This window comes from Neltuma alba, unplaced genomic scaffold, assembly GCF_004799145.2.
Source record: "Neltuma alba isolate B1F8T4 unplaced genomic scaffold, ASM479914v2 tig00011608_pilon, whole genome shotgun sequence".
In the NCBI taxonomy this organism is placed as follows: domain Eukaryota; kingdom Viridiplantae; phylum Streptophyta; class Magnoliopsida; order Fabales; family Fabaceae; genus Neltuma; species Neltuma alba.
Genome location: NW_021636259.1, coordinates 1 through 68,090, shown reverse-complemented (window position 1 = coordinate 68,090; position 68,090 = coordinate 1). Strand labels below are relative to the sequence as shown.

Sequence of the window (68,090 nt, the reverse complement as noted above, 5' to 3'; positions counted from 1 at the left end):
TCAGAATGTGTGCTAGATTTAGAAAAATGATTAACACATGAGGATTCCAATTCCATTGACAGCCTTTTCTCTGCCTCAACTCTGGCCTTTTCCCACTGGATTACATGACGTACAGAAGAAGATTCAGACTTCATATCACTCCGATGATGAGGACCTTTAAAAGAGGGCTCTTGTGCCTCCAGAGAATGACCTGATGAGTGAAGGAAGCGCTTCTTCAGATGTGTGTTCCAGTAGTTCTTAATTTCATTGTCTGTTCTCCCAGGTAAATGAGATGCTATAGCAGCCCACCTAATGCGACCACATGGAAAAGATTAATGATAGAGCAATAAAATGAGAAGATTTCATATCATAAATATTGTCACTGAAACGTTATATAAAAGATCTTTTTTCCTTCTGGATAATGAGGGGTGCAATATTCTTCAGAAATCCATGGCAGCTACAACTAAAATGCTTCAATTCCATCAATTTAATTCAAAGCAATAGAATGAGTAGTGTGTGTGTGTTCAAGAAAATTAACCAGGGGATCAATGCACTACCTGTTGCCGAGCATGCCATGCAGCTGAATGATTTTACCTTCTTCTTCACTTGTAAAAGGGCCACGCTTGATGTCTGGGCGAAGATAGTTTATCCACCGAAGCCGACAACTTTTTCCACATCGAAGGAGACCTAGCGGCAGTCATGTTATAAATATTAACAAGTACTAACAGATGTACAAGTTTCTGATAAAATAGCGTACTTGGATTTAGGAGAGAACTCAGAAATGCAAAATATCATTAAATAGAATAGGATGAAATGAACTTAATTTTCATCTTTCTTCTTCACAACACCGTCTTCATATTTTTCTTCTTTGGAGTATGTCAACCTGTTGACTGCGTTATTTCCACTTACTTTTTGGCGAAGAAATATATTGTACAAAACCAGAAACAGTATGAGAGCAGCAACATGCAGAGGCTGCTCACAGAATTACAGCGAACGGCTATAATCAGTAATTTATTCACTTTTATTTTGAAATTCCCGTGGGAGTAACATCATATAAAAGAACTCTACAATGGGATTTCTCTGAGAATCAAACTGGTAACTAAAATCTAAAACCTGAAACGGAAAGAAGTTACAAAAGAACTTGGCGATTGCATTTGCTCTCAGCATGAGATAGTTACTTAAACCTTAGAGAAAAAGAAGTTACAGAAGATGTGGTCTTCAAAGATTCAGTGGTACAATTACCATAGAGTGAAACAGGCACATCCCCTTTGCAAGGATCATATGGTGACTATATCAGTCTTCATTAACAATATTTTAACCCTAGCTTCAAACATTCCAGAAGCTCCGGCTGCATCCTCCTTTTACCTTCCCACCCATGATCCCACCTAGAAAAAGAATTGACCTTTTGTACCCGAGGTTGACCAACCCGAACTAGCATTGTATTATACTTTCTCTTGTTCTAGATATTTAAGTTAGATGTCTAATTTACAGAGATTAAGAAATTTTTTTAAGTTAACTATGTGTAAAAACTATATGTTAGTTTTTCCAAAATAATCTTTTAATCATTTGCACTTGAAATTCACCTCTTTGATAGAAATCTTACTTTAAGATGCCAAAATGATTAGGGGGAAAATGTAAATATAGGAGACAAAGTGACTGAGGTGTTACATTAGGATCCAAACAAATTCTTTAACTACCTTCCACGTTTCAAACACAAGGAGGTGCATATATTAACAAGAACATATGATATATCAGCTTTATTTTTCCCCTGGTGAACAGGCATACTGTGCCATGTAATTGCTGAATACAAGATTCCATACTTCTCCACTTTTGACCCATAGGTAAAAAAAAGTGAGTGCAGAAAAAACAACAAAAAGAAAAAAGTGATGTAGGAAGTCGCACCTGCATTCTTGGGTAGTGTCCGCCAACTACCACAGCCATGCTTCTTGATGTACTGAACTAAGAGTTCATCTTCTTCAGGAGTCCAAGCTCCCTTTTTCACTCCATCTTTATCACAACATGGTGACCTCCCCATCTTCACCCCCTCATTACCAGCTTGATTTAGTCCTATATATAATCTGTTCTTTTTCTCTATTTTTAATAACCTAGAGGAAGAAGAAGAGAGGAGGAGGAGGAGAAGAAGAGGAGGAAACAGGAAAAGGAAGAAGAGTGTTGCAGTTGAAAACCCACTGAAGAGGAAGCAATGAAAACCATCAGATAGCTATAAATGCACAAGTATAGTACAATTGGGCGGCGTAAAGAACCAGGACCGTATTTAATGCATGCATGCCATGTAAGGCAATGACCGGGGTTCTTTCTTCCTAGTAACGCAAAATGAAAAAGAGAAAACAAACCTAAATATAAATCATTAAAACCCATGAAAAAGAAAGGGATTAACTAGACGGATATAATTTCAACAGAAGAAAACGACAGAACTTTCAATGAAGCAATTAGTCAAACATTTGACAGGTAGAAGACTCACGAAACCCCTCTAAAATATCATGACTCATAACTCGGTGACTTTGATGGAAAGTTTTCTTTTTCTCCTGAAAATTCCACAAAGCTTAACGCTTTAAGCGAATTCACCATATATTGGTGCAGAGGAAGTGAGGAAGATTCAACTTTCGAAGTGGCGTCACATTTTGAATAAACAAGGAACAAAGAGCAGGGGTCCGAGTGAATAAATGTCAAAACTTTGTTACCACCGAATGGGCACAACGCATTCGGTTTAACGAGGCTCGATCGGTTCAATAAAATCCTTCAGTATGAACAATTATTGAACAACAAAACGTACGTACGGACGTATGTGTTTCCTCTTGTATGAATCCGTACGTACAGGAATTTAAATATCACCTCTACGGAGAAAACACGATAATGGAAAACAAGTTAATGAGTTCATAGCCATCATAAAATCCTGCAAGCCAAGAAGCTAACAAAAGTAGGTCTTTGCCTGCTGTTCACCTTTTAATGATGACACGTTTTCAATCAAGGCTATTCAGAACAATGATGATATAGGACTGGCCTGCCTACCAGTGTGGAAAGCGGCTTTGGATGACGTTGATGACAACGTTGTTAGGATTAAAGGTAATGCTGCAGGTCAAAGGATGGCTGTAACTATGTTAATTCTGCTCTTTGTTGTTTGAGATTCTACAGAAGTTAGATGAGTTTAACTAAGATTAATTATATGGAATGTGAGAATCGAAAGCTAGGAGCACCCAAGATTAGGAGACTCAATGGAAATATGGACGCAGAAAATGTACTGGGATTAGAATAACTTAGCCGAGTTGATTAGAATCACTTCTTCAGATTGTTTCCTTTTGCTTCTTCTGCACATCCTCAGATGACTTGTTCTTAAAGTTGTCTAATACTTACTCACATGGCCCATAAAAAGCCCTTATTTCTCCTTCATCCACCATATACCCTGTTGAGGTAACGTTCAGGAGATGGTGAAGCTGACCATAGTAGGAAGGGTGAGTGATGGATTGCCTCTAGCTCAAGGTCTGAGATATGTGAATCAAGAAAATGGGTATCTTTCTTTTTACCAGAAACAAGCACAAATCATCCTACAAGAAATTTCAAGAGGAGCTTTGACGGCCTCCAAGATGACTATTCGTATTGATCATCACTGCTTCAAGTATCCTTTCTTCTCTATTTTGGGAATAAAGTTCTTCTTGAATGGTCTCTAGACTTTCATAATTTCAATGCATGTAACACAATTTTTCACCCTTTTTAAAAATCCTTTAGTACTCTGTTGTGCTGGCCGACAATCGCCAACACAGCCCATATCAGTCATGAAGAAGGATAATTAGCTGAAAAGATCGCAACAGGGATGAAGATGATTGTTTTTCACTAGTGACTGGGCTTAGTTGGCGTAATTCCTGCTAGTTTAGAGCTTATGATGTCCCATCATTTTCTAGGTTAACAAATTTTGAAATCTCTCAAATTTAAGCCTGGGACTCAAAGCTAAGATTAATTAAATTATTTCTTTGACATGAACTCTTGATTCTTTTATTGCTTCTCTGTTCTGCTTCATATTCTTCACGTTCTTATCTTTTAACTTCAGATTTCTTTAATGGGTCATCTTCATGATCCTTTAACGAGAAGCTGAGTTTGTAGAACCATTTTGCTTAAGGCTTAAGCTATAGATTTGCTTTTCTGAAAAGTTTTTTTAACTGATTTTTTTTCTTCCCGAGAAAGTTTGAATGCAAGAAATTTAACTACAATTGATGATATGTTGGTATTGATTAAGCTACTTGATCGAGAACGGAGTTGTTTTCATTGTGTTATGTGATTCCTCGTACCCAAGAAAACTGGCTTTCCATTATCTTCAAGATTTACAGAAGGAGTTTGAGAAGTTTGATAAAACCCTCACAGACAAAATCACAAGGCCATACAGTTTTGTCAAATTTGGTAATCTTCATTTACAGCTGTAATGTTATTAGCATCTAGCATTTAGCGTTAATGTTTGGCTGCAGAGAAACTGAAATATAACAGGAAAATTTTTTCCAGATCTCTCTCTCTATTTTTTTTTTAATCGTTTACTCCTTTGGTTTTATTTATAGAACAGAAAGAAAAGACATTTTTTGGTCTTATAGGGTACCGAGAGAAATTTTTTATATAGATGCATAATTTTACCCTTCATTTATTATTGTGTTAACTTTGTTTACATGATGTATAATATATATGACCTTTGGTTTTTAATATAAAAGCTAGTTAACTAATTTGAGTAGATTAAAGAAATTAGTTAAGTTAGTTATTTGTAATAAATAGGTACTGTCTCTCCTAAAATATCTTAACTAGTTTAGTCTTTTGACTGGAATTATCATTATTATAAAAACTACCTTAAAAAATAGATAAATATGAAAAATAAAGTAGATTGGAATTTTATATTTAGGACCAAAATAAAAGTCAAACGAGCTCTTATATGAAGAACTGGAGATAGTATTAAATAAAAATAAAATTGCAAAGTTGTTGAATTTTAAATGAAAGTTAACGAAATTTAAAGTTTTTCTTGATCTATGTGAAATATGTTAAAAGTGATTTATAAATAGGACTAAAGGAGTACACCTTTATTAGCAGCTGCAACCTTCACATATTTTCCTGGCAAAAATATTAAAATTGCAAATAACGTTTCAATTGCAGATGGTATAATTGCAAATATTAGAAGACAATATATCGATACAAGGACACAGGCCAACCTTTCAAAGCTTAATGCGAATCGGAGACAAGACATAGATGTTGTTACTAAAGACATGTCCAACATTTTAGGAAGAAGTCCAGGTAAGATTTTTTTCTGAACCATTTACCCCTTGCTTCTCATTAGTTTCACTGGTAAAAATCATGAACAAAGTTAAAAGCAACTTATATTTTATATGACTAGGCTCAGCTGGACCAATTTAAAAAATGTCAAACTATAAGAACCATAGTGAGGATTGAGTAAAACTCTCAAGTACACTGGCATTGCTCTTCAATCTATTGTTTCATATAGTAATAAATACCTTGTAATGACAGAAACGGTGGAAAGATTGCCTGCTACTCCTCCGTCAGCATCCTCTATATGGGGTTCTCCTCGCCTTGAGGTATCATATAAACTGCTTCTAATGCCTATGAAGTAGGCTAACTCGATCATTTTTCTTCTTTCCTTTCAATTTCTTGACAAAAAAGCAGAACAAATATGTTACTATACAGTTTTGTTCCTTTGGTGCACAGGTGATCGCACTGAAATGGACTCCTATTATGATCATCGTTGTTGCTTCCATGGTTCTATTATGGGGTAGCTTAGTCCTCACAGACTACTTTATAATTTCAAGCTGGTGATACACTGAGATCAAGATTAATGAGAAGGATCTAATATGATTCAACTTTAGTTGTTGAAGCACTCATGGAAAGGGATAGATTCCTCCTCGTGTGGGAAAACGAGAGGGTTGAAAGAGAGAGAAAATTTAAACGACTCTGATATGTCATAAGAGTTTGTACTGTAGTTTCCCTGGAAAGTGATATCTTCTATTTTATATCATATGAATTATTTGGAGCATATATGCTGGTGCATAATATATTAATATGTACTTGGTTTACTATTCATGGTTTGATGTTGTGAGCCATAGAAAAAGAAATCAGTAAATCTGCTCCAATCGGAATATAGGTATGTGCTTGGTTCTTTTCTTGATAGCACTTAGCTGGCCAACCTTGCTTTTTTGAGAATCTCAAGTGCCTAAAATCTTTTCTGCATTCTGTGGAGAAAATATCTTTTCTGGGGAAAACTTTCAATCAACCATAATTTATTTTCTTGATCATATTTTTTAGTCACAAACTTTGCTCCCAAAGGTTGACAAGATGACCTGCTTTCAAGAAAAAACCAAAAGAATTAGAGCAAATCCCTAACTTGTTCTTCTAAAGAAAACATTTGTTCACTGTTCTCAAAAGTTTGATTTTGTTCTTATTTCATCCTTCCCTTCCCAAGATAGTTAAACCAAACAGCAAATATTCTATGGGCTTGAAAAAGCAATAAAATTTTCCGACCTGTAAAGTGATACTAACAATTTCTAGGGAGCTAGCTGATGGATTTAAGTGGGTTTTTACTGAAAAGCAAATTATCATGACCCTGGGCTCTCATGTTATTTGCTGTGTTATCTGGAACATAAAAGTTGTCTCTTGTCCCCACGTCCTTCCATAATATAATGGACAACATATAAATCAACTCCGAAATGTACAAGATTTGCAGCAAACGTTATTGAAATAAAACCATAAAGTTTCGACTCTGTAATCTGAAACAAGATTCCATAGGTAAGCAACTCCGAATGAGTAACAGTTAAATTACACTTTTCTGGCATCCTATTGAAGTCATTTGAAATGGCCAACTCAAACTCTTCGTAATGAATGTGTGCGTGCGTGCGTGTGTGTGTGTTGATATAGGTTGATTTTTTTTTTTTCCTGTGAAGTATAATTATAGACTATTCTTCCTCTTTTGCGTCGCTTTGGAAACTCTGCTTCTACATGTACATTTCATCATTGTTCATGCTGAAACTTGGAAAATGGATGACCCCATTTCCTGCCATTTGATTTGCCATCTTGAACTGTGCATTGAAGACTTCAGAAGCTGCTGCAGCATTTGGGGTTGTTAGACCATTATCAAACTGTCCACCATAGCTTCCTCCTTCTGATACACCATGCATTGCAGCTTCGTGGAAATCTGAGTACTGATCAAAACTTCCAATTCCAAACACAAAAGGGTCATCACCTGAATTTGCAGGGATCCCACTGTTGGCTTGATCTAGTGAAAGCCACTCAGCAAAAAGAAGCTTTGGCAAGGAGCTCTGATTAGCCTCTTTGATGAAGTTATAGTTTTGCAAAGAAGAGCAGTGATCAGAGATTGGCATCGCTGGTTTTTGACTTGATGATGAAGTAGAATCAAAGGTATCTGAGCTTGAGCTAGCATACTGCATTTGTTTATTATTTTGAGATTGTATTTCCTCTGCCTTGGCCACTTTCTTTTTCAAATATGAATGCCAGTGGTTCTTTATCTCATTATCTGTCCTTCCTGGTAAGTGTTGAGCTATCTGAGACCACCTGATCAATATGATTTGAGTTTTACTTAGCAATGTTCGTAAAAAATGGAAAAGAGTTTCTGAAAGGAATTTTTTTTTTTTGGGGGGGGGGGAGGGAACTGCGATATGGATTTCAATGGAATGCTGCCTTTTCTTGGAAAAAAAAAAAAGATTCAAGAAAGTAAAAGTGATACATAAATTCTTTGATGCTGTTAATTAAGGTATTTTATTTGGAAAGTAGGATTCAATTTAGGGTTTTGAGCAGTAGGCTAAAATTACCCCAATATTCAATTGTTCATTGACATCTGTCCCTACCGTTAATTAAAAAAAAAAAAAAACGCATGCCAATTCATGGTTTGACTAACCTATTGGTTTTTCCTCTTAGCTGTATCTTGAATTGGACCCACTTACTGCTAATTTATTGACAATTAACAACGACTTATTGACTTGGAACTCTAAACCAGTTATATTGACTTAAATTTAAAGGGCAGACCTTTCTTTTTCTTTCTTTTTTTGCTTCAAATTTCCACGACAGGAAAAAAAAATAAAATTGCTGTAAATTAATGAAAATTTGAAAATAGGCCAAGTGTTACTGCTTACTTGTTGCCTAGCATGTGGTGAAGGGTCAAGATTTTCTCCTCCTCTTGTTTGCTGAACATCCCTCTCTTCAACCCTGGCCTTAGATAGTTGATCCACCTCAATCTGCAACTCTTCCCATTCCTCTGCAACCCTGTTTACTCAACTCAACCCCATCAGCTAATAGCTTTTTCAATTTTCAATACTAAGAAAAATAATAAATAATAATTAATTTAATAGAACCAAAAGTCCCCTTCCCTCTTTTTCATTCTTACATCTTGATTATCATAAGCAGAATCTACTGTTCACTCAAAATGTCTATGTTTTCTTAAGCATCAAAATGCCGAAGTTGTCATTTTACAATGATGACTCTAATCATTTAACCTGGTATCTCTAATGAAACTTTTGATGCCTATCAGTCACCCATATCAGATAAAAGATTGTTCTTTAAATCACACATGAACTCTTCAAATTTTATGGCGATAAGGAATCAGGAAGAAGGAACAGACCTGCCTTGATGGGAACAGAGCTCCAGCAGCCATAGCCATGCTTGAGAATATAGTTTCTGAGCTTATTGTCTTCTTCGGGTGACCATAACCCTTTCCTGTGTTTTGGTTTTGCCTTATCAGCTGGCTGCCGCCCCATTTTGCCCTCTGTCTCAGAAACTGTGTTCAATGGATTCTACTGAACAGACACAAAACACAGAAACAGAGAGAAAGAGAAAGCAGAATGTTTTGACATGCAAATAGTGGACAGCCATATCCATATATATAAATCAGGAATTAGTTGTATTCTTGAATTTTTTAAGTCCTTACCAACTCACAAATTAGAAATAAAAATAAGTTGGGACGTGCAAAGGGGCCTCAATTATAATGTGTATATATACATGTATTTGTGTGTGTGTGTGTGTATGGAACTACCTTCCTGGAATGAGAAGAAAAAGAAAAACTTGAGGTGACCAATAGAGATTCAGAAAATTCCAAGTATTAAGTGTTGTATTGAATAAAAAGACTCCCATTATATTGGGTTTGGAGAGAAATAGATATATGCAAACTTACCCCCACAAGCAGATAGGCTGTTTTTAGAATTTGAACCCGTGACCTCTAGTATATGAAGGCAACCTAATCGGATATAAAGTAATGGTTAAGATTTTTAGATATTTATTTATTATTATTAAGAATATTTGGTTTTAATTTTAATTTGACTGTTATCCATTATCATTAATTGTTATTTGCATTTAACTCTGAAATTCTAGAAGTTTTTGTCATTTATTTTTAAGTTTCAACTCATTTACTTTGTACGCCTTATGAATTGAATAATATGGAGTACCAAGTATTTTCACCTTCTCCCTTATTCATCTAATTTTCCCCTCCACTTTTGCTTTCTCATTGTATTCAATATGAATGTGCTAGTACAGAGTAGGATGATCAATGGAATATAACGGACATCAATTTAATTATTAGCAGGGAAATCAGCAGAACCTAAACTCAAAAGCTACATCTCTCATATTTTTTCATACACTTGGTGGTTGGTATCTAGTTGGTAAATACTTCCAATAATATGTATAATGTGATAAATTAAAATATGACAAGAATGTTGAATCCTGACTTATGGCTTTTAATTTTTTTTTTTTTTCTGTGGAGGCTAATTGGAAAGTACTCGATCAACACAACAGGGCCTTGTGCTTGTTGCCGACACTTTTTTCCTTGCAAATATATGATGAGATATTCATTAATGTGATTTAAGCTATGAAGAAAATTCGTCCCTAGAAAACTAGCTTCATATATTATATGAGTTTGTTATTTAAACTTTGTCATTATAATTGTATCCATGTTCAATGAAATTTAAATATATCATGGGGTTGGTAGTATATATATGTGTGTGTGTATATATATATGTATCCTATTTTCACTACTTGTGACATGATTCATAGATTTTTTTTCTTGTACGAAATTTGAGAAAAATGAATCAGATTATTTATGACATACTACCTCCCGTCTTAATATAATAACTATATAAATAATTTATAAATATTTAAAAAAATTAGTTAAGTTAGTTATTTATAATAATTTATAATAAATGAGTAATGTCTTTCATAAAATATCATTTATTAATCATGTGTATTAGAATGAAAATCCTTCAACATGTGCGATCATCATCATAACTATTTTAGGAAAAGATGAATAAATATGGGAGACAAAATAAATTAGAGTTTTATATTTATCACCAAATTAAATTTTCAGTTAGCTCTTATATTTAGGACTGGGAGTAACATAAATAGTATGATTTGTTATTTTGTTTTAAATTGTATACTGATATGGATGATATAGAAAGGTAAAGATTGGTCAATTGCTATTCAAAAACTGTGAAGTGAAATAGAATGAGGGGTGAAAGAAAGAAATAGACAAATCGCTACTATTGAAGGCTCATCAAGAAGTGAGATAGAATGAAGGCCGAAAGAAATAGACAAATCGCTACTATTGAAGGCTCATCAATAATCTTGTTGTTTACGTAAACATCAAAATTTTAGTACTCCTTCTATTCTTAATATAAGATCTATTTAATTAATTTGATTAGATTAAAAAAGTTAGATAAGTTAGTTAATTATAAGAAATATGATATGTTTTTCCTAAAACACCATAATTATCTTTCTTAATATCCTTTCTCCCTCTTCTACTTGATTATGGTGGAAGGAGTATCTATAGAGATAATTTAGAAAAAATTGATAAATATAAGAAATAGGTCTTATATTTAAGACCAAAATCAACTCAACAATTAGATTATATATTAAGAACCGGAGGAGTATAATTTTTTTAAAAAAATAATTAAGAAAAATTAAGTAATTTGGATTATAAAATATTGATGAAAAACTAAATAAATCATTGATGTGTGTGCGTGTGTAAACATGGAACTCGTGTATTTTGGTGAGACTTCTTTATATATGTGTGTGTTTGTAATGTATTTGATTTATTTATTTATGTTTGATAAATTTATGTATTTAGAGATTACAAAAAAAAATTGTCCAAAATAATCTGTCCAGACTCCAGAGACTATACGCAGTTAAGAAACCACTGTGATTGGATGATGTCTTCAAAGTTCAAACGATGATTAAGTGACCGCCCCAAGGTTTAATTAAAGAGTGCCCTTTGATGTCAAAAAAAAAAAAAGAAGCCCTTTTTTCCTTTCTTTCTTTTTAATAAATTTTTTACATTAATAGGAAGATTTAAAATGTATATTTCTATGAGATATTAGCTACATTCTTCTTAATCAGAATTTTTTTTTGGAAAAATTCTCAAAAAATAATGATTGGATTTCAAAATTTTAAATTACGAATTATTATAAAAATAAGTTGTTATTTACTTTTTGAATGTAGTCAACGAGTGTAGCAACTGATGCTGATTTAAAATGTCAAAATTTAACAATCATTTTTTTGGATTTTTTTAAATTTTTTTTGTCGATATGATATTTCATACATTTTTTTGCAAAGTAATATAACTGTTGGCAAAAACATAATGTAATTATTGTTTCAAAAAAAATAATTATATACAAACACACATATATTAGATACGGTATCACTGTGGTCTATATTATAATTTACTTGTAACGGAATTTTTTTGATCTTAGGGTATTTAATTTACTAGATACAAATGCATTAGGTTATTTAATTCTCGTTAAAAATAAAAAAGAAGAGAGAGATGTGAAAATAATTTTTAAATATAAAATTTTTTTGATAAAAATAAATTTAAAAAAAGTTACCAATCTAATGCATTTGTAAGAATAATTTACAAGTTATAATAAGAATGGTACATATAAAAAAAAAAAAAACTATTGACTTGTTGACATTTTGGAGTGCGTACAAGTGAGTCATATGCATATATCTCAAGAATTATTAATTACATATTTGATTATGTAATAATTTAATAATTTAATAACTTAGTGACTTGCTGAAATCAACAAGGAATCACAATTATTGTTGAGAATTGGCCAGCGTGATGCTTCAATTCGCAAATTCAATGGTTTTTGCTTGCAATTTTAACTTAAAAAATACACCAAATCGTACTTAATTATAAAAAATTCTCGTTGAAAAATTGTTAAAAAATATTCATATTTGTCACGCATTCGTTTCTCCCTTCTAAAAGGGCAATGAGTTGTTCTTTGTTTTCCCCCCTTCATTGAATATTGTGTAGGATGCCAAAAACATTTTAAATATTATAATGTTTATTGTATTTGATTTTATTTTAGAAATTAAATAGAGGATTAAAGGACAAATTTGTCTTAAGCAATTAGTATTCTTTACTTATGCAATGTTCTCCTAAAAATTTAAGAAATAATACAATATTTTTTTGACTGTTAGTTAAACCATTTTAATAAGGAAAAAAACCACAATTTTCGTATAAAAATTATAAACAATTATGCATCTATGTCACCCACTGGTTTGGCCCTTTTAAAACAATTATGCATCTAAAACAATTATAAACAATTTTCCCCTCTTTTAAATAACTTGTGTTTGATGCCAACAGTATTTTAAATATTATACTCTTCGTTAATCTGATTTTGTTATAGTGAAGTAATTAATTTATTATATAGTAGTACATTTTTAAAAAATCGGGTTGAGCATTGTAATAATGTTTTAAATATATAATGCCTTAATCTCAATGTATGTTTATAAATAACAGAAGTCATAAGATGATCAGTTTATGTTCATTAAGATTTTGCTTTTAACAATGATATGTGTACATATAATATATGGCCAAAAAAAACAAAAAGATGTGTATATATCTATTTTTTAAAATATATATTATGAATTTATGATTCATGTATATAATTGACTTAAATTATTTAAATTTAATTTACATGATCCAATCAACGTAATTGAAACATAAGTAATTCCCTTATGAGAATATTGAAAAAATTATAATTTAATTCATTTGTGCCATGCTTGACGTGATTAGGATCAAATTATTATTTAATCACACCATTGGATTTCACTGGGTGATCCATTCAAATAATATTTAATATTCTGTATACACTGGTCATTAAATATATTTTCCCCTCATTTTTATACTACTGAGAAGCATTAAAAAAAATTATTTATATCACAAAAATCAACCCCTTCACTTTTGGAATATGCTTAAATCCGTAATTCCTTGATGCTTAAAATCTCTTCTTCTTCTTTTTTCTTTGCTCCAACGATGCTTGAAATCTTTATGCCCCCTTAACATAAAACATAATATAACATATATCTTATTGATCTATAATTAATTTAGATTTCTTTAAGTGTATAATAATAAATTCATTAGTGTGATAAACGACAGATTGATTGATTGATTAATTAAGTAATTAATTAATTAAGAGTGATGGTGACAACTTTCTAGGTGACACCGGCGACCCCATTGAACAGTGCTAGGTACTTCGAATCTAATTACTTGCTTGTTAAATAATACAAGAAATACTATTTTTAATTCAAGTAATAGGAAATTAATATCAAAAAATAATTTCGGTGCATTTGATTTATTTTTAAATACCAAATGACCCTCTCCTAATTCATCGAGTTTATATATTGCTTGGGATTAATGGACTTACGTTTAAATTAGGGCTAAGCGTGAAACTATTGATGATTTTCAATGTTATCATAAATCAAATGTTTTAAAATATTTAGATATAAAATTTGATAGATTCTAATGTTGGACAACCTAAAAGTAAAGTAAACTCTCTATAGTCAAGTCTAAACCTAATTCAAAAGAAATAGATGAAATTTGGCTAATCCGGCTGTGAAATTTCAATACGCTAACAACTGTTCAGTGCAGTTCTTTGAAAAATTATACTCTTCAGTTTAGTTTTTTAATTTTATTTCATTTGTAATTTAATTTTTATAATTTAAAAAATTTTAATTTACTTTATACCCTTAGCTTTATGAGCCTATAAAACCTACTACCTCCAGTCCTAATTATAATTATAAAAGTTAGTTGACTAATTTAAGGAGATTAAAAAAAAAAAGTTAAATGAGTTATTTGTAATAAATATGTGTTGTCTTTCCTAAAATATCCTTACTAATCAATTATATTGGCTAGAACTATTATTATTATGATGACTACTTCGAGAAAAAATATATAAATATGAGAGACAAAGTGTATTGAGATCTTATATTTAGGATCAAAATAAAAGTCAAATAAGATCTTATATTAAGTACGGAGGTAGTATCTCTTAACCAAGAAGGAATTATGAATATTTATTTATTTATACGACATAAATTCGAGACATTATTTAAAAGGTCTAAATTCTATTATCACTAAATTCAACAACTAGCAGCCTAACATAACTTTTAAACTAGATTAATATTACATAAGAACGAAATTAATATTTTTTGAACCATGGGCCTCTTCAATAAAAAATATCAGGAGACCGACCAAGACTTCTTCTTCTTTCTTAAATAATAACAACAACAATAATAATATGAAGCAATTTCGCAATTTTTTTTATTTTTTTCTTACTGGCCTGAGCATGTTTCATGTAAAGATTCACACGGATTAAGTTAAAATGGTTTTGGTAAAATCAAAATTATGATCAGTATTTTGTCAGAAACATTATCATCAGTACTTCTCGTAGTTACAATCTTGTCTCGTTAATATTGCGAAAATATTTTGGATTCATAATTTCGATAAGTATAGGTAATAGAGTAATCCTTAGAAAATATTAATAATAATTTTTGAGCTTTACAAAAAATTATTATTAAAGCCGTTTGGAATAATAATTATTATCCCATACAAGTCTTTTGAAAAGTTTACCAAAGTGATATTTTTGTGTGAATATTTAAATAACCAACGATTAGAATTGTTTAAATTTGTTGTAACTTGACCTAATCATAGGAGAAAAGAGGTTTATCATATGATTTTTTATGTCACAATTGAGTTAATTATAAAAAATGTCAACCCAAAATGTTATTAATTAGAAATATATTTACTTATATAGGGACATCCAATGAAATTGGAGTAAATATCTCAACCATTAAACTAAACCTCAGGTAGGTAAAAAGCACTATTCAGATCCTAAGTCAATTATGACTTTAGCAGTTTAGTGCTCGAATCAGCATTGTCTGACGTAAAATAGGAATTTTGGCTCTTGTAATAAAAATATAAATTCAAGAGCCATTTTGGCTGAGTCTTTGGTTCAACCTTCTCATCTGTAAGCTTTCTAATATTTATCTCAGAAGAAGAGAAGGAATATACTCACAGCTCAGAGTGATCTTGTGGAGTTCATAGGTTTGGCTTGCTTGATTTCTACTTTTATATTTAATTCAATAATGAATTATTTGTGATGATTAGAATGCTGGATATTGCCATCAGCGAAAATGATTTGAGTGGCTGCAAAAAGTGAGAGAAGAAAATGAAAGGAAAAAAAATAAACAAATAAATAAGAGGCATGACTTTAAAATTATAACTAATATTTTAAGACTTAAAAAGTTGCGTTGGAAAAGTCATTAGTTTGTCATGGCTGTCTTAATTTTGCATTCTTAGGTTTTGAGATCATCTCTTTCTTAGTATATTGCATTTGTCTTTTACTACCTCTTATCCTTAATATAAGATCTCGTTTGGTTTTTATTTTGGTCCTAAATATAAGACTCCAATCCACTTTATTTCTCATATTTATATTTTTTTTCTAAAGTAGTTCTTCTAATAATGATAGTTTTAGCCAATACACTTGATTAACAAGAATATTTTAGGAAAGACAACACCTAGTTATTACAAATAACTAACTTAATTTATTTTCTTAATCTTTTCAAATTAGCCGGCCAACTCATATAATTAGGACCGTAGTTAGTACTAAATAACCTTTCTTAGACAAATACAAAATTTTTTGCCCCCTATTCACGTGACTTGTATCATAGGATTCTAAATAAGACGGTGGTTTGTATATTACCTCTAGTCATTAATATAAGACCTAACTAATTTTAAAAATTACTAAATTATTTAATTATAATACATATTATATGACCCCTTTCAAATACTTTCGTGTATTATTAAATTATGCATCGATTTATAAGTAAGGTAATTAATTGAGAGAGAATTGACAAATATAAATATGTTAATAACTCTTTTAATTTTCTAAATTAGTCAAATGAATTTTATATTAAAAATGGGGATAGTACATCGCAAAGTTCATTCACTATTATGACTTGGTTTAAAAGCGTGGGGATAACATATCAACTTCATTGATAATTTGGCAGGGCAGCAAGAGAAACAAAGGACAACATTGAAAACATAAGGAATTTAATATTGAATTGAGAAACATAAGATCCGTTAAAGATTAAACCAAGCTGTGTCTCTGAAAAGGAAAAGAAGATTTCTGCCATGGGGATCACTGTAACGCCGAAATATAGACGGCAAAAGACGGATACGGCAATGATATCAACCAAACTTTGCAGCTACAGCCGTCTTGGCAACAAAGCAACAAGGAAAATAACATAACTCAGAGACAGATGAGGAAAGGAAAAGGGAAGGGGAAAGGATTTTCTCAGCAAGATAGAAAGGAGACCCTCAGGCAGAAATCAGAAATCACAAAAATATTTGTGCATAGAATGCTGGTACATGAATGTAAAAGATTCAATTTACAAAAATTGATGCCCGCCTATTAATATTTCCGACAAAACCCAGTTCGTTAAACATTACAAACCTCAAACTCCAATTTCTAAGATATGTCAACTCCAGGCTTTACCATACAAAAGCATACAAAAACATTTTTCATCCGAATCCCACATAATGAAGCTGTGACTTTAAATCTTGTACGGGAATCAAATTAACACCTATCACCCTATCCTCTAACTACAGACTCAATTGAAGCTAGTAGAAAATGTCATACAAGACAAACAAAATCAGGACAACTTGGATCACATCTGCTACACCTGGTGTCACGGTAATCACGATGCAACAGCAATCAGACCCTGGTCACCCCACTCTTTCCAAGAGCAAGCTTAACTACTTGTTAGCAGTACAAAGAGTACCCTTCCAGGACTCAAGACAAACACAAGATTGTAACTTGTACAAATACAAGAATCAGTCAATACATCAATTGATAGTCCAACAAGTTAACATAGAAACCATGTCATAAAAGTAAACTCTGGTCAGTCTCTCTCTCCCTACTTCTCTCCAGAAACTTAAATTTCAAATCCGGCACCCTAGGCTGCCTATGCTATGATAACAAAGGATAAACCCTGCTTGTTCTTGGAATACCGAAGAACCGCAGTAACATGCTGCCAGGACAGAAGATCCTGATTTAAATTCAATTAGTGATCATTTTGAACTGGAATCTGGAGAGCTGCTGAGGAATGGTGGATATAACAGGGCCATATCTCTGCACCAGCACAAAGTAATTGTGTCAACACAAATGTCAATGTTTTGGGCGGAGGGGGGTTTATGACCGCCCAATTCAAGATATCTCAAATGGCAAACATTGGCAAATTTTAATTATGACCCCCAAACAGTAAACATTTTAGACAGGTCCAAAAATCTGCCACATCAAATTGATCAAATTCCCATATTAGAACTAATTCACCTAAAAGATGTCTGCCCACATTTAATCACTTCAGCAATGAACCTAACACATTAATTTCACATGATAAATAAAGCCATTACCATACCTGAACATTGTCATACAGTTCAAACAATGGGACAGCAAGAAGCTTAAGGTTTTTGGGCACTGCAAAATACTCCCTCTCAGATAAGTGGACGAGGAAAAGCTTTTTGCACTCCTGCATAGATTAATCACATGTTTGTGAGCATAGAACCAGAGAATCAAGAAGATATTGCATATTCAATGACATATTCTTGACATATCACCTTCGGTTTTGTTATGTGAGGAGGGCAGTATGGATACATAATGGTTTCAAAGTTTGGCCTCCACCAGATTGCCACACACTCACCTATCTGCATCAAGTGTAGTTCAGCACAATCAATCAAATATATTAAATCAAAATTTTGTTGTAAGCCTACGTAAAACTGAGAGGAGATGAGCTTCAATCATGTTCCTGAATTATCACTCACATGGCTCATCCCTGATTAAACCATTAGAGAACATCTCACATTTGCCCGTGGGAATAAAATCTGAAAAATCATTATCCGTTTTTTCTTGGGCCAACAATCATCATCCTTGTTTGACTGTTCAACAGGACAGAAATTGTTTCCATTTCCCATCCCCATGCTGCTAATGCTAACTGTCATCTATCCCTACTTAGTTACATTTTTAACATCTCCCTTCTGAGTAAGTAGGTGTGATGTCATGAGAAACAATACCTGCCAGTCTGGCACAAGGGCTGGTGAATTAGCACCAAGCTTGCTGGTCAACTTTCTCCTCAGGCCCTCAGTCTCTGTCCCACAAAATTAAACAACAGAAAATCAAGTTTATAAGGGATAAATAAAACTTAATAATTTCATACCATTTGATATTATGAATCAGGAAATGCAATAACTTACCATTCTCCCCTGGCTTGAGGCGCCCCCCTGGAAGTTTACAGAAGGTATTACCAATTTGTAAAAGAAGTATGTGAGGATGATTGTGTTCTTGTACCTGCAAAATACAGCCCAGTGCATATTATAAAAGGAGTAAACAAAAATCTTTTTCTAACACATGAAAATGTAATAGCAGGACGATAGCATATTAAGCATAAGAATAAAGAACGCCCTTCATAAGAGGGGGTAAGGCCAACACCAAGCGTATGCACAATGTCTTGCACTTCTCTACTAGTCAAAATATAACAGCGTGTTCATTTTCCTTGGACAATGATGTCAGCCTATAATCTGATTACCAAGATGACTTTATAAGCAAATGTAGAAAAGAGTGAGTTACACAGACCCTCTTGGAATATACTGCAATTGAACATGCGCTGCTTCAGAAAGTGCATATATCTACTTCAAAACATAAACAGCGCAACATCCATAGTTGAATTTTAAATATGTATTCTTATCGTATAATTCAAAATCCTTGCTGGCTTCCTAATGAAACTTGCTCTTGTAAAGATGCACAGCTTCTCCTCTACTCCTCTCTTTACTATTTTAATGTAAAAAATGCCTCGACTCAAATTTAACATTTGCTCATTTTTCTTGCAAAAGATAAGGGCTTGGTATTTTTAAGCACCCGTATTTTGTAATGGTAACAGCTTAGAGAATAAGATTGATTTTTAGACCAAAACTAAAATTAGGGTACATGATGATTCGTAAAAGGTAGGCATTGACAAAGGGGCATGAATAGATGAGATAAAGAACTCAAATGTATAGCGGCGGCTCTTCCTCTCAGCCTGCCTGCATCATGAAAATGATTTTGCAATACTCCAAACAAAGTTTATGCAATTCGCTGCACGCACAAGATGTGTCGGAAGTTTAAAGAGCCAAAACCAATTCTTAAAATATCTTAAGTTACAGCTGTATAGTACCCCGTTGGATCAAAGCCCCTAACCCAGGGCTCAACAAGGACTAAGTGGAATGACAAAGAAACAGACAAAACAATAAGAGATAAATCACACAACATACCAGTAAGATGCCCTCCACGCTGGTCCTCATTCCTTCTTTCATGTAACTGCAGCTCAGAAATAATTACATTTGAGAACATTGTGGTTACATTTGCAACATGAGCGTAGGAGTAGAATATAAAGAAACTATAATGCTTATTGCAGGAACCTCATTACGAAGGAACCTTAACGAACGATGGCAGAATTGGTTACATGCTATGTGACAATTTAAAATCATTTCTGACACTAAAAAATATCATATTCTCCCAATACAGGTTCTTTCTCAGAACAGATCTCCTGAAATCGGCTTTTCATGAAGCTTTGAGAAATCAGCCAAACCTAAATGTTGTCTTCTTCTTTTTGGGGGGGGGGTGTTAGGGGATTAAAGCAGAATACCTAACTAAAACTTCAGAGAATGCACAGGCTTCTTTCCTCACGGGAGAGAGAGAGAGAGAGAGAGAGAGAGAGAACAAATAAGTAAAATATAGCAGAATCCTACTATGCCTGCGGCATGCTTACCTTGAAAAACGTTGCATAACATGAGTTGATACTAAATTCATCAATTTTTAACATGATTGCAAAGTTTTCTAAAGCAATTTCTCAGCAAATTGAAACTGGGCATTCCTGGGAGAGAGGAGTTAAGATCGTTCTAGGGTTTATGAAGTTTGACGAGACTAAGCCGAACAGAGCGATAGAAAACGATTAGAAATGGAGAAAAAGAGACTAACTTGACTTTCATACGAGCAAGACGATCAGCGACGGACGTGTCCTTCTCCATCTTGGGCTCCTTGGTACCGAAGGTGTAGCTGGAAAGAGGGTATGTGTTGACAACCTGAGACGGTAACATGTTGCTCCTCGGCGAGTCTCACTGGAAGGCGCAGGAGAATCGAAGAAGCGCCTGAAGATCCAAATAGAGGTGGAGTCAGCGACGCAGTGTGTTTCAGGCTCTTGCCGCTCCGAAACTGTCCCGATTGTGGGTTCTCTTATACCATTAGCATTAGTAATAGGAATATCAGCGTAAAATATAAGATTTGTAATAATTCGTATTTTTTCCGCATAAATCACATAATTGCTGCATTACAAAAATGATAAATAATTAAATAAAGTAAGGAATTAAATATTTGGCAGTTGAAACAATTAGCGCGAATTGGCATCTTGTCAATCCAAATATGTCTAAAATACCCAAATATAACAAATAAATATTTTTTTAAAATATTCTTACTAATTATGTACTCCTCCGGTTCTTAATATAGAACCCAATTTTTGAGTTGATTTTGATCCTAAATATAAGATCCATTTCTCATATTTATTAATTTTCTCTAAATTACCCCTATGGATACTCTCTCAACCATAATCAAGTAGAAGAGAGAGAGTATTAAGAAAGATGATTATGGTGTTTTAGGAAAAATGTGTCACTTTTCTTATAATTAACTAAATTACCTAACTTCCTTAATTTAATCAAATTAGTTAAATGGGTCTTATATTAAGGACCGAAGGAGTATAATAAAATGAAATTTGTTAATATATACAATTATCACATGGATTATTTGAAGAAAAATAAATAGATATAAAAAATGCAACAAATTCATAATTTTATATTTATAGCTAAATTAATTTTCTAACTAAGTCTTATACGTAATAATTCGTGCAGCTTCTAGCATAAGGACCATGTTTCTCATTAGCTTTTTTTAAAAAAAAAAAAAACATTGAGGCATGGAGTATTTGAGATTTACTTTCTTATATTTTTGTGGAATGCATATTTAGTCAAATCATAAAAGATATATATATTCCTCATATTTTTATCTAAAAATTATATCTTTATTAGATTAGATATAGAAAAACATACATAGAACTAACTCATTGAAGTTTGAAAAGTTAAGGCTTTGAGTATATCTATGTTAAAAAGAAAGTTTACATGCTGGTCAAAAAAAAAAAAAGAAAGTTTACATGATACGTCCATGAATTGCCGAAGGACGATGATAAATACAGTACATGCTTTGTAGTTTTAGGATGTTCGTTCATAGCGCGCGTGAAAGCACAGGGACGAACGCAAGCAAGCACTGCGGCACGCTTGCTATTTTGCCGGGAGGAAGAAAGCGCGCCAAACCAACGAATCCTTCTTAATCAGCTGGTCGCGACTGAACCTCTCAAGTTACGGACCCACTTTCGCCCGTCGACTTCCCAGCGCGGTGGCGCCGCCACCACTGCAAACATGGGAAAGCAAAAGCAACAAGTCATTTCCCGCTTCTTTGCACCCAAATCAACTGATTCATCATCTTCTTCTTCTCGCCCGAACCCTCCGACCCCTCCTCCCAAAATCTCAGCTACTGTCAGTTTCTCTCCCGCCAAACGACTCATCGCTTCTCAGCTAGCATCACCGGATAAGCCTTCGAAAGTTCCCAAACTCTCTCCTCATACCCAAAACCCTATACCTCCTCTTCCCGATCCCTCCCTCCACCAAAGATTCCTCCAGAAGTTTCTCGAACCTTCATCTGACCTTTCAGGGGCTTCTCCGGAGATTCCGAAGTTACAGTCGTCTAAACCGCTTAAGTATACCCCCTTGGAGCAGCAAGTGGTGGAACTCAAGAGTAAATACCCAGATGTTCTTTTAATGGTAGAAGTTGGCTATAAGTATCGATTTTTCGGCGAAGACGCTGAAGTTGCGGCCAGGGAGTTGGGGATATATGCTCATATGGATCATAATTTCATGACTGCGAGCATACCAACTTTTCGACTACACGTACATGTGAGAAGGCTGGTGAGTGCGGGGTACAAGGTTGGTGTGGTTAAGCAGACTGAGACTGCAGCCATTAAAGCTCATGGGTCGAATCGATTGGGCCCATTCTGTCGAGGGTTATCGGCATTGTACACAAAGGCAACACTGGAGGCTGCCGAGGATCTGGGTGGAGGGGAAGAAGGACGTGGAGCTGATAGTAATTATCTAATTTGCGTCGTTGAACAGAGCATGTTGGGAGAAAATTCAAAGCAGGGACTTGAAAGTGGTTTTGATGTGAAATTTGGAATTGTTGGGGTGGAAATATCAACCGGGGATGTTGTTTATGGAGAGTTTAATGATAACTGTTTAAGGAGTGCACTTGAGGCTTTAGTGTTGAACCTGGCTCCGGCCGAGTTGCTTCTTGGGGACCCACTTTCTAAACAAACAGAGAAGGTAATCTTTATTTACAAGAATGTTGCGTGGTTGCGTGTCTTGGAAGAAACATTATTTTCCCTCACGTTTCAAGAATTGCAATATTATTTCATTATGACATCAAGAGAGCTCAAGCTTTTAGACCAAGTAATCGTAACTTTGAAGCCCAAGTGGCTTATTGATTTCATGATTGAAAGTTTATCTCTATATCTAAATGATTGTTACTGTTCTATATAATTACCAAAAACTAGTTTATCTCAAATCATGTTGCTCTGACAAAGAGATATTATTACCGTCATTTGATGATAACCCTGGATCATTTACTTGTCTAAGTCTATATAGAAAAATTAAAAGGAATTAATATAAATTCTCTATAATGATGATCACCTGATGTAATTAGATCTTATATTATTAGTTATTACTGGCTTATGCTGGGCCTGGCTCAAGTGTTCGTGTGGAGCATGCTTCACGAGATTGCTTCGCTGATGGAGGTGCTCTTGCTGAAGTTGCATCTTTGTATGAGAACATGGATGTTGACAGTCCATCAGAACCCATGGAAGGGAATGAGTTGAAGGAGCACGAAAATTCTCAGTTGTCAATCAAGGTACGTTATTTCTTCTGCTGGAGTTGGAGAGTTGTAAACTAAATTCAGAATTAGTTGTTTTCTTAAGAATGAAAGCATGTTTTTTTATCATTGACCATGTCATGGGACTTTATTACATTTGCATATTATGTGTTTATGCTGAATACAACTGATTGCCACAGGTGCTGTCTTTCTCTGTTCTGAGCAAATATATTCCTCCCTAAAACTCATTTTTCAATTTCGATGGTACTCTGCATATTAGCTGTACACTACTAAACGTACTAATATTGCCAATTGTATTCATGAGCTCATCTATTTAATCCCTACTTTTTTCTTTTTTCTTTTCTTTTGTTTGTTTTTTTTTTTTAAATTTGTAAAGGAGATCATGGACATGCCTGATTTAGCTGTCCAAGCTTTGGCATTAACCATTCGTCATTTAAAGCAATTTGGTTTTGAAAGAATATTGTGTAGAGGAGCTTCTTTGAGGCCCTTATCAAGCAATATGGAAATGACTCTCTCAGCCAACACACTTCAACAACTAGAGGTATTTATAGATATCGTATTCTATTCTTGAGAGTGTTTAATACTAATGAGGCCTATATTTTTCCCTTCCTTGCTAGGTGTGTCTACTTTCTCTGTTTGTTTCAAAGAGAAATCGACAATTATAAATTGTTATAGAAATGTGATTATTCTATCTGGTTAAATTGCCAAGAATTTTGTCCAAGGATTATCGGGAAGAAGTTTCTTATTACTTGAATGGACTTGACTGTCCATAATTAATGTGGCTTCACCATTTCACTTGCACAAGAATCACCACTAGAAGCTAGTTCGTCAAACATGAACATTCAAATATATGTGCATAGATATGAAAGAAGAAATCTTGTTAGAAAGAAAAAGGAAAAGATAAATGCATTACCTGGCAACAAGAGTATCATCTGATCAACCCAATTTAATAGCATCCCCCTTTGCTTTCTTTGGTTCAAGTTGAAAACCAACTGATTCTACTAGATTTTATATTAAGTATGGCAAGGAAGCATCGTAACTTCCTGCTGGCAACAACTAGTATTCTTTGATAGGAACAACGGGTGCCAAAATTGTGAATGATTGTGTACCATTCTTTTACCTTATAAGATGATTATTTGTTTTCCTCTCACGTGCTTTTTTATAACTGTATGTTTTTTATTTTATAATTTCGAAAATTATTCTAATGTCTTGTTGCATATGCATGTTTTCCCATGTTCTCACTTCTCAGGTTTTAAAAAATAACAGTGATGGATCTGAGACTGGCTCCTTGCTGAAGATTATGAATCATACTCTTACTATATTCGGTTCCAGGAATCTTAGGCACTGGGTATGGAATATATTATTACTGACATATCACCATTTGATGTTAATTCCCAACCAACAAAACAAAAGGAATAAAAATGATATCTTGAATATGTTTGCATGACACAGGTAACTCATCCATTGTGTGATAAAACAATGATTTCTGCTCGTCTTGATGCTGTGTCTGAGATTGCAGAATCCATGGGCTCTTGTCATAGTTTGAAGCATCTAAAATGTGTCGAGGAAGATTCTAATGTAGCAGTAGGGCAACCTGAGTTAGCTTACATACTTTGTTCAGTTTTGACAAATCTGGGTCGGGCACCAGACATACAGCGTGGGATTACAAGAATTTTTCATCAAACTGCTACCCCATCAGAGGTAATGAGCATCTTCTTGTTGACTTGCCATGTGTTCCATATATTTTGATGTTTAATCATTTGTTCTCATCTTCCTGGGCTGTGTGCGTGTGTATGTATTTTTCCATTAAGGGCAAATGAGATTGAAAAGGGAGTCGGCGAGCGTTCTGTTGGTTTTCATATTTTGGTCCATGCTTAATTTATGGACAAATAACACATTAAGAATATGTTAGCACTATTGATATATGGTTTTCAAATGAATATCTTTGGCGGGAATTGCTAAAAAAAGCATAGATTTGAAAATAGTCATTTCTGATTATATCAGCAAATGGGTGGTTGTGGATGTCCCTATTTTAATAGTTTGATGTATTTAAGGCCTGACCATCTGATATATAAATGTTTCTTCATCAAATTTGAAGAATGTCTTAGGAGTGCACTACTCCCCATAGAGAGTAGAAGCTAAGCCATTCTTGTCTCGTCCGTTTAATCTATTGCCTATAGAAACTTAATGTAGAGATCTAAGTAGGACTTCAGAAGAATGTAAGAATGAGACAAATTTTTGAATCAATTCGATAATTGAGGGTGAAAATTTGTTTTGAATCAAGTTGCAAAAGTTCCCATAGTTTGTGAATAATGAGTAATACCAATAGCAGAAATTGTTGGTATTGCTGTTTATTGGCTGTTATAAGTTCTTGGACCCTTAATTTATTGTAATAAATCGAAAGGGGTATAAGTTGCCTCTGAAGATCTCTAGTTTGCTGGAAAACTGTTATTGACTGGCGGAATCAGGTACATAATCCTGCTACAGTTTGTTGCAGTTATTCAAGCTATTTTATCTGCTGGCAAACAGCTTCAACGACTTAGCTCAGATGAGGAAGACAATAATATGTTGCACTCAAATCTGTTGAAAAGGTTGATTTTGACGGCTTCTTCTTCCAGTGTTATCAGCAGTGCAGCAAAAATGTTGTCGTCTATAAACAAAGAATCTGCTGATCAGGGGGACATAACAAACTTGATAATCGCATCTGATGGGCGATTTCCTGAGGTACATGCTTTGCATAAGGAATTCCATTTTAAAATTTGCTTCCTTTTGGCATTGAAGTTGTATTTTGTGTTATCCTGAACATTGCATGGTTTTATTACCATAAATAGGTTGTTCAAGCACGTAAGGCCTTTCAGATGGCAGCAGATCAATTGAATTCTTTGATCAGTTTGTACCGTAAACAGCTTGGAATGCGCAATTTGGAATTTATGAGTGTTTCTGGAATAACTCATTTGCTAGAGGTAATCAATCTTATTCTTGAGAATCCTGTTATGGCTTATTGTATTGAATTTGTTTCTGTTTACACCTTAGCATACCTTTTGGTATTCTGGTTAGTTTATAGTTCATTCTCTTGGTGTTTTTGGCTTTTCATTTTTTACATTCAAACAGAAGACTTCGGTGATATTTCAACCATTCAGGTTTTTTTTTTTTTTTTTTTTTTTAAATTTTGGGTGATAGTAGGATTTGATGTTATATCATGTTTACTGTTTCTCAATTTGTGTGGTTCACATTTATAAACAGAAGGAATAGTTGGGCATCTTTGTTGATTATCTTGTAATTAACGTATATTCTTTTTATTTTTTTCCCTCTTGGTACCTCTCTTTCCTCCATCCTGTCCTCTCCCCCAAGACGAGGAAGGAAGGTCTATTTGTAAAGCCTGCTGCTAATATCTTTATTTATTTATTTATGTATTTTTACTATTGATTATATGGATTATGGTCTGTGTCAAATTGTGAGATGACATTATGCAAGTGTTTTGATTATTATTGTACTTTTTTCTTATAAACTTGAAAATATTAATATCAGGCTTTTGGACTCGACAAGTTAGTTTGAAATTATTATATGATTTCACAAGTTTAATGCTTGGTCGTGAATAATTATAATTGTTGTGATTTGTTTGGCTAAAGTTATCCACAGATGTGAAGGTACCTTCAAACTGGGTTAAGATAAGTAGTACAAAGAAAACAATCCGTTATCACCCCCCTGAAGTGTTAGCAGCATTGGATAAGTTATCATTAGCAAAAGAGGAACTCACTGTTGTCTGTCGAGCTGCTTGGAATAGCTTTCTGATGGGTTTTGGTAAACACTATGTGGAGTTTCAAGCTTGTGTTCAAGCACTAGCTGCCCTAGATTGTCTCCATTCTCTTGCCATTCTTTCAAGAAATAAGGTTTGCTCTCAGAGAACTTTTCAAGTGCCTCCAGATATTTGTGGAGAATCTGTCGCATAACTCTCAAAACTTATCTGTGGCAGAATTATGTTCGCCCAGTATTCGTTGATAATAATGAACCTTCTCAGATACAAATTTGTTCTGGTCGACATCCGGTATGAATCCTATGGATTTTTGAATATGTTTACAAAATTCACATTAATACCTAGATTGAGTTGCAAACTCACTTTTTTCATGTGTGGGTGTGCATGTGCGTGTGTATTTGTATTTTGCACATCACTCAGATTTAGCTGAGGAACTCTTGCTCAATCTGTCAAGTTCGGATTTCATGAATGTTCTTACTGGTATATGGGGTTGAATTGAGATATTATTACCAACTGCCAAGAGCTTCAGCAATGTACAAGCATTTGGATCTAAGCCCAAAGGAACATATTCTTGATTGATGATGTTGTCGATTTTATTTGACAAGGAAGTTATCAAATAGCATTAAGTTCTTGGCGAATTTTTGTTATCATGATAATCGAACCATTTGTCGTCCTTTTTCATTTTCAAATTGGTTGTCATTTGTCAGCTCTTGTAGGATTCCCCATTGGGCTGGGGCTTGAGACTAAAAGATTGCCATTTGATAATTGCAAATGCAGTTGAAATGGTTTACCTTGAATAGTTGAAATTAAATTGACCTGTCTCTATTTTCAAAATGGGCAGTGACTTCCCAGGAACTAAAAACAAAATTATACTACACTTCAATTTTTTGACCAAAATACCCTTCACTTTTTAACCTTTTTTTCCTGACAGCGGGTTTTTAATTAAAGAACAAGAAAACGACACTAAAGAGTAGAATGACATGGTTTTAGGATACGTCTGTGTAATTTTGAGGGAAGTCTATGTAATGCGATATTTTATGGGATGTTCATCTAAGCCTTTATTTTGTCAATTTGACCTACTCCATTGCTGATTGCCCGAGAGTCATTATTGTGAGGCATTTCTCATCAGGTCTTGGACATTACCTTACAAGACAATTTCGTCCCAAATGATACAAATATGCATGCAGACAGACAGTACTGTCAGATCGTTACTGGACCCAATATGGGGGGCAAAAGCTGCTATATTCGCCAGGTCGCTCTGATTGCTTTGATGGCTCAGGTATAATCAAGTATACGTGTCTGTTACATTTTTGCAACCATGTGCTGCATTTCTCTAATATGAATGCTTCTGATGAAGACGACATAATTTCACCCCCTATGGCTGTTGCTTTATTGAAACATGTCCTGATATGTCTAGGTTGGTTCCTTTGTCCCAGCGTCATCTGCAAAACTACATGTCATGGACAGGATCTACACCCGGATGGGTGCTTCTGATAGTATTCAGCTAGGGAGAAGCACTTTCCTGGAAGAGCTAAGTGAAACTTCGCATATACTTCATAGTTGCACAGGACGATCACTTGTTATCATTGATGAGCTAGGGAGAGGAACAAGTACTCATGATGGCATGGCTATTGCTTATGCAACTTTGCATTATCTGCTGGAGCAGAAAAAATGCATGGTCCTTTTTGTCACACACTTCCCAAAGATTGCTGACATTATAAAGGAATTTCCTGGTTCTGTGGCTGCATACCATGTATCCTATTTGACGTCAGCTGATGGCACAAGGAAAACCTTCAACTCAGATCATGAAGATGTCACTTACCTTTACAAGCTCGTCTCTGGTATTTCAGAGAAGAGTTTTGGATTTAAGGTGGCGCAGCTTGCACAGGTAGAATCTCAATCCATATATTACTTTGCACTTTTGCTTGGGCAATTGACTTGAGAGTTGATTGTTTCTGTGACAAATAAAAGAATGAGAGAATGCTCTGGAAGGGCCATTTCTGAAAAAGGAGGCTTTTGTTGTGTGTGTGTGTGTGTGTGTGTGTGAAGGTTGAACTTGAGATTCAGCCAATGTGAGACCTACATTATGTCGCAATAAAATATGGAACATGTGATTCCATCAGCATCTTATATATGTAGTTCAATATTTGCTAACAAACACGAGAGCTAGGTATGTTGGATATGCCTTGGCATTTGTATAAATTGTATTTGTCAGCTGAGGTCTTTAATGATTCCATTATTGTATTTGCTAATATAATGAATACTATTTAATAAAAAATGGTTACATTTTGCTTTTCAGCTTCCTTCACGTTGTGTTAGTCGAGCAACTGTTATGGCTTCTAGATTAGAGGCAGTAGTAAACAGTAGAATACATAGTAGATCTGGAAAAGATCTGCCGGTTGATACAACGGTGATTGAGAAAGAGCAAGAAGCACTGCAACTTATGCCTCAGCCACGAGATGGTTCTTGTCAGGAGTTCATTAACACTTTCAAAGAATTCTTTTCAGACTTAAAGGCTGCATTTCAAGAGGATGATCTTGCAGAAAGCTTCCAGTATGTGGAGCATGCTAGAAGCACTGCAAAGGAATTGTTACCAGGTGAAATTACCTTTTTTTTAAAAAAAAAAATTCAGAATTATTATTGCATTATGGATATTGTTAGCATCTCGATGGCTGCCCTTTCTTCTTGAAAACGAGGGAGTTATTTCCTTTACGGTAAGAGTAATCATTTTAGACATTTTGACTCTGGTCTCTTTGTGAGATATTCATTATCTGCACTGAAGTTAGTCCTTTGTTTTTCCTGTCACTGGCTACTTCATATTTTTGTGGTTGGAGTCGGATATAATACGAAATATCGACGCAACAAAGTGATTTAGTAAGTTTCTCCCTTTGCCTTTTCAGATAAATGCAATTTTTAGTAGTGAGATGAGACATATGATTGACATGCGCGGAGGCAGGGTTGAGGGTTCAGAAGCAGTCCTGCAGCCGTAGACGTTGTATATAATATTTCGCCCGAAATGGGTTTTTGTGTGTTCTATGGGCTTTTCGACTTTCTGCTTGGGGTCAGTGTCTAATTCATGTCATGTAATGAAAATCAATTTATGCCAACTAAGAATGAAATATATTCAAGTCTCACTTCCATGCTTTTACACTATTGATGTGAAAACAATAATTAAAAAGTCAGAAATTCGAAGGGAAATGTGTGCATCATGGTCTTGGTGCTTGTTTTTGGCAAATGAGATTTTGTACAATCGAAACTTTTTTAGTGACTTTGATTTTAAGTAATAATGATTGATCATAATTTCTGTTTGGAAACTGTTTTTTTCCTCCTCGAAAATGATTTTGGAAAATTGAATATGTAATAACTTTTTGGATGTACAAGGACAAATAGATTACTTGCGCAAGTTTCTCTGAATTTTCACAACTATCATTTAATTTCAGCAATTATTAAAATATAACTTAATGAATAACCTAATACTAAAATGATCTTTTAAATTTTAGTATGAATGAAAATCCTTCTTTCACAGTAAGCTACATTCAGGTCCCAGTTGTTTCTAGGCCCTGCTTTGCAAAGTAGTCAGCTACTGCATTACACTTCCGTTTAGTATGGCCAATGCGGATCTCCCACTCGCTGTAAAATCGCACAAGCTTCATTCAGAATCTGCCCATCCTCATGGTTCTCATCATACTCAGTATTCAGCAGATCTATGGCATTGGACGAATCAGCTTCCAACATCACCTTCCTACATCCGGTATCCCAGGCAATATTAAAGTCCATGCAAGCACGCCCATAGCTCCGCAGACCTATGGCACTATGCTTTCTTGTGCATAACAGATTCTGTTCTTTTTCCAAAAAGAAATATCGAACTGCACAAGTAAATATTTGATCTAGCGTATAAAAGTAGTAGTGACTCCTAAAACTATTTCGCTTTTTCTAGTAGTTAAAAACACTTCCGCTTTTGCTTACCCTGGAAGTGTAATCTTGGAATCTGTTTTAAGAATGGGAGTTTTTATGCTACGCTTCTTCCTCAATTTTGCAAGTAAAATGAGGCACTTGTCTCATACTTTTTAATGTCACCAAAACAATGCATGAAAGGTATTTAGGGATTATGTCAAGTACCTAATGAGGTAATTATCTATATTTAGTACTTGATAATGCTTCGAATATTATTCGCTCCAATAAAAAGATACTTATCCGTATAAAAAAATAAATAATCATCAAATGATTCTACAAGTCCCACAAAAGAATGAAAGAAAGACACAGGGAGTTTAACCGGTCTCATTTATCTCACGCCTCTTTCTTCTTATATCCCTCCAAACTTAAAACTTTGCATCGTATTTAACTTTCGATCAATCTATCATGTCTCAGAGCAGAGACTGGCATGCCGTTTTGAATATAAAAATTCCAGCAAACTAATCAAGCTCTTCAAATTACAATGGCTGCTGCTTCTTTTTTTTTTTCCAATTTTAATTACACCAAGAACGCACTGAAACTTACACCATGTTACAGATGTGGCAGTTCAATGGAGGTCATTCTTAATTCCCGCTAAGAACATTCTCAGCTCCTTTGCTTTCCTCTTATGTTCAGGTGACGTGTCACTCTCTGATTCACTCAAATTTATAACCTCAACGTGTTCACCAATAAATTGTTGACACTTGGAGGAAGCATACAACTGCTTAGTTGGAGAAGGACTCAGTAAATCAATGACCTCATTTTTAGCCACGGAATCACTCTGCTGACCGTCAGATGTGTTTCTCACATTTTGATTCCATTCGATCTGTTCATCAAGTGATGAACTTGACAAGTCTCTGTTATTCAGATAAGCTTCATCCACGGCAGATGCATCTTGAAAGACCTGTTCTGATGAATCGGAGGCATTGTGATTGGCGTGGTCTCCCAGCTCGATATTCAGTGATAGATTCGTAAGTTGCAGGTCAAGTTCAGCCATAGAAGATGCAGTTTCAGTTTTCTTTGGTCTTCTTTTTTGAGCATTTTGTTTCTTAAGCAGACCTTTTTTCTCGTCAAACTCCAAAATCTTCTCAGGACAAGCACTGGAGATGAGTCATGATAGAAAGTTATTAACACAATAAGCAATACACTTTCCATGTAATTACTGGAAATTCATACAGTTTTATATTTTAGTTAGAAAACTAACCTTTTTAAAAGATCTGCCGGTATTATTGAAGTTCCAAGTCCATCCATTTCATTCCATGACACCTCATAGCATTCTCTTCCTTGAACTTTTCGGCACTTAATGATTTCCGAGACCGGACACTTTACAGGGATCTGTGATAGGGCATATTGCAGGTAGTGTAAACAGAGAAGGCAGTAATCAAAGAGTCATTGTTGCATATAATGAAAAAGTTAAAAGGCAGTTATATTGCCAGCCGAAGTAGATGATGATTAGTGGCAAGGGTTAGCAGTACCTCATTCAAAGGAAGATTCAGTCCTACTTCTGATGACGTTAAGCGCATATTGGCAAATCGCCGTAAATCCCTTTCAGCTATCTTTGGAAGGACATACTCATCTATAACAATAACCATCAATAAAATCACAAGTTGAAATTATTTCCAAAAATTACTGAGCTGGTATTGCCATTGCTGATATTTAAGTTACCAAGAATTTTGATCGAAAGAGGGATTTAATATAATTCTAAAACTCTAAACAACAATATGAGAGTCAGCCGTTCAGAGGTACTATCTAAATAAAAAACGACAGGATGAAGCATGCAAGAGCAGTTGAAGAACCTGTTTTCTCCGGAGGCCACTGAAAGAATTCAGCACATATCTGCTGGAGTTTACTACGTTGAAATGGATACTGAGCAAGAACCCTACAGAGAGAGTCATTCATCCGCTAAATATATAATTTTATTGATAGATTCCACATTCAATTGATACACGTCACTATATAGCCACTTTTGATGAAGTTCATTTAGGACCGGAGGTATGTTATATTATAATGAACCAGGCAACATAAGTCTCAGTACACTAAACTAATGTAAAATTACCTCATCACAATATCAGAATCCACAGGGTGGCATTTCGGCTTTACATAAGCATTGATAACTTGCAAGAAGTTATAATCTCTCTGCGAATTGTTCCCGCCTCCTGCGTGTACAAAAAAGATAGAAACAGAGATTTGAACCTGACAAGCTTCCACACGATTAAAGAAAATTTCATTAACGGCAAATCAATATATAAAACATGTTCATTCTAATAATGTTTAAGAAAAAAGTGTCAATGAATGGGACAAACTATTAATATGTTTGTAAGCTCTGACCAGTTACGACATAAATTTTTGGAGAAAAAGAGACCTTTACCAAAAAGTATATGCGGAAGATATACTTTCGACACTTTGTTTTGTTACAAACTATCCAAAATTAGAGGTTTACCTCTAATTCAAGTATTTGTTGACATGAAACTGAATATGGATAAATCTGTTGCAGAAATCTTGAAGAAAATTACATTTGTGCAAATTGCAGGCCATGGATTAGTAGCAATATAAATGCTTTACCATGACTCAATGCCATATCATGGTCCAACATATTTTCTTTGTTGTTGTCCTTCAAGACTTGTCCCTGCTTCTTTGCACCTTTCAGTCTTTTCAGACATTCAATTCCTTCAGAAGCAAATTTTTGGAGCACATGTTTGTCACCAATAGATCTAACTATCTGACAAGCTGACTCCTACAATCCGTAATCAAATTATCGCAAGGTCATAAGCAACAAACAGAACAGAGGGAATAGACAGAAAGGTACTGTGTGACCATGAACAATGGTAGGATTCATGCTTACCGGACCTAGACCATAGACTCCTTGATTATAATCACTTCCAAGAAGTAAGGCAAGAGCAATCTGAAGATTCAAGGTCACATTACCAATGGTTATTTTGCCCAAAAGTAAACCCAATCCCCTAAAATTGAATTATTTACAGAATGGGAACATGGACTGATTGTACAATTCAAGATAGTACGACTCTTCATAAGATGGAAACACTACTGATTTTAGTAAAAGAAGATACAAAAGATATAAAATACTTTAAGAATTTAGGACTAAAATTTACTAAAAGAAGAACAATCATATGCATACATGGATACATGCATGATACTGGATTCAGCTTAAGTTTCTACAAGGAAAATCAATTCAAACAATAGAGGAAACCATTGAAAATAAGTTCCTTGGTATAACTAAACTACACAAAATGGTTCCACAATAGGGTAACTTCTGTTTTAACTGATTTCTTTCCAGTGCCAGGATATTATGAACCGAGAAGCTAACATTGGCAGACCTTCCTAGACCTAACTACTCCACAACCTTGACACGCACAAACCTAACTGAATGTAAGATTAGATAACATACTGACTGAACAATGAAAGATCATCTATATATGCCTAAAAAGAAAATACCATGTATTTAAAAAGACAACAGAAAGTTACCAATGAATCCCTTCCAAATCCAAGTTTTCTTTCAATGTCTTCCATCTCATAGCAAACAACATACCCCCCATCTCCTAATTCATCAGTAAATGGTTCCTTGCAGTAGTTAGTGTTAATAAAATCAAAACAAAACAAACGTAGACATGATTCAAAACAGATCTACTCACCAAGGCAGATATCCCTATACACTGTCCTTGCACCAAAAAGAAATATATCTGAATCTGAACTGAAACATCCATCCTAAAAGTAACCACAATTCTTAATGAATGAACCAACATTGATAATGGGTTAGCCTAGCCATTAGTAGAAACACTACACAAATAACAATAATTTCCAAATTGAGAGCAAAGAATAATTTGCAGGCAATTGATTCTTCTTACACACAATAATTCGGAGTTCAACAAAGCACATTGAGCTTCACCTTCTTCAATCCTGGATTAGCAAAAGACTAATAATGTTAGTAGTTTGCATTAGTGCAGTAACACTTTTATGTTCACTGTCTGACAAGAAGTAGCTACTCCTTAGTCCTAAGAGTTGGTGGTGCTTTCATAAGCAATATATTGATCATTGATAAACTCTGATTCCTCCAATATATTGCTAAGACTTAGAATAATTTAATTTTTATTTTTTATTAGTAGCATGCAGTCCAACTATTGGACCATGTCATTAAACAAGGATATCATACTCAATAGGTTTGCTCCTTTCGTCTCTTACAATATAACAAATCAGTGCACTCCCGCGCACAACAATATACAAATGAAAACTAATCCAACCTGGATACTTAAGCAATTTTGGAGTCATCAATATCAAGCTATTATATTTATCATCATTAAAAACAAGATATTGAACCTAACTTTAAATGGTAATTACCCATTCAAACAAGGAATGCCGAGGGCCATTCCCAAGATGCGAGCCTCTTTTATCATGCATGAAAACTCAGATCCCCTGTTCCTCGGTAAAGAAGACATTTTCTGTAAGTTGCTTCCATTTTGTGTTACCTACATCATTATTGACTAAAGTTCGTAAAATTGGAAAGTGAGAAAACAAAAAGGCAACATATAAGAAAAATGAACACATAGGAAGTAAATGCTACTTACATCTTTTCCAGAGTTTAATCGTTGCCTATAAGTTGATAATTTAATAGCAGGAATTGATCCATCTGAGAAATAGCAAAGATCAGAATATGTGAACGGATATGGCTGGATACTGTCAAGACAACAAGATTCAAAAAGCGCAGAATGACCAGTAAAAGAGACGTTGTAATTAAGTAAAGAAAAGGAACATGTACATGGACGATAAATCTGAAGTCCAAAGCCTCATAACAGGTGTGCATGAAACTGATTCATATACTGGAATTTTCCAATACTAAGATAAGTCGGATCAGCAACAGGACGTGGGCCTTAGATGCGACCAAAGAAGTTCATGATTCTAAGTGTCAGTGGAATTTTCAGAATAAGTCCTTCATTTAAAGAGCCGCAGTGAGTTTTGTTACGGGACGGCCCTTGGGTTAGATAAGGATATTATGCGTACCACCCCACATTCGAGTGTGCAAATGCTAAGGCCTGCTTTCGTGAAAATCCCACATGGACGCAAAATTTAAGGTTGCACAAATACGTTCTAGTTCTACCAGCAGAGATTTTCTGGTTTCAGTTTTCTTGGCTACTATGATGAACGTTTAGACTTTAGAACGTCACTCTTATGCACTAAAATTGAAAACTTTTTTAACATATTTTTCAAACCTACTATAACACAACTGTAATAGGTGATAACTGGAAGAGTAAAGCAACAAGGTAAACAACAAAATACGTAGGAACACACCTGTAACGAAAATTAGGCTACAATTCAAAGCAATGAGCGCTCTAATGCGGTGGAAGAGACCCCTGAGGTGGACTTTCTCCTTCACACATGAGATTGATTTGCCCACATTCTGAAGTTGAACTATCCAACATGAGAGATCAATGCATATCCTCTTGTTCCTAGAATCCAATTCCAGCACAAGCACATGAAGTCATATAGAATTTAAAAAAAAAGAACATGAGAGAGAAAGTAAAGGAAAGTAAGGGAATTGATTACTGGAGATGGTGAAGTGGAACTGTTTTCTTGCAGGATTCGAGTATATCCCACAAATGCTTCACACCCATGAGGAAAAGCGAGTGAGAGAGAGAGCCAGACGTTGTAAGACTATCTATGAGAGGATGGACCGATAGAAATGAAAGAACCTGGAGTTTGAAGTTGCAGGGGCAGGCTTCGAATTCGAAAGTCGGAACCAGGCTCCCCCTCGCGAGTCGAGGACGACCAGCTGAAAGCGACGTCGTTTTCTTGTCAAATCACAGAGATGCTGAAATGAGCAGATTTTTCCTTTTATAGTATGCATATATTATAAATATTACTCGACCTATCCAGGATAATGTAAGATTCAATTATTGAGTTGGTTTTGATTCTAAATATAAGATCTATTTATCATATTTATTATTTTTTCTAAATTACTCCTATGAATACTCTCTTAACCATAATCAAGTACAAGAAGAATATGAGGTATTTAGAAAGATGATTATGGTATTTTAGAAGAAAAAAAATATATCACATTTCTTATAATTAAATGACTTACCTAACTTCATTAATCTAATCAAATTAGTTAAATATGTCTTGTATTAAGGACCGGAGGGATAATTTGTAAGGTCGTCTCCTAAAAGCTTATTTAACTTTTAATTTGATTCTAAATATAAGATCTTAATCTATTTTTATCTTTTATATTTATCCATTTGTTTCAAAGCAGTCCTTATATTAGTTATACATGTTAAAAGTTTCATTAAATAATAGTTTTAGTTAATATACTTAATTAGTAAAGGCATTTTGAGAAAGATAACATTTATTTGTTACTTCTCCAGTCCTTATTATATGACCTAATTGTTAAGTTAATTTTGCTCCTAAATATAAGACTTATTTCTCATATTTATTAATTTTTCCTAAATTACTTATATGGATACTTCTTCAAACATAAGTGAATAAGTGAGGAAGAAAATATATTAAGAAAGATGATTATGCGTTTTAGAAAAATCATATCATATTTCTTATAATTAACTAATTTATCTAACTTTCTTAATCTAATCAAATTAGTTAAAAAGGTTTTATATTAAGAACCGAAGGAATATAAATAACTAACTTAATTAATTTTCTTAATCTCTTCAAATTAGCCAGCTAGGTTTTATATTAAGTGTCAGAGGTAGTATTAATAATTAATGATGACGTGGCTCTTATTTAACACACTTAAACTAATTTTGTTGCGTCACTCTAAATAAAATAAAAGATAATTAAATTACATTTTATTTTTAAAAATGGTTAATATAATTTTTTGTCTTTCAAGTTTGTTCTTGTTTTGATTTTAATCCTTTAAGTTTCAAACTAGAGGTTATGATTCCTCGAATGGCAAAATGTTTTAGATTTTTATTGAAGTACAGGACCGATGTTTTAAATAAAAAAAAAAACTTGAAGTGTCAAAACCTATAGTTTAAAATTTGAAGATTAAAACCAAAATGAATAAAAATTTGAGAGACTACAAATTATACTACCTCTAATCCTTAATATAAGAATTAGTTGACTAATTTGAGTAGATTAAGAAAGTTTGTTAAATTAGTTATTTATAGTAAAAATATGTTATATTTCTTATAATACTCTTATTAGTCATGTGTATTTGTTAGAACTACAATTGAATAATAGAATTTTTAATATGTGCAACTATTATAAAGATTATTTTGAAAAAAAATAAATAAACATAAAAGATAAAATGAATTGGGATGTTATACTTAGAGTCAAATTAAAAGTCAAACTAGCTCTTCTAATAAAAAGGGAAAATAATATTAAATATGCTTGAAAATATCTTAATTCTCTTGTGGGAATTGTTCGCCAAGGTGTCAAATGATCTCCAAAGCAAATCATTGAGGAATTTAGAGGACAAGTCTCTAAATTCTTGCTCATCTGCAAAGCGCACACACGCAGATCAGATTAACCATATTACGACTTGGACAATAAGGATGAAGAGGATTATTATTACAAAAAAAAAAAAGAGGCTCTGTTCTTGTACCACATGAATCTGAAACCGCTACACAGATTCCTTTGCAAGCAAAGATCCCTGGAATCTTCACTTTTTGACCTCGATAGTTTCAGACGTGCCCTTCTCTGGATTTCAAGCTATGCTAGATCACATTCAAAGGAACTTGGGTTGTCGTCCACGTCAGCTCATATCCATGTCCACCCTGTCGAATTTGGGGTCCCATGGCGGTTGTACTTTTGTCCACGGTTAGTAACCTGAGTTGCATCCGTGTCCCTTGTGACCTTTAACTGGGTAATCCTTCTAGGGTTGAAAAAATATAACTGAGCGAGGCGTTTCGACCTTCGAGTCACATGACCGGGAGCTCTGTGGATTGGGGCGAGTTCGATTCAAATTGGGAAGAAAAGGCTGTTTCGGTCAATTCCTTAATCCCCTAGGACTCCGCGTCCTCTGTTCCGCGTTTTGGGAAAAACCATCAACAAATCATAAACCTTTCGCTCTTTTCTCCTTCTTCATATACTGCTTCACTCAACTCTCACGCCCTTCCCGACCACAAAAATGCTGACATCTTCTGTCTTTAAGGTTAATCCCTCTTTTCTCTTACCAGTACTGTTATACCTTTTTTCTCCTCGTTTTTTCTTGCATCTTTATTTTTTATGTGTAAATTGGATCCTGGTTGATAGATCTTTGTCCGAAATGACGAACTCTTTGTTGCTTCGGCTCGAATTTTTCTCTCTTTTTTCTTTGCCTCTCTTTTTTTTCCCCTTCGTTTCTTGGGTTGAAAGAATTTGGTTGATCGGGATGCTTGTTTCTTTTTGATCGGGCATTTCTAAGATCTTGTGATGTGGAATCACAATTTTGTTTGAGAGGCTTCGGGTGTTAGCGGGTGGGGTTATACAAAGGGGTTCTCTGTTTTTTGTTAATCTGGTTGATTCTCCTTCCTTCCTTACTCGCTTGAGATTTCAATTTTCAATTGTAATGATCAAGTTCTGATGTTTTTTTTGAAACCCCCGAGCCTTAACCAAAGTGCTCTGTGTCTTTGCTATCTTTCATTTGTTAAGGCTAATTGTTTCTGTTAAATTTTGAATTTTCGATAAGTACTGATACAATCGTTCCGTCTTAATAATTCGGAGTTAACAATAGAGATTCCACGAGACATAATTTACTTAAAGTCTCATTCTTGTTGGGTCTAGTGGTGCGAAAAGCCTGGTAGTGCTATGGATTGTATTGTTTTCCCTTGTTTATGAGTTCTTGCCACTCAAAATTCTTGCTTTTAGGATTCAAGAAATGTTGGAAGATAAGTTGTGCACCCATTGTCACTTTAGAATTTGTTCTTGCAGGCAATAGGAACAGTTCTTACTTGTTAGCATGTCGGGTGTCAGCGCACTTTGATGATTGAAACTCTTCCCATGTCCAGATCCTCCATAGTCGCATAAAACATTTAAGGAAAAAGGTTCTGCTATCATAGTTTTCATTTTGATGGTTGAAACTCATTACTGGTTTTCAATTTTTTTTCTGCAGGAGTTTTGAATCTACTGATTCACTGTAGTTCACTCGGAATTTTGGAGAACTAGTAAAATGGAAGACAGCTACTCTACTGTAAGGAGATGGGAGGATCTGGACATAGACATTTTGGTGAAGATTTTCGAGTTGCTTGACATCTTCCAGTTAACTTCTGGCATTGCTCATGTTTGTAGCACATGGCGTATGGCTTGCTGTGATCCGCTTCTTTGGAAAACACTTGATTTGTCAATGCTAAAATCCAATTTCATCAAGATTCCATTAGAGCCATTTGTCTACGTTGATGGGCGATCGGATACCACTTTGACCCGTTTGCTGAAGATTTCTTTGAGTCTAAGCAGGGGGAACATAATGACTTTGATCTTTCATTTCAACCTATACATAAGCGATGATCAATTGACATACACTGCTGAAAGGTAATTTCAGGTTTCACATTGAATGCCATAAGGAACAGATAATATTCTCTTGATTGCTGATTTGTTGACAAACTTTCTTGTCTGGTGCTAACATTGCTTGATTACTTAGAGGGATTAACTTGAACTTTTGCATTGTATGTATGATTGAGGTTCTGCTTGGTATTCTCTTAATTCTGTCATCTTTACATAGAGTTGCTGGAGAATATCTGAAAGCAGTTGAGCTATAAGTGGCTGTGGTTACTTTGTTCAATAACTGTCTTCTGTCATTCCTTGTTGCAGGTGCCCTGAACTCAGACGACTCGTTCTGCCAGCATGGAACAGAATCAAGAAAACAGGAATGATCAAGGCCATCCGTGGCTGGAAACATCTGGAGTCCTTGACAATGCCTACCATAGCAAATCCGCCGTATCTTCTGGAGGAAATCGCAGCGAATTGTGAGAACTTCAGTGAACTCAAGATTATGGGTCCCTGTGATCTTTTCTTCGCTTCGTCCATTGCTACCTATCTTCCAAAGTTAAGAGTGTTGAGTCTTCGATGTTCAACGCTATTAAGGGAAGTTCTCATTCTGATCTTAGATAACTTACAGCACCTTGAGGTGCTCAATATATCACATTGCATTCTGATGGAAACCGCTCCGCCTCCTCAGCATAAAAGAATCATTAGAGAGATCGATCCGGCTATCCATGAGAAAGCTTCTCGGTTACGCGAATTTCTCACATGCATGCAAGACTCGTGCATCATGTGCCAGCGGACAAGAACCGATGAAGGGCTGGTGAGGTGGTACAAGTATGAGGAAGGCCTGTGGAAAACAGATGAGGTTAGGTCACTCTCCCTCTGATGAAGTCTGAGGAAACAGGAAGTGGTATAGTAGTGAATTTTAGGTATTGCTGCTTATGTTACCTTTTCTCCTGTTCTTTGACTTGTTCTTCTACCTTCAAGTAGTTCATCCAAATAAAGATTGTTGGATTATAACAATTGAAATGTGTTGTTAATTGTGCCCCTGAGAAGATGGGATGTTAAATTTTGTAAGTGTACATAGAAGTTAGCCATGTTCTCTGCTTTGAATGCAGTTCATACTTCATATGTTGACTCTCCTTTACAAAATTTTCAAGTTCCTGAGATCGGCTTTTATGGCTAATTGGGTTGAGATTTCTCCTGAACCAGGAAAGAATGTATTGAAGTAACCTTGCCTGGATCTATTCATTTAAAAGATGTCCATAGTGCAGTGCAAAACATGAGGAAAAAATTGCTTTTATATTTCTTATTTGAATAATATATTTGGTGTTAAATGCTTAAATGTGTATTTATTCATATTGCCTTTCTTTTTTCCAACCAAAAAAAAAGGTAGTTCGTGTATGTTTTTTCCCGTATCAAAGCCCTATTTTTATGGGAAAATTACACTCAGGTTCCACAGAGCACAATTAATATCAAAAAGGTCCCATGAAATCACAAAATGATTCTGAAGTCCCCAGGGACCTGTGTGTAATTAATTCTAATTGTGAAATTACCTACTTACCCTTGTTAATTTTATTGCAACAATTCGTTTACAATCTCAACAATGGCTGTTAACAACCCGAAAAGACGTGATTGACAACCTCGGCAGTGCTCATGACAACTCACTCTGTGGAATGCCAGGGGCATTATTGAGGTTGTTAACCACCTCTTCTCGGGTTGTTAACAGCCACTGTTGATGTTGTAAATAGGTTCTAATTTTATTGTAGCAATTCGTTTACAATCTCAACAGTGGCTGTTAACAACCCGAGAAGACGTGATTGACAACCTCGGCAGTGCTCATGACAACTCACTCTGTGAAATACCAGGGGCGTTGTTGAGGTTGTTAACCACCTCTTCTCGGGTTGTTAACAGTCACTGTTGAGGTTGTAAATAGGTTCAAATTAACAGGGGTAACTACGTAATTTCACAATTAGAATTAATTACACACAGGTCCCTGGGGACTTCAGAATTATTTTGCGATTTCGAGGGACCTTTTTGATATTAATTATGCTCTGTGGGACCTGAGTGTAATTTTCCCTATTTTTATCTCTCATGAAGAGATTGGGTTCCGTGCACGGTGCCTTTTTTTTTTTTTTGGTTTTTCAATTCAATCTCTCGTTAACAAGAGATGCTCAATGCGATCCAATAAGCTAGCAAAAAATATGGTTGCTTAATGTTTTTATGTGAACCTAAATTGGAAAAAAAAAAATATATGTGCGCGAAGACCGAAATAAATATATAATCCTAAACCATGGTTTGGAGAATAGTTTCTGGAAAATAGATTTTTAGGAGGATAGATTTTGTGAAGAATTGATTTTATGAAAAAGTGATTCTGATAAAATGAAAGTGTTTGGATAATTGTTATTAGAAGTACTTTTTATATGTACAAATTACTAAAAAAAGCATAAATTAATATGATAATTACATAAAAATAGATTTTATAATATATTTTAATTTGAAGGAATAAAATTGTTAATAATGTATTTTTTACCAACATAATTAATAATACATAAGAAAATGTAATTAATAAATAATTAATATATGTATATATTTATAAAATATAAAATTAAATATACTTATAAAAAAATAATTGAGGGGTGTTAAAGTCATATTATTGTTAAGATCTACTCTAACAGGCATAATCATACTCTCCAAATTGAGCCAGAAGCAGAATAGATTCATTTCTTCTGAAACCATAATTTTGAACCCAAAACCATAGTTTTGGCCTTAAATTGTAGTTTGTTAATTTCTCCCCCAATTTGGCAAATTTGGGTCCCAAAACTTTGGTTTCCCATATTACCCAAACAGGTCCTAAATTAACAAGATAATTTTATGAGAGCATAAATCGGAAAAAATTCTCTGCCGTAACATTATGAGAGGGAAATCAATGGACTAATAATATTTTAAAATGGCTGCTTAAGTTGACTGTAATGGGAAGTATGCTGCAGGCGATTTGAATATCTCATTTGTCTAGATTGGAATAAATACCAGAAGTATGCTGCAGGCGATTTGAATATCTCATGTGTCTAGATTGGAATAAATACCAGAAGTGATTACACTCACACAAATAATTTATTTAATAATATTGAGTATTGAATCTTTGAGCAATTTCATATTTAATTACTTTAATATATCCAATTTAATTGCCGATATGTTGGGTTAAAATTAAATACTCAAACGTACGTATCAAGAGTCAAAACCACGACCAAACCCTGAAGTCTCAGCAAGCTGAGCTGATACCATATAAGACGATCAACTACCGGAAAAGGATCCTCTTCTCTACCCTTCTCATCTTCTACCCCTGCTCTACCCTCCCTTTCCTTCCTCGTTGGGCTGATATTATATAAAGACATTCAACTATTCCTATCTCCTTGGGCCGTGCCTTTGTTCATCTTCTCTCTCTACCTGCCAACTAGCTGTGAAGCCATGGCTCTGCAACTATGGGAGACTCTGAAGGAAGCCATCGTGGCTTACACTGGCTTCTCTCCGGCCACCTTCTTCACCATCCTCGCCTTGTTCTTCGCCGCTTACTATGCCGTTTCGGGTCTTTTTGGGCCGAATGACCCTCCCCCTAGGCCGAGGAATTTGGAGGAGATGGTGCAGCCTCTGCCTCCGCCGGTTCAGGTTGGTGAGATTTCCGAGGAGGAGCTCAAAGTCTATGATGGCTCCGATCCCAAGAAGCCTTTGCTCATGGCTATCAAGGGTCAGATCTATGACGTGTCTCAGAGCAGGTATAATCGGTCTTTTTACTTCTGAATTTTTACCTTTCTATCGAATTTTTTTGGTTGATTTTGAGTTTTCTGAACTTATTTTGATGGTCAACTGTTGTTGTCGATTCTGTTTGCTGGCAATTTCTGGCGGTGGTTAAGCATTTCGGCTTATAAAAGTGTTATACTTTATTGCTTTTCCCTTTTATGTTGTAAATGATATTATACTTCATCTGGGCTTTTCCAGAGCTTTTGGTTCTCTCTTTTTATGCGGGGAATCGTCTCCAAAGCTTCGTCTGATTTTGAATGTTTTCCTAGCATATATTACAAGTTCTTATGATTCTTCTCGGTATCCTTATGTCTATATTGTTGCTCTGTTACCGGTGCTTTGTTCTTTTGCTATCACAGATAAGAAATTAAGATAACTTTCTTTGGCTTCTTTTGCCCCAGATGATTTTGTCCGTTTTCATTTGATGCTTGTGATAGACGGTTTCAACCAAATACAAGTACCGGGTTCTTGTGATCGAACAGGGCTAAATTTGATTGAAAGAGGTCCCATTCGGTCTTTTTTATCTCAAATGGCATCTTTCTTTCTAAATGTAGTAGTTCTTCCAAAGCCTGAATAAACGTATTTCGGTGTAGTACTAGCTGGGAATTATTTCTTCATGTCATTTTCCTGCCTATTGGAGAAGTCGATCTGTCAAGTTGTAAACTTTGGGAGTATGCGGCACTTCATTGAACAAAAACTTTAGTGCATCGTGTGAGATAGGTGTTCTTAATTAAAGAGGAGAAAGCGTCTGATGATAGATATAGCAAAATTTTGAGCAGAAGCTTCCCATTTCTAGTTTACAGACAAACTCCTCACTGTTTGCAGCTTGTAGAAACAATTCTTTTCTTTAGGAACCTTCATTGCGACCTGACTGCCTCAAAACTTAAAAACTAATCTTTTTTCTTTTTCGCTTCTTTACTCCACAAACCAACCATCAAAAAAGTCAGTAACTTGTTGTCATTGCCATGGTGACTGGATGGTCGGCCGTGGCTGACCATGATCATACATATTTCAAGTCTTTGGTGAAACTTGAGAATAAGGCTTGTTGTTGTTGTTGGTGAAACTTGAGGATAAACTTCCTTAACCTCAACGAAAGGACCACCCCACGTCATCCCCAAGTATTGTTTTGACCCTTCATGTTGCATGGAAGATGTTTCTTATTGGTAATGAGTTAAACTTCAGTACCACTTCTTATCTGAACAAGTGTAAATTTGTTTTCCAGGATGTTTTATGGACCTGGGGGACCATACGCTCTATTTGCTGGCAAAGATGCTAGCAGAGCTTTAGCAAAAATGTCCTTTGACGAGAAAGATCTCACTGGGGATATCTCTGGTCTCGGCCCATATGAGCTTGGAGCCTTGCAGGATTGGGAATACAAGTTTATGAGCAAGTACGTCAAGGTTGGAACTGTCAAAAGGCCTGTTCCAGTAACTGAAGCTGAAACAAATGGCGAACCGTCGGGATCCACTCCGGTGATGGTGCCGAGGTGGCTGCTAAGCCTATCGGAGATGGCCCTTCAGAAATTTCGACCGTTAAAAGCGATGAAGCCCCATCAAAAGTCGAATAAAACGGTCGGGTTAAGTTGAATTGTCATTGCTGCAACCATCTTTGCTTGTCAGGTAATCAAACTCTGTAGGAGCTGCTGAGAAGAAGACTCAAGATTGGCCCTCTCGGCGAATGTGTATTAGAACCCTCCATACAGATTTTCATTTAGCATAGGCAACTTATTGTAATGGGACGAACGTTTGTTAAATAAATTAAATAATGAGTCTTGAGTGGTAGACCTCAGTTTTACGAGTTTCAATCTGCTGCTATTTTTTTCTTTTTTTGGGTGGTTGTGTTCCATAGGCATCCGAATGCTCTTTTATATGAATAGAATGGAAAAGAAAGAACACACCTTTTGCTTTTAGGAAAAAGTCATATAAATTATACTTAGAAAGTTGTTTGGATCATTTTTTTAAAAAAAGCATTTTTATGCTGTACAAAATAAAACTTCTGTCATATAGTTATATATGGACTATGGTGCAAAATTATCTTAAAAGTTTTTACTCATGAACATTAGCATTAGGTAACTAAAATAAAATTTTTTTTCTTGTGTAAATTTGTCTTTGAATTTTAAAATCATGATAATTTTTTCTCTTACTATTAAAAATATTAACGGTCACTATCATTATTTTAATTGTCAATATTAATTTTTTAATAGTAATAAGCAAAATTACTATGATTTTAAATTTTTAAGAGTAAATTTGTACCTAAAAAAAACTTTTAAGTACCAATATTTTTGAATAAAAACTTTCAAAACAAATTTATATTCCTTCGTATATTTATTTGGTGTAAAATCAATTCTTGGTAACACGGATAGAGGATAACAGTAAAAATAGGTGGGAGACAAGGAATTGAATTGCGGTGACATTGATGTTGTCGGCGTGCCCACAATGCGGTGGGAGTCAGGCATCATTCACATGCGGTTGAAAATTTTGCGGAGACATTACCAAATACACAAAACAAGGGGCACTGTTTGGGATTATGGATTTGCCTTCTTGTTCAAATCATATTTACAGACCCCCTTCCTTTTTCCTCAAACCCATTATTATATTGATGCGTCACTCTCTGTTTGGAGTTCTATTTTGGGAGAACTCTAATTAAATCTAGTTGAAATATTAAAATTCAAATTAAAACCTACACTTTTAACAAATTCCTAATCAGATCAAAATGTCTTATTAAGGATTTTTTTAAATGTTATTAAAAGACTAAAATACCCATTTTAAGTAGCAAATTGGTAATTGGTCCAATCAATTTATAACCTAAATTTTTTTTCTTGAGATGCTGTTAGATGAACCATCAACTTTATGTGTTCTTACTCCATATGTTGTTAAAAGAGTAACATGTATTTTTTTAATATATTTATATTAAGAAGTTCATATTACTCCATTCGTCCCATGAAATGTTAAAAAAGTCATTTAGATTTCTAATACCAACTCATATTAATTATTAGGAAGAATTTTAGCAATAAGATTATAAGATATAACATGATGAGAACATCTATATGGCATATATAACATAGCACTTAAGAAAATGACAAATTTGATGCTGAAATAGTGAAATATACTAATACATTAAGATTCTAATTTTTCAACTATAAGGAAAAAAATTTCCTTTGAAAAATTATTAATTTAATGGTGTTGGAATCAAATAATTAAAAGGTCCTATTCCCATTACCCAAAAAAAAGTCCCTGTTCGCTTAAATTTCTTATCAATATATGAGAATTAGTATAAAATATTATATTATGCATTGTCAATTTTTGACTCTTAGTATTTTCAAATTTTTTATGTAAAATATTTTGTATAAATAAATACTCTGTCAAGTTTTCATGGTTTAAATATTTTTTCAAAATAATATTATTTTAAATTATAAAAAAACATTTTAGTCTTTTAATAATATTTAAAAATCCCTAATAAGACCTCTTGGCCTAATTAAAAATTTGTTAAAAGTATTAGTCTTAATTTAAATTTTGATATTTTAACTAGATTTAATCAGGATTCTTTCTTCTAGTTTTCTACCATGAAATTAATTACTTTTTTTTTAATCAGGGTCTTGTGATTCAATTGATACCAAAAACATCTCTTTTAAAGTTTTTTTTTTAATTAAGTATAAGCTTCTGAGTTTGAACCTCCAATAGAAGATATAATGGGTAATTTCTATCAACATATGTAAATGAGTGCACTGACTCTTATATTCAGCTGGATCAGAAGAAACTTTATTTGTATAAAATTTTGTAAGGGGAAAAAAAGAAGATAAATTAAGACCGACACCACACTTTATTCTATTTCTTAGTCTCAGCTTCTCTGTTGCTCCATTATTGTACGAGGATCCCAATAATCCCTCCTGTGTGAATCATTGAGCATGTTTTTGGTCAGAGAGAAAAGGCACAAGAAGAAAGAGGGAAGAAAGAATCATTGGGCACGTGAGAATAAATTTATTCAGTCTTACGGTGGGTTCAATCAAATTCTGTTTCCATTAAATTTACACGATTATGCGATTATGACTGATATTAAATAAAATTATTTCTCTGACCAAAAATAAAATAAAATTATTTGCTATGATTGTAGCAGTAGTAGTATTTTTTTTTAATTAGGAAATGGTGAATAACATGTGATTACATGTTTATCTTTGTCATCACTCATTATGTAATGTTTGAGTAAAATTTAGTAAATCATTATTCGCTTAAGAATTATACAATACCTTGTAAATTTTAGAACAATGTTTATATCAAGTTTTTGTCAAGTTTTTCAGTCACTTGTGATAACATATCCTATTTTTAGAATATTATTATTTAATTATAAATTCATATGAAAAAATATAATATATTATTAGAAAACTTAATATAATGGATATAAGAAATTTGATCTAATAAATTTTATATTATGTATATCAGTGATATTGATTTCGTCTACATTTTGCTACCTAATATCTATGTATTATTTTATTTAAAGAGAATCAAATCGTTTCATTTGACCCAAGTAACATGTACTCTACTATATTAGTATTATTTAATAATTTTTTTTTGTAATTTATATATGGTGATTTCATTGGTGATTTGGATGGGTGGCACTATTCAATTGCCTAAACCCAGAATATAGGCAAACAATTAAAGCTCAAATTAATGGGGTTGTCCTTCACACAGTTGTTGTTGGCAAGTCAATCGGACCCTTCCCATTTCAAATTAGGGACTCTACTTACTCTGCTTGTCCCTTCTATTCAACTTCATTTATCATAATCTCTTCTTCCCCTTCTTCCATGCTAATCAACATGCATGACATGTAAATATATATATATATATATATATATTAAAGCGAGAATTATCATCAGGTCCAAAAAAGAAAAATTAATTATCAAAAAATCCTAAGAACAACTGATTAGCACAAACTTCTTGTCATTCTCTACTCTCAAATTTGTCATTATAATCTCTTTAGCTGTCAATAAATTTTAGAGTAATTAATTAATTCTCCTTATATTAAATTTTTGCTACATTATAAAATTATACTCCCTCATATTATAAATAATATGAGGGAGTATAATTTTTTTTAATCAAAATTAAGAAGAGATAGTTAATTCATTAACTCTATTTAAAAATTAAAAAACATAACTATACCCATATTAAACACATGTTTGAATAAAAAGAGGATTGGATATTTTCTACAACTGTCTTACAGAAAAGATCGGAGGGAGTCTCTTAAGTCTTAAAGCCGAATCATTAATAATTTTTTTATGAGCAAATTCTTTTATATCACCTAGGATACGATTGAAATTATGAGAATATCAACACAGACATAACTTAATTAGAAGATAATTGATTGGCTTAAACCACATGACGCAATTTTATCCAGTTACACTACTCAATTACCTCTTGACATCAAAATAGTTTTGTCAGAAATAGATCCACACAAAACAAGACTTTATAATCTATGAGAAAATCAAGAATTTTTCTCTAAAAGTTTTAAACATAACATTAATTTCTACCTATCTCCGCGTCGCAAAAAGCTCATGATTTTGTTTTTTCAACCATAAAATTTAGAACCATATATTGGTTCATTACAGGAAGTGCATTTAAATTTAAACTTACCATGTAAGAATTAATAACAATCTGAACCAAAGCACTGGTATGCTCCGAGCACCAAATTAAATCAGAGTTACTTTATGTTAAAAATGTGTCGGACCCTCTACAACTGCACTCTACTATATACTAATTATTCTCCAAAACTAATTAAACGTAATGTGTGAGATTAGGACACATAATTTGTTTGTTTTCCACGTGAGCCACACGCTGCTAAACTTTGTGATTAATCCCTGCAATTAACTTAATAATCAAGCAATTAATAAACAGCAATATCATCCAGGTTGGCTTTATTTTGATTAGGACATGAACTTTGTTCCCAAGTGTTTAAACTTTTCACCGTGACTTAGAATGCTGATTGACGATTGATTCCAGTACACATATATGAGGGAGTAATTCAACAGAGTCTGAACATAAAACACATCAATTATTACATGTCAATTCATAATTAAACAGGGTAATTAATTCATATTAAATTTTCAAACCGTATAAAATGACCCCACATAGATAGATGTTGTGTGAGAGAATACCTAATACATCAATCATATCTGCTAACCACTCACAATAACTCTCTAGTTGTACATATTTCTTAAGTCCTGTGATGTCCTCCTAGGTCTCTCCAAATTATTATTAACCTAATCTCTGTCTAGTGTTCTTGAAGCCGATAATTATGAGAGTTCTTCAGAAATCTTCACTTCTGCATATTTTGTTCCTTCTTTGTGTATTAGCAACTCTATACTGTTCTAGTTGCAGGCAAATCTCGAAGACGAAGATGGAAGAAGAAAGGCCAGCAACAAAGAGGGGCTTGTCTTTTCCATTCACAAAGTTTTATGCTGCAGAATTGCGACGCAGAAGTGTGGATATTAATGGAAGTCACAAAGTTTCACTTGCTGCAACTCCAGGAGGACCAAACCCTCTTCATAATTAACTGACGAGTTCAGATTATTAATATAGGTACTGTACGTTTCTTCAAGTTTCTGATGGTGAAGCCCTAATCTGATTACAGAAGGCATATAGATATATATATACAAGTCTGATATATATATATATATATATATATATGGCTTGATCAACATGAACAGGCATGGAACAAATTAAAGTAACTATAATTAGAAGTTTTAATTTTAATTTTGTTGAATCGGAAGATTGCCTGTACTTAATTATATTATAGCTTCAGGATATATATATATATATATATATATATATTTATATATATAGTGGGAACGAAGAACTTGTATGTTGCTAAGCCAGTTCTTTGAAAATGGTCCCAGAGCTTGTATGTTCTTGCTTATTCGGTTGAAGTTATCTATATAGCCATAGTTAATTAACTTTTAACTATCATTACATTAAATTATTGTGGTAGAATTTGAGGAGCGTTGTACATCTGAGATTTTATTTTAATCCCATCATAACTTATTTCAATTCGATTTTATTGTTTTTTAACTTTATTTTATAGTCTCCGTAGTTAATTAAATTTCATTTGGCTTTGGATTATACATATAGTTTTTGACTCTGCTCAATTCTAGTGTTATTATTCTCTCTTAATTTATTTCATTTTCGTCTTTGAATGCTAATCATAAATCTGAGTAACAAAGTTGAATGTTAAATTGTCCTCAATTAAGTAACGATGGTTTAAGTTAAGTCACAGAAACTCAATTTTTTTTCTTTTTGGGTTAATGCAATTATTTGTCTCATAAGTTTTTTTTATTTTGATTTTGATCTCTTCAAGTTTTAAATTATAGGTTTTGATATCTTAATTTTTGTTTAGACTAAAATATTAGTCTCTAATTTAATAAAAATTTGAACTATTTTGTCTTTTAAGAAACTAAAACCCATGATTTGAAACTTAAAAGACCAAAATTAAAATTCGTGCAAATTGGAGGAACCAAAGATTGTATTAATCCTTTCTTTTCTTTTATTTTTTTCCCCTAAACAAGATTGAGAGTTCAAACTCTGCAGGAAAAAAAATTATATTGAAAGAGTCGCCTTCAGTTGAGTCTAATAACATCCAAATATGATTTTATATAATACTGGATGTCATATATTTATATAAAAAATACAAAAAGTGTGAAAAACCTAAAATTATTGAAATAAAGCAACGTCAGATTTAAGAAACAGAAATAAAAATTAAAAAAAGAGCATAGTCAAACCCAAAAAAAAAAAAAAAACACCTTGCAAACTGAACTATATAAACATCTTGCGCTCATTCGTCAAACTTGATGAAATTCACCAAGAAATGTGTATAATTTAAAATATCTTCTTTTCCCAAAAGAAAATGATATGAGATTAAGGATACTAATTATTGAGAACCCAAACTATTTACATTATGTTTAAAGACAAAAAAATATAACGAGATTATGTTAATCTAACCTTTAAATTAAGCGAAATTGCAGAGAAGAGCGTTGTGTAGCTTGTTTTTATATATTTTTCCAATGGGAGATTGATTTGGACAAGTAAATAGCGTGTGGACTTGTACTAGTCAATATGGCTAGCTAGAAATACACGTTAAGAGGAAGAAATTGAAATCTTATCCAAAAATTAATATCATTTAGTGTCCTTTTCTTGTTCATTAATTAATATGTAACATGCCTGCCAGCACACTCTTAATTGATATCTTATCACAGAAAAATCAGATTATATAACTACTATTAATTAATTTGTCAGTATGCCTCTGACAAAAAAAATTGTCAGCATGCATTACAATTTTCATGTACATTATTTGACATTATTTTCTTCTTTAATTCACTCAAAATATGAAAATATCAAGGTGTAGAGAGAGAGAGAGATGAGGTTAGACACCTATTTCCTCATATAAAACCTGTAACCCCACAACAATAATGCCTGGATATATGTATATACACATATCAAAACTGGAATATTCAGATTTATAATTAAATTATATAAATAGAGAATATACATATATAGGAGCCATCTTACTTGAACAAGATAGACAAGTTAGTGAGAGAGTCAACTTTTGACTTCTTTGTAGGACACATGTGGCACATACATTCTGCTTCAGACAAATCACGTATACGTCAACACTTAGAAATTTTCAACATTACATACTAATGTTAGATTTCTCCCACCTACATCCATCTATTAATTATACTTCCTCTCATTTCAATTCTCAGTAATAGTGTTATTCCTCATTTCTTCTAATCCTTCTCATAGCTTCTTGTTCTTCTACTTCTTCCTCCTCCTCCGTTGATATACGAGCAGACCAGTAGCTATGATGCGAGCTCCAAGATATTCCCTCACCCTCTTTCTTCTTGTCCTTGTCGTTTTGTCTGAAACGCAGCGTTCAACGTCAACCTCTCGTTCCGTCGTCATCATCAGCCGTGGAGGTTCAGAAACAAAGCCGGTTTCTTCATCAATGTTCATCAAGAGGTATTCTGCTATTCTCTCCTCCTTCGCCCCCTTGAAGAAGAAGAAGAACGATTATAAGTCGAAGCAGATTCATATGCGTCATGTTTCTCACAGGCTCGTCCCTTCTGGACCAAACCCTCTTCATAATTGATCGCTTTGCCTATGATCGAAGATATATATATATATATCTGTATGTATGTATATGTAATGGATCAGACTAGAAGATTAAAGCTTAAGCAGTTGAGTATGTCATATATGTATATATATAGAGTTCACTTCAGTACTCTGAATCTATGTTATACTTCTGTGCGTGTGTTGCTTTAAATTAAAATCCTTTTTGGTTTCTTCTGGTGAGAGTTTGTAACAGATCAATGTTCATTCTAGTTTTGGTTTCCTGTAAATGGTTCTCTCCGGTGGGTGCTTCTTTCTGTTAGGAGCTCCATTATAATATATTATGATAGGGACTAATTACTAATTTATAAATTAAAAGTTAGTCATAAGCACGGATTAGTTGATCTGAGCTTTGAAACTTAAAGGCGAAATACTCCCCCGGTTTTTTTTTTTTTTTTAAAAGCAACATCTTTATTAACTATTTCATAGGAACTATGAAAAAGCAGTTAAAAGTGATTTATATTATTAAAAATGATTAAAAAAATAGTACTATTTTCTCATATCGCATTATGAGAAGAATTTAATGGTATTGACAGTTTACAGAGTTTCGTATATTTTGAACTAATAATAGTTGGTAAACGATGTCCTATATTGAAGCTATATGATAAACTCATTGAAATTAACATGTAATTCTTCTAGTAGAGGTTGAAAAAAATGTATAGTAAGAATTGAAGCTCCACACGCCAAAAACAAAGTCAAGCAGTCAAGCTTGACACTCTACGTATATGTAATGGATCAGACTAGAAAAATTAAAGCTGGAGAGCAGTTGAGTATTTTTTATTTATATATATATATATATATATATATATATATTGTTCAGTACTCTGATTCTATGTTATACTTCTGTGGGTGTGTTGTTTCAAAGTAAAATTCTTTCAGATTTCTTCTGGTGAGAGTTCTGAAACAGGTTGGTGTTCATTCTAGTTTCAGCATTTCCTGTAAATGGTTCTCTCTGGTGGGTGCTTCTTTCCGTTAGGAACTCCATTATAATATATTATGATAGAAAAGGACTAATTACCAATTTATAAGTTAAAAAGTTAGTCATAAGCACGGATTAACTGATTTGAGCTCTCAAAAAAGACAAAGGCGAAATACTCTCCCCCGGGTTTAACAAAATACGGAACACCTTCTATTAACTACTTCATAGTAATTATGAAAAAGCAGTTAAAAGTGGTTTATATTACTAAAAATGGTATAAAAAAAGTAATAGTACTATTTTCTCATATAACCTTCCAATTTATTTTAATCATCTTTGATGTCTTGTTATAAGAACTTCCTATATTTTTGAAGTAATAATAATTGGTACAATATGTCCTATATTATTTAGAAGTAGAGGAAGTATGGGCCAAGTCATTGAAATTTAGATGTAATTCTTCTAAAAGGTTGAAAAACGGTATAATAAGACATTGAAGCTCCGCACGCCGAAAACAAAGTCAAGCAGTCAAGCTTGACACTCTACGTATTTGATTACTACCCATTCAAGGGGCAGATGGGAGTTTATTGTTTTCATTGAAGTTCAACATACTAATTTTATAGTAGTATTAATTAAAATGATGAGGGGTAAAGGTGAATTAACAAAAAAAATAATATTTTATTGTAATTCATGGTGAAAATTATTTTTTCTCACAAGATTTTTGTGCTTTAATAATAATTATTTTAATTTTTAAAAATAGGAGTATCTTTATCAGTTGGAACTAATCTCTCTCAATATATATAAAGAAAAAAATATTTTTTTCTAAATAGATTTGTTTCATATGAAATGTTAGAAATTAAACTTTCAATAATTATCTACTTAAGAGGAGAATTCTCGCAATTCATGTAAAATTGAACTGGTCGTATTTTTAATTTTAAAGTTAATTCATATTTAATATTTTGATTCCCTTGAATGCCATTACAGTGGAGGCTCCCGTGTGCTTAGAATGAGGCTTGGATACTCATAACGGGAGGCCCAAGTCCAGTATAAAGGAAGGGAGGGGCGATTTAGGGGGAATTGAGAGAGAGCGGGGCCATATATGAAAACCCTTGAATACAAATACGAGAAAGTAAAAGGGGTTTAGGGAAAAGAGGAGTGTGAGAAGGAGTAGGACAGATGGAGTGGAGGAAGGACCAAAATAATAAAGGGGTGAGCGACTGGGCGTTATTATGATGTCGAAAACTGAGCACGTGAGCACTGACTCTGAGCAATGCTCCCCTGCTTCGCCAGTCGCCACCTCACCTTTACTCCCATATGCGCCTTCCCTTCAACTTTACCCTTAACTTCTTTCCTCTCAATTTTACTTGCTCCACCCTAAATATAAGAATCTAAGAATTTTTTTTTCTAAATATAATATTCGAGTTGATTTTATCTTCTAAATTATTTTTCTGAATTCTTCTTATTAATTATTCATATCAAGTGTCGGGAAAACAAAAATATATATAAGTATGTTTTCATCAAAAGATAATTTTTAATATAAATAATTAAATAGGGTATTCCAAGAAAATCAACACATATTGTTAATAAATAGTTAACTTAACTAATTTTATTAATCAATATAAATGGGTTACCTAACTCTTATATATATATATTTGCTAAACAGACATATTCTCCTATTAAAAGCAATAATATTCGAGAATCTGTCAGGTATTAAATATAAGTATATCTCCTAGCGAAAGTTTAAATTTTAATTCACCACGTTATAAGAAACTAACTATTTCTATTATTGATATTAGTACTGTACCTTAGAATTGGTAAAACTATATTTAAGCCCATTAATTTATGCCCCGGTAAATGAGTCCAAAAATGTAATAAAATTGGACAGGATGATCATATCCTCAAAATGGGATACGTATGGCTTTTAATATATCCGTTTGCTACAAGAGTATTAACTGAATGCCAAATCAGTTTTTGAATCAATTTATTAATATATTTAATTTATTACGTTTTATAATTATTATTTTTAGATTTAATCACAAGGACATGGAAAATATAGAGTATATATATTTTCCAGTGCATGCCGTGAAACTAAAATCATTTCCTTAAATTGATATCAAGCGAATCATGAATATAAGAGTACTCATTTTGTTTTCAAAGTCATACACTAATCTTGTTCTTATTTAAAAATAAAAAATAAAATAAAACTATGGTTTGACTGGAAATTTTGATTAAAAAAATATTTTTATTACAAAAGGGAATATAAAAGTGCATGATTAGGCTTACTCTTAAGATACCCATGATTATGTGGCCTTAAAAAGGTCAATAGTTGAGCTTCCAACAAAGAAACAAGTCCCAATCTTGAAAATGCAAATAAAATAATAATAATAACGGCCCAAATCACCGGGTAAAAGACTAAAAAGGCATATATGAATGGATAAATTGAAGATCCATTGAAGTACAAGAAAGAGCAGTTGCAGAACATGGCTAAAGAAAACACTTTAACGGGAGAGAAGAAGAGAGAGAGAGAGAGATATATATATATATATATATATATATTATATTTATATAAAAATAAACAAAGATGCCCAATTCCCAGGGGAAGTTTGGCACCACGTGGGTGTTGCAAGTTCGCCTTTTTTGAGGGCCTGACTCGGAGGCAGGCGCACTCAAGACTCCGACACTTCAAGCACAAACACCAATCACGAGACATACTGCCTCGCAAGCAAGCTCTCGACGGAATCTCCATTCCCGGGCTGTTTCCGCCGGCAGACGGACCAACAGGGGAATGGCCGACTCTAACTCCGAGGACCGGCTGCCTCCGGGGTGGACTGTGGAAGTGAAAGTGAGGAAGAACGGTAAGAAAGACAAGGTAATTGAAGTTCGCCTGCTTGCTTTTGTTACGAGGGTATATCTTTAGAAATGTGAGATCTCTTACCTCTGGTTGCTATGAGCTTCTTCTGTTGGACCGGAGTGAGATTCGGGACTTCGTTGCCTCAACGTGGACAACATTTGAGGACTTGGGATGTTTTTTCTGTCTCATATTTGCTCAAGGGTATATTGTGGTGGCGAGCTAGGTTTTCGCTGGTTTTTCAGAAATTTTCAAGCCAGAGTCTTGGTTTTCAAGCTATAAGTGGCTGCAGTTTGCGCGGTTAATAGGAAAACGAAATATCTATGTTGCTTACATTTTGGTTAAATCTGTTATTTGCATGTTCTCTGAGGACATTTTGTACCTTGTTTCTTGTACCTCAGTTGAAGTTTTAAATCAAAATCGTCTTTGCCTGTTCTTTCTCCGTGATTACGGAGTCAGAGGGAAGCAATATAGGGAGAGTATTACAGGTCCTCTCTCCTCTGACTATTTAGGTTAAGAACCTATGAAAGGATTTTGAATGTTTGTGAACAAGTTTTGAGTTTATGAAATAGGCTAAGACTAATGCGGTGCTTCTTCTGGAAGCAGTATTCCAACAGATACATGCGAAATTTTGTACATGTCTGTATAATATTTGATATTTGATTCTGGAGAATTTTACCGCTCTTAGCAGTTTTTAAATTTCATTTTCCTGTTTACGAAGTTTGTAATTTTCATTGAAACTATGTATTCTGAATCCTGTTCGCTTATTTTCCAGACGGAATTGCACCTTAAGTGAGAGTGTCATCTTTTGCCCGTCGATAAGAGAGTCATCTTTACCTTGATGCCAATTACATGATATTACATTCCATCCATCCAGCCAAATTAGCTGTGGAGAAGTCTAATTAGCACGCCCAATGTGCTCTATTTCTTGCAGCACTATGTAGGATGCCCTTGCTTTTTTACCCCAAAAAGAAAAAAAAGAAAAGAAATGATATTAAGACATGCATACTTTATGTTGACGGCACCATATTGTAACACACGCATACATACATAAGTTTATTGGACATATATTGATATTTTATGTAGAGCACGTGATCGTGTAATATTTTTTCTCATTGAAATGGTGTTCATCCAGCTGTGAAACCTATGCTGGTGCTAAGTTCAATTATCTACTGACATGTTCAATCTGAGGTATCCTTTTTCAAAATCCCATATCATATTTGCTCTCATTTTAACATATGTCCTGGTTAATGATGGCAAAATAAGTACTAAGTAAACAAACTTTTATCTTTTTTGTCTTTAGCCATTGCTTTGCAGTATTTTAATAATTAAAAGAGCCAGAAGGACATTTAGGTATCTCTAAATGACCATTTTCAAAGATGGTTCAACTTAAATCTTATGAAATTCATACTTATTGCAGTTTTACTTTTCTCCTTCAAGTGGACTTAGGTTTAATTCCATGGTAGAGGTTTCTCATTATCTTGACAAAGTTCAGAACAATCATGTCAGCGTCACAAGCAGTTCAAAAAATGTCTGTCTACAAATCCTCTTTTGATGATCATATATTGTCTGTCAAACATCTATCTGGTCCTATCGACTAATGTGGGAAAACTTTGCTTCTTTAAGCAATGTAGGTTGTAATTGAGAAAGGTGTTGCAGAAGGATTACCAGAAGGATGGATCAAAAAGACCAGAGTCACAAAAAAGAGTTCTACAGTAAGAAGAGATTCGGTAAACATTACTATCCCACCTTCTATTGAATAAAAATGCTTCCCAATTAGTTTTCATGTAAGCATTTTTAATATTTTGTATTTTAGCTTCTGAAGTTTTACCAATTGTGATTCATATTACTATGTCTTTTGAGCTCTTGAAAGTGGAAGTTATATCTTATATTTTAAGCTGTTAATTGTCTTGAGGATTAATTCACTTCAAATTATATGCTGAATCTGCAATACTACATTGATCCTGTAAGTGGGTATGTATTCCAATCTATAAAAGATGCTGTACGCTATCTTGAATCTGGGGAGATAGGAAGAAATGCATTCAAACCAAAAGATAAAGGCGGCAGAGATATAGAATTGAAAGATGACATTTTCTCTGTAAGGGCGGCTATTATTTGAGTTCTTCCACTTTATATGCTTACTTAGTGTCTTAAGATAAACCTTAACTTCCTTCCATCCATCATTTGGCTTTCCTGGTGTGTCAAAATGCTCTCAACTAGCCATGTCAAAATTGGAAAAGGGACTATTTAATAGCCCAGCACTTGCGAACACGATGTTAAACTTCAATGGACTATAGCTGAAACTGCTACGTGATTAGCTTTGTTTTCTTTTCATTTGGGCTTTTCTTCTGTTTTTCCTTTCCATAGATGAGATTACAACCAAGTATTAACAGGAACAAGTTCAACATAGTGCATTGCCACGCCCTGACAGCCCCCAAAAATCCCATAAATATTAATGGACATCTTACAACATCGAACAATCTGACATGTGCTGTTTGAAGGTCTGCTTCTTGAATGAACTCTTCTTCTAATGTCTACGGACAATTCTTATGATAGTTTAAGTTGTTTCATCAGCAAAATGACCTTGTATTGGTTGAACTGGTTGACTGTGGACTGGGAGATTCACATATAGTAGAGGCTCTTGCTCTTTTCAGGTTGGCTTTTATAGTGTGCTTTTGTCTATGTCACTAGCACCTTGAAAACTCGTACTCATTCAGGAACTGGTGGTTGCTATTTCACTAGGATCTGCTTGTCGTGGGCATTCTATGTTGGATTTGGCTACCGTTTGAAATCTATCAAACTGGTAGTGATTGTCTCCTTCAACAAAGAATATGAGCTTCTTTGGAACACTATAAACATTCAACACTCAAAAATCATGTTAAGAAATAATGATTTTTCCTAATAAATCATATGTCTCTTGACATGTCAGCCATATTAGGAAATACAGTATAGTTCTTTTTTGTTTTTGGCAATCAATTTGCGTAGACGTATTATTATTAATATTACCTAGTGAAACCATCTTTGACTGTAGCCATATGAAACATAAAAATGTATGAATGCTTGGTAATAATATTACATTCAATATTTACTGTGGAAATAACAGTTTAGATCTGCTCAAAACAATGTCCTATTTCCTTTAAGTTGTCTTTGGCTGTTGGAAAGTGTGCAATCATAGGTGGATGCAATTGTATACTCGGATTTTTGAGGTTCTTAAGTATATGTACCGTTATTGTATTTCTCACATATGTTGTTGTTTTTCTTTACTGGTTCAGTCAAATCGTGGGCCACGCTTGACCTTTTTGTCCATTTTAACTTTAAACGCCACTGTGCCCCTATACCTAATTAATTAATATCAGCACCTTATTGGTCTTATGTCTTCTTTTTGAAAGAATTCTAAAATAGAATATTAAAGCACTCTCCTCGTTACTTGAATTAATGCCTGAAATAGAATTCATAAGCTCTTACGTTGCTGAAAAATATTTTCAGCCTTGCCCCTTTGTTTGCTCAACATAATTTCCCCACCAAGATTTTGAGTTTGATAATGCTTGCAGTGTGATTGAAATCTTTTTTTTGCTTAACGTAATTCCCCCACCAAGATTTCTAGTTTGACAATCCTATTTACAATTCCTTTTCAGTCAGCGGGTGTAGCCAGAAAACCAAAATTATCAGTTGGCAGAGTGACTCGACGCACCGTCATGAGTCAGGGCACAAATTTGGACCGGATAGTTAATGACCAACAGACTCCAAAAACTGCATGTACAGGAGAACCTATGCCTCTTTCTGAACACAGTTCTTGTCAGTGTAAAGTTCTGGCTTTATCTTTCTTTCCTTCCTTTTTCCTTTTCTGAAGTAAACAATTTTGACTTCAGATAAAATTGAATGCCATTATCTTTGCCTTTCATCAATTTATTATTTGTCCTTATGTTCAGGGTTGAGTTTAATGACACTAATAAATCTCTTGTTGAAACTGGGGACTTCACATTTGCACCTTTTATATGTATTTGATTAAATCCTTTTTTGCTAAATATTTGATATTTTCTCAAAAATAAGATGCATTTTGATTCTGAGTAGAGTGTGACTCTGGTTGAAAATTAATAATTCCGTCTTCTTGTTAACATGGAATTAAGCAGGTTTTACATTTTCGCAACCTTTGGTCCAAGTAATTTGGTAAAAACTGTTCAAGAATCAAATTATAATTAATGTAAATATTTTTGTATCTTTGGATAGGATGGGGCTGACCGTATGATGGTGCCTGTAGGATTAATTTTTCATGACTGTTACCCTGATTCATGCTTGCTCATGCCTCATTGTATATGCAAACACAACTCATACCGTTCTGATCATTAATGAATTTTTGTTTTCTCAAGTCAACGAAGACACTGCATTTAATGTGCTTTAGTTACGTGTGGTGATATAGGTGCAATGGGCATTGAATTGACCGGCTTAGTTCCATCACAAGCTGAATGTTCGGATGAAAAAGAAGGGAAGGTTAGTTTCGCTGAAAGTAATTCAATTCCCAGTTGTGCGGATGGAGTTGTCCCAGAAAAGCAACTTCCTGAAAGTTTACAGACAAAACATGCAACTGAAAAGGTTCAAAAAGGCCAGGTTAAATCCAAGCGCAAGAAAGAGATTAACTTGCCCCGCCGTGCTTCAAACGTCTTGCTGGAATTCAGGTTGATCCTGTTCCTGAACTTATAACAAGGCGCCGAAATGCAGCTAAAAATTCTGGCGAAGTAGCCTTGACAAACGAGGATAAATCTTCAGGGAGTTTCTCTAATGAAGAAACCAAACAGCTTATTGCACGTGAGAGTGCATCAGAAAGTAAGCGTAAACCTCAAAGCTTAATGAACACAATGGAGTCACCAAAGTTGAATCAGAGTAAGCATTCCTATGGGAGTTTATGTGCTCCAGAAAAACTTCCTGAGAAGACTTTGAAGAGCCGAAAAGTGAAAAAGATCAAGAATGCTATTCATTTTTGTCTCCGGGGAACACTGTTACAGTCAACGAGCAAGTGAAAGACCTGGAAGGTGGAGCAAAGTTTGACTACTCTCTCGACTTGCCCCTTGGAGAACTATTATCAGACCCATGTATTGCATTTGCAATACAAACTCTTACCGAAGGAACATTCGAAACCTCCAAAAACACTCAGATTTCATCTGAAGTGAGTGATAGCAAGTATTCTGAAACTTCAGCTTCTGCTAAAGGGGATGACAGCAAAATCAAAGGGCAGAATGTGAGTGACTGGAAGCAAGAATGCAGTGCGTCTTCACCACCAAAGGACCTTGTTGCAGAACATGCTGGCAGTACTTCTGAATCGCCATTTGGTATTTCATGGATGGATCCATGCATAGAATTTGCAGTAAAAACTCTCACCGGCAATATCCCAGTGGAATATGATCCAAATAGTGAGAATTGCCTTCAGCAGCAGCTTGGCACTTCAAACAACCAGGGACTCGGTGAAGTAGCCTTCTCAGGCGGCAGCTTAAATAATCTGCGTCAGACCGACTATTATTGCAGCCAATACCTTGGAACACAGGATCCTGTATTTAAACAACAGTCGTTTCTGGATACAGCTTTACCCAACGCTAGAAGTGTCGGCATGGGGAATTCTACTGGAGCCAGACTGCACCAATATGGTGGCGAAGATAGAAGGAATGGGCGCCAGAGATAAACAATCAGCTTGTAACTGTACTAACTCAAGATTGCACAGTTAGGAAGTATTTTGTAAAAAAAGATAACCAACTAGACCTTTAACCTCCCTTTTGGTTGTTTTTCGAGCATGTTGTTGTGTACATTGTAGTTGTTGTTCTGAACTAGTTTCTTGTTAGCTTGACAGTAAAGTAGGTGTTTAACCTTTTCATTCAACTTCTGCACTATATTACCATATTTGCATTGCCTGGCATGGTCCTCCCCTTCAACTCCAGCACACTATTTTGTATACAGTTTACGGTTAAAATATCAAATGTTTTAGTTTGTTCTGAGGATTATTGCAGGGCTAAGGAAGAAATTGACACAGCTTCACCAGATACCAAGTACTAATGATTCTGTACCTGTCGTCTTTGTATGTCGTGGTGTTGGGGTCTTTTCTTCTTTCTCCAATGGCTGTGCCGAGAAAAGCAAGGTTGTAACTTGCGAGTTTTGGTTCCTTCATATTGATCTTATTGGCATTATTCTGCATCATTTTTATTCACCGAAGTGCTTCCGTGAAATATCATTAAGGATAAAGGGCAAAGTGAAGGAGGCGCTAAGCTGCCCTAAAGTTGATCCAAATATAATTACAAAAATGAACTTTTGCTGATAGCTGGAGTATGTATCTTTTGATTCTTTTCTCAAGGCGAGAAGTTAATTATGAAATCAGAGGATTTAGATCATTTAAACTCAAAATAACACGAAAATTAGAATTAATCATATAGTTAAAAAATAATTTAAATTAAACAAACTTAAAACAAAAATGTAATATTTTAAATTGAATTTAAATAATACAAACTATCAATCGAGCTGAACCTTCATCGGATGTGCACCGAACACCAAAGGCTGTTAAAAATATATCTAATAATCTCAAAAGCATAGACTGTGAAAGACGCAAAAGTGAAGATACTTAGATCATGAAGACGAATGAAGAAACGTTAATCCTTGCGATGAACACTTGGAGGCGTCGTCGTGTCCCTCTTCCCTCTGCTGCTTCCATCGCTGTCACTCCAACCCATCCCTTTCATCGGCCGCGTCACCCCATGGTAGCTCACCGACCGCCCGATGGCCGCATGATTCATCAGAATATACCTCCGAAGCTCCTCCGGCAACCTAAGCGTATACCTCTCCGTGTCGTTCGACGTCGCCAGAGGCTGTTCGAGCAGCGAATGTCCCGTGGAGTTGGATCTCGGTAGCTTCTCGAACATTCTCCATCTCGATCTTCGATTTCTACTTTGCTTAGCTCTGGCCTCGTCCATGTGGTTTGCTCTCTCTGTTCCTGAAGAGTTGCTACTGCTCGGACCGACATCGTTAGGCGCCTGCGCTTGCCGTGTCTCCCTCACTCCTCTCCTGCTACTGTCTGAATTTTCGTATCCATCGACATTAACATAAATAAAATTACTTTTCATTTCTATGAATCAAACCCATTAGTCCATAAATTAAAATCAATATATCAACGTGAACTTCCAAGTGCTTTTTAAGGAAATTATGTGATTTCGAGTCTCAGCAAATATTTCATTTTTTTTGCTACAAATGAGTACGTTGTTAAATGGTTGCTGGACCAAAAATATACATGTTTAAATTTTTTTTAAGACAGAAAAAATCTTTGTAGATTTAAAATTCAACCTTTTAAATTAATTTAATACATCTGTCCAGAGTTTCCCATGAGCTGCGATATTTAAAAGGGATAACTAATGTTATTTGTTGTAGATTTTATGACATATGTTGATACTGATCAATTATTATTTTTTATATTTGAAAATATTTTTTAAAAATTGAGATAGTTATCAAGAAATTTATATAAATATCACGTTAATTAATATTAACAACAAAATTGTCTTTTATCAAAAAATTAATATTATCAATATCAATAAACAGCAATATCAATTCTCCTTTCTTTTTTTTTGACAGCAATATCAATTCTCCTTAAAAATAGCAATATCAATAAGAAATATAAGAACTATAATAAATTGCATTGTATGTATCCCTTTGCAAATTTTTCAAGCCCGCCTTGTCATTATAAATATTAGATTAAATTGAAAAAAAATAAGGACTCAAATGCAATAATCAATAAAATAAATAAATTAACAAGTCAAAATGATTGGCAAGGGCAAGCCTTTCAGGAACCAAAAATATCTATGGAATAATAAACCCTAAATTCCAAATCTTGAGATTCTTAAACGTGGAACCATACGTTAGCTGTGCGGCGTTACGAATGTAGAAAGAAATTTTCTTTGCATTGTTATTATAATTGCTGAACTTGTGGGAGTTTTCTCGCATAACCATGACGTGTTCTTAGATGTGTCAAATTGTTCATCAAAACATATGTATCACAATTTACGTATTACCTTCACTTCCTTCGTTTAACTGATCAGTCGGCATTACGATGGATACGTCGCCGGAATCTGGTTTCAGATTTGCTCGACAAAGGGGACAGTCACATGAGAAGCTAACCAGGCGTCGATACACTCCGGGTGAAACACGTGGTTGCAGTTTGGTATCAACCGGAGAGTCTCGTGGTCTTCGAACTCGCTCAAGCACACTGCGCATTCGAGCTCTCCTTTTCCGATCTTGTGGTTTTTTATGGTAGAATACACGAGGATCGGGAATGTATCCAGGACTTCCCGGTCGATTCCTCGAGAGCAAGAACACCGCCAACTGACGCCGTCAAGGCCACCGGCCGTATGGTTCTGGCTGGCGAACATTAGCGCGGTCCAGTAATTGAGGTAGACCGAAAAGACAGTGACGAATATAACAGCGCATACGGCGGCTGTGGCCTTGACAAAAATAGCGAAGTCGACGCCACCAGGAGGCATCGGCGGCGGCGGCAACGGCGAAGGTGAAGTAGCTGAGTGAGGAACGACGGCGCCAGAGACGTACATCGTCTGTAGGAGAAGGAAGAGTAGGCGGTGAGACATGCGAGTAGGCGGGAGTGAGATCGTCTGTTTGGATCATTTGGATATTCAGGAGTTCTCAAAAGTGATCAGCGTCGGGTGAACTGATTGTAATTTATGAAGAAATAAAAGAAACCAAAGAATTTCTTGGAGAAGACGGCTCTGATTTATGAACAATAATTTGGTGAATTGGAGGACCAAGCAATTTAATTTATATTAATTGGATTAAATCGATTTTATTGAGAGATAAAAGAGCATATTTGTAATTTGGTAAATAAGTTATCATAAATACTTGCAGTTTATTGATGTATTCAACAAAATGTATGGCTATTCTTGAGCATTAAGAAAACTAGGGAAGGTGCTAGAAATACACGCTGACTAAATGACAACTAATAAGTATTTTCAATTTTGACATTAACAGATCGGGTCACAAAAATAATCAACATAAATGATTAAATTTCCAGCAAAATTGTTGAAAATTATTACGTGCTGCATGAGAACACTTATCTAAACATAAATACTGGGTATCCATCAATTCATACATCACAAGGATTATTTATTTGGATATAACATTCAATGGATTTGTGTATCTGATTCTTACTTTGATTCATGAAAGAGAGACCAAAACAAGTAAGTATCCAATTTAATGAATTTGTTTACAAAACAATAAGGGCATATTTGGGCATGGGCTCGATAGATGTTCAATGTTTATCTCTTATGGCCCTTTGGTTCATTCAATTTGTCGTAATGGATTGTATGTATGGAAGGAAACGGGATGTAATGCAATATGGATTAAATGAGTGTGTGGGTATGTTATATAATGGAATTTAATTTTTTTTTAATTTAATTAAATTTAAATAGGAGAAGAACGCCGGTGAAGATTGCTGCCAATATAATTCAAAGGATGTAGCCACACAACAATGAGGATGAGGGGTAGAAAAGTCAAGAGCGGATTGTTTATGGGGATTACGTAGGTTTTTTTATGTAATTCCTATTATTGAATTAAGGAATCATGATCCATTATGTAACACTTATTACATCACCTTAGACCAACTAAACATTAAAAATGTGGGATCACGTTAGGATTACATGTAATCTTTTTTCATATAATCCTACCAAACAGGCTCTTAGTTGTTATATATATATATTATATATATACATAATAAATATATATATAGATCTTTATCAACTTCTATTGATATGAGTGATAGGGATTATAGTCCTCTGAGTAGTATTGTTCGAGTTTTAAAGGAATAAAAAGATGAGTTTGAATTACTGATTTGACATGTAAGATACATTTTAATTGTAACAAAGTTTTAAAATTTAAGCGGTAAAAATCTTTCGCAGTAAAACAAAACCTAAAAAAATAAACATTAATTTCAAAAAGAGTATGTGACTCTAATGTTTCACCCATCTATAACGTTCCAACATCTCAGTCATTTTTTTTCCCCTGTTTCTTTTGATCAATAGCTTCTACATAAAATGGGAGTTATTTTGATATCTTAGAGCGATCAAACAATATAAAGAAAAAAATGTATAATGTTATGAATATAATATTTTTTATGGATGTCCATGTATCTATCATTATCTCCCTTATCTCCCAATATCTTTAATATTTGTCATTATTCCTGTTATCTGCAATTATCTTTTATTATTATATCTGTAGATTCTATCAAGATGTAAAACTGTGTCTAGAAATAGAGACTATGATAATGTATTCAGCACTCTTGAATGGAATGAGAAACACTTTCTCTCATTGATTTTCTTTTCTTCTCTATTCTTTCTTCTTTATTTATAACAAAAATTTTTTTTTTTAATTCCTAAAAGTCGAGAATGGACATTGGGGTGGACTCAAGGGCGTGCAAGCCTAACGAAAGTTGAGTGAAGAAAGCCGTTAATGCGTTGGGCGAGTCAGTAGAAAGATTCAACCCGAATTCCAAGTTGCCACTTGGCTGTTCATGCACAGGAAGGGATGGGGACGTTCCATGTCAAATTGACAGAAACACGTCTAATCTTTATATTCAGTCTTGTGAAACGTGAACTGTTGTCTTAATGTAGTATTTCTTGTTTTCATTACAAGACTTTATCTGTAAACTAAAATAAATTTTATAATTAAGACCAGAAATAGTATTATATTTGTAGAGTCCTTTTGTGCTGTCCTAACATTTTTATACATACTGATATATTTGATAAAAACCAAAAAAAAAAAAAAATGATAAAAACGTGCAACGAGCTGAACTAAATCAACTAATATTGCCACCCAAAACGGAACATAATGAATTTTTCCAACGTCACCGATACATAGGAGTAGCCTGGTCCGGCATGTATTCATCAGATAGAGG

At 34.2% G+C, this 68,090-nt stretch overlaps 11 protein-coding genes and 1 long non-coding RNA gene across 17 annotated transcripts in view; 6 read left to right on the top strand and 6 right to left on the bottom strand.

The window, feature by feature from the left end:
- Positions 1-2,014, bottom strand: part of LOC114715700 (transcription factor MYB41-like) — a 2,330-nt gene extending 316 nt beyond the window's left edge. Inside the window, exons 1-3 of the mRNA XM_028900571.1 lie at positions 1,882-2,014; positions 537-666; positions 1-288 (exon numbers count right to left, since the gene is read on the bottom strand). The exon at positions 1-288 is cut by the window's left edge and continues 316 nt beyond it. Of these exons, the coding sequence (XP_028756404.1) occupies positions 1-288; positions 537-666; positions 1,882-2,014 (551 nt within the window). The remainder of the gene's footprint in view (positions 289-536; positions 667-1,881) is intronic.
- A 1,408-nt stretch (positions 2,015-3,422) lies between these two features.
- Positions 3,423-6,015, top strand: LOC114715697 (25.3 kDa vesicle transport protein). The gene is made up of 5 exons (XM_028900567.1): positions 3,423-3,613; positions 4,229-4,389; positions 5,122-5,259; positions 5,491-5,558; positions 5,689-6,015. Exons 1-5 carry the CDS (start codon positions 3,423-3,425, stop codon positions 5,794-5,796), a joined length of 666 nt encoding a protein of 221 aa, XP_028756400.1. The 3' UTR covers positions 5,797-6,015.
- Positions 6,016-6,633: 618 nt separating this feature from the next.
- Positions 6,634-8,842, bottom strand: LOC114715710 (transcription factor LAF1). The gene is made up of 3 exons (XM_028900578.1): positions 8,609-8,842; positions 8,124-8,253; positions 6,634-7,545 (listed from the first exon to the last, which is right to left on the bottom strand). Exons 1-3 carry the CDS (start codon positions 8,742-8,744, stop codon positions 6,969-6,971), a joined length of 843 nt encoding a protein of 280 aa, XP_028756411.1. The 5' UTR covers positions 8,745-8,842; the 3' UTR covers positions 6,634-6,968.
- Positions 8,843-16,641: 7,799 nt separating this feature from the next.
- Positions 16,642-20,559, bottom strand: LOC114715716 (pre-mRNA cleavage factor Im 25 kDa subunit 2). Its single transcript, XM_028900590.1, has 7 exons — positions 20,325-20,559; positions 19,619-19,664; positions 18,566-18,659; positions 18,386-18,459; positions 17,933-18,019; positions 17,734-17,844; positions 16,642-17,447 (listed from the first exon to the last, which is right to left on the bottom strand). Exons 1-7 carry the CDS (start codon positions 20,441-20,443, stop codon positions 17,376-17,378), a joined length of 603 nt encoding a protein of 200 aa, XP_028756423.1. The 5' UTR covers positions 20,444-20,559; the 3' UTR covers positions 16,642-17,375.
- A 1,066-nt stretch (positions 20,560-21,625) lies between these two features.
- Positions 21,626-30,282, top strand: LOC114715711 (DNA mismatch repair protein MSH3). The gene is made up of 13 exons (XM_028900579.1): positions 21,626-22,765; positions 23,160-23,348; positions 23,707-23,871; positions 24,580-24,678; positions 24,783-25,031; positions 25,818-26,054; positions 26,162-26,293; positions 26,960-27,220; positions 27,304-27,375; positions 28,214-28,363; positions 28,502-28,972; positions 29,384-29,681; positions 29,985-30,282. The coding sequence occupies exons 1-13, from the start codon at positions 21,809-21,811 to the stop codon at positions 29,999-30,001; spliced, it is 3,297 nt and encodes a 1,098-aa protein (XP_028756412.1). The 5' UTR covers positions 21,626-21,808; the 3' UTR covers positions 30,002-30,282.
- A 1,204-nt stretch (positions 30,283-31,486) lies between these two features.
- Positions 31,487-36,732, bottom strand: LOC114715712 (flap endonuclease GEN-like 2). Of its 5 annotated transcripts, none has more exons than XM_028900582.1 (14): positions 36,592-36,732; positions 36,337-36,494; positions 35,616-35,677; positions 35,389-35,516; positions 34,899-34,950; positions 34,686-34,758; positions 34,519-34,592; positions 33,878-33,937; positions 33,598-33,769; positions 33,092-33,236; positions 32,832-32,914; positions 32,511-32,611; positions 32,240-32,370; positions 31,487-32,135 (listed from the first exon to the last, which is right to left on the bottom strand). In XM_028900582.1, the coding sequence occupies exons 1-14, from the start codon at positions 36,657-36,659 to the stop codon at positions 31,604-31,606; spliced, it is 1,839 nt and encodes a 612-aa protein (XP_028756415.1). In that variant the 5' UTR covers positions 36,660-36,732; the 3' UTR covers positions 31,487-31,603. The 5 variants fall into 5 exon arrangements, with proteins under 5 accessions (XP_028756415.1, XP_028756417.1, XP_028756416.1 ...); XM_028900584.1 differs by having other exon boundaries at positions 33,092-33,191; XM_028900583.1 differs by having other exon boundaries at positions 34,519-34,589.
- A 2,312-nt stretch (positions 36,733-39,044) lies between these two features.
- On the top strand, positions 39,045-41,520 carry LOC114715713 (F-box/LRR-repeat protein At3g48880). Of its 2 annotated transcripts, none has more exons than XM_028900588.1 (3): positions 39,045-39,148; positions 40,088-40,503; positions 40,783-41,520. In XM_028900588.1, the coding sequence occupies exons 2-3, from the start codon at positions 40,145-40,147 to the stop codon at positions 41,339-41,341; spliced, it is 918 nt and encodes a 305-aa protein (XP_028756421.1). In that variant the 5' UTR covers positions 39,045-39,148; positions 40,088-40,144; the 3' UTR covers positions 41,342-41,520. The 2 variants fall into 2 exon arrangements, with proteins under 2 accessions (XP_028756421.1, XP_028756420.1); XM_028900587.1 differs by having other exon boundaries at positions 39,086-39,148; positions 39,907-40,503.
- Positions 41,521-43,789: 2,269 nt separating this feature from the next.
- LOC114715714 (membrane steroid-binding protein 1-like) lies at positions 43,790-46,034 on the top strand. The gene is given in 3 exon segments (XM_028900589.1): positions 43,790-44,228; positions 45,476-45,726; positions 45,729-46,034. Coding segments are annotated over 3 exon segments (648 nt in total). The 5' UTR covers positions 43,790-43,923; the 3' UTR covers positions 45,821-46,034.
- Positions 46,035-50,524: 4,490 nt separating this feature from the next.
- LOC114715709 (uncharacterized) lies at positions 50,525-53,580 on the top strand. Its single transcript, XR_003737568.1, has 2 exons — positions 50,525-50,822; positions 53,088-53,580. It is a non-coding gene; the product is annotated as an uncharacterized LOC114715709 (long non-coding RNA).
- A 3,356-nt stretch (positions 53,581-56,936) lies between these two features.
- On the top strand, positions 56,937-62,837 carry LOC114715699 (methyl-CpG-binding domain-containing protein 13). The gene is made up of 8 exons (XM_028900569.1): positions 56,937-57,187; positions 58,587-58,697; positions 58,801-58,896; positions 59,118-59,264; positions 60,802-60,961; positions 61,584-61,839; positions 61,869-62,044; positions 62,167-62,837. The coding sequence occupies exons 1-8, from the start codon at positions 57,104-57,106 to the stop codon at positions 62,835-62,837; spliced, it is 1,701 nt and encodes a 566-aa protein (XP_028756402.1). The 5' UTR covers positions 56,937-57,103.
- On the bottom strand, positions 62,409-65,260 carry LOC114715705 (putative RING-H2 finger protein ATL36). Its single transcript, XM_028900575.1, has 3 exons — positions 65,203-65,260; positions 63,792-64,214; positions 62,409-63,338 (listed from the first exon to the last, which is right to left on the bottom strand). Exons 1-2 carry the CDS (start codon positions 65,234-65,236, stop codon positions 63,793-63,795), a joined length of 456 nt encoding a protein of 151 aa, XP_028756408.1. The 5' UTR covers positions 65,237-65,260; the 3' UTR covers positions 62,409-63,338; position 63,792.
- A 5-nt stretch (positions 65,261-65,265) lies between these two features.
- Positions 65,266-65,736, bottom strand: LOC114715695 (E3 ubiquitin-protein ligase ATL6-like). The gene has a single exon (XM_028900566.1). It carries the CDS (start codon positions 65,734-65,736, stop codon positions 65,266-65,268), a length of 471 nt encoding a protein of 156 aa, XP_028756399.1.
- Between the last annotated feature and the right edge of the window lie 2,354 nt (positions 65,737-68,090).

What these genes read in the sequence shown, in the direction of transcription:
- LOC114715713 (XM_028900588.1), top strand. Translation starts at nt 40,145, where the DNA reads ATGGAAGACAGCTACTCTACTGTAAGGAGATGGGAGGATCTGGACATA. An exon ending in TTGACATACACTGCTGAAAG is followed by an intron (nt 40,504 to 40,782) that starts GTAATTTCAGGT and finishes TCCTTGTTGCAG; the next exon opens with GTGCCCTGAACTCAGACGAC.
- LOC114715711 (XM_028900579.1), top strand. Translation starts at nt 21,809, where the DNA reads ATGGGAAAGCAAAAGCAACAAGTCATTTCCCGCTTCTTTGCACCCAAA. An exon ending in CTGATGGGCGATTTCCTGAG is followed by an intron (nt 26,055 to 26,161) that starts GTACATGCTTTG and finishes TACCATAAATAG; the next exon opens with GTTGTTCAAGCACGTAAGGC. An exon ending in TTTGTTCTGGTCGACATCCG is followed by an intron (nt 27,376 to 28,213) that starts GTATGAATCCTA and finishes ATTTCTCATCAG; the next exon opens with GTCTTGGACATTACCTTACA.
- LOC114715705 (XM_028900575.1), bottom strand. Translation starts at nt 65,236, where the DNA reads ATGCCGACTGATCAGTTAAACGAAGGAAGTGAAG. An exon ending in GTTAAACGAAGGAAGTGAAG is followed by an intron (nt 64,215 to 65,202) that starts GTAATACGTAAA and finishes ACGAAAATTCAG; the next exon opens with ACAGTAGCAGGAGAGGAGTG.
- LOC114715710 (XM_028900578.1), bottom strand. Translation starts at nt 8,744, where the DNA reads ATGGGGCGGCAGCCAGCTGATAAGGCAAAACCAAAACACAGGAAAGGG. An exon ending in CTCTGTTCCCATCAAGGCAG is followed by an intron (nt 8,254 to 8,608) that starts GTCTGTTCCTTC and finishes TTGAGTAAACAG; the next exon opens with GGTTGCAGAGGAATGGGAAG. An exon ending in CACCACATGCTAGGCAACAA is followed by an intron (nt 7,546 to 8,123) that starts GTAAGCAGTAAC and finishes CATATTGATCAG; the next exon opens with GTGGTCTCAGATAGCTCAAC.
- LOC114715697 (XM_028900567.1), top strand. Translation starts at nt 3,423, where the DNA reads ATGGTGAAGCTGACCATAGTAGGAAGGGTGAGTGATGGATTGCCTCTA. An exon ending in ATACAGTTTTGTCAAATTTG is followed by an intron (nt 4,390 to 5,121) that starts GTAATCTTCATT and finishes TTTCAATTGCAG; the next exon opens with ATGGTATAATTGCAAATATT. An exon ending in GGGGTTCTCCTCGCCTTGAG is followed by an intron (nt 5,559 to 5,688) that starts GTATCATATAAA and finishes TTTGGTGCACAG; the next exon opens with GTGATCGCACTGAAATGGAC.
- LOC114715712 (XM_028900582.1), bottom strand. Translation starts at nt 36,659, where the DNA reads ATGGGTGTGAAGCATTTGTGGGATATACTCGAATCCTGCAAGAAAACA. An exon ending in GTTCCACTTCACCATCTCCA is followed by an intron (nt 36,495 to 36,591) that starts GTAATCAATTCC and finishes ATTGGATTCTAG; the next exon opens with GAACAAGAGGATATGCATTG. An exon ending in GATTCTGATATTGTGATGAG is followed by an intron (nt 32,915 to 33,091) that starts GTAATTTTACAT and finishes CTCTCTCTGTAG; the next exon opens with GGTTCTTGCTCAGTATCCAT.
- LOC114715699 (XM_028900569.1), top strand. Translation starts at nt 57,104, where the DNA reads ATGGCCGACTCTAACTCCGAGGACCGGCTGCCTCCGGGGTGGACTGTG. An exon ending in AGAACGGTAAGAAAGACAAG is followed by an intron (nt 57,188 to 58,586) that starts GTAATTGAAGTT and finishes TACTTATTGCAG; the next exon opens with TTTTACTTTTCTCCTTCAAG. An exon ending in TGAAAGATGACATTTTCTCT is followed by an intron (nt 59,265 to 60,801) that starts GTAAGGGCGGCT and finishes ATTCCTTTTCAG; the next exon opens with TCAGCGGGTGTAGCCAGAAA.
- LOC114715716 (XM_028900590.1), bottom strand. Translation starts at nt 20,443, where the DNA reads ATGTTACCGTCTCAGGTTGTCAACACATACCCTCTTTCCAGCTACACC. An exon ending in CCTCAAGCCAGGGGAGAATG is followed by an intron (nt 18,460 to 18,565) that starts GTAAGTTATTGC and finishes TTTGTGGGACAG; the next exon opens with AGACTGAGGGCCTGAGGAGA. An exon ending in AACTGTATGACAATGTTCAG is followed by an intron (nt 17,448 to 17,733) that starts GTATGGTAATGG and finishes GTGCTGGTGCAG; the next exon opens with AGATATGGCCCTGTTATATC.
- LOC114715695 (XM_028900566.1), bottom strand. Translation starts at nt 65,736, where the DNA reads ATGTACGTCTCTGGCGCCGTCGTTCCTCACTCAGCTACTTCACCTTCG.